The sequence below is a fragment of the Haemaphysalis longicornis genome, unplaced genomic scaffold (genome assembly GCF_048455015.1).
Source record: "Haemaphysalis longicornis isolate Haplotype H1 unplaced genomic scaffold, Haemaphysalis longicornis Haplotype H1 scaffold_7, whole genome shotgun sequence".
Taxonomy (NCBI): domain Eukaryota; kingdom Metazoa; phylum Arthropoda; class Arachnida; order Ixodida; family Ixodidae; genus Haemaphysalis; species Haemaphysalis longicornis.
The window spans coordinates 180,366,926-180,430,337 of record NW_027526422.1 but is presented as its reverse complement, the minus strand read 5'-3'; the positions used below and the strand labels follow the sequence as shown (position 1 = coordinate 180,430,337).

The following is a 63,412-nucleotide window of genomic DNA, read 5'->3' as shown; positions in this document are numbered from 1 at the left end:
CGGGCAGGAGTGCCGCGTACGTGCGAAAGACAAAATCCGTGGGAAAAAAAAACAACATATAGCAGGCTTCGCGACAACGGGCGGCAAAGCAGTTTCGAGCAGACGAAATTGAAGAGTGCGCGGCGGCCCATTCGGCGGCAGCGCGGTGGGGTCACGTGGTGCAGTGACGCCTGGGCCGACTTTGATTTTACTTTTTATGTATAGGCTTCACGTTTCTCCGGTTGCGCTGTATCCTAGCTTTTTCTTCCTCCATGGTATCCGTAGTGTTCAGGGGTGGTGGTGCCGGCGTCAATTCGCACCGCGCGTGCCGACGTGGGTCCTTTGTGGCTACCCTCTGATAGCCGACGCAGCAGGAGGCCGTACCTGGCTTTTGTACTGTCACTTTAGCCCCACGAGGCTTACGGGAGGATCCCGAAGCATCGCCGTATGGGAACCGTCAGAGTGTACACGCGAAAATTTTTAACGGCGAAGCTGTTGAGCAAATCGTATATGTATGGTGTCCGCACGCAGTTTAAAGTGAAAGATACCAAAAAAATGCCGACTGCTCGAGCACGCGTGCCTCGAGCGCTCGTTCCTCAAGTTAACCATACCTCAAGGAAGATTGGCCAACGTCCATGAGTCAATACCCGAGAGTCAAACGGTTTACTGACTCGGCCGCGACTGTGGGGAGAGGAATTACACCACCTGCTCGAGCCAGAACACGTGATAGTGCACACGTTGCACTTGCGGCGACTAGTTTAAGTGTGCGCGTCCCATTCGTTTGTTCGCAGGAGAACAACCCCTCCTCGTGTCGTCTACGATTGCGGCCGATTTCGTTTTCGTTACCGAGAGACTGCAATCGTGGACTGAAACCGTCGTCATGATCGTGAAGGTTACATACACCTTCACCACCTTCAAGTCTTGCGCCTTAATGTGAGAATCCTGCATTTTTTTCACACCATTTCTGGCCAAAAAGGGTGTAAAAACTTGAATAACCCCGACATACGACGACGGCGACAGGAAACACCGACAGCCCGAGCCCCTAACGGGCTTCACCCTAAAAATCACGATAATGGTAGTACCACAACATAGATTAAGAAGACGACTATGAAAATATAATAATTAAATAAACTTGCTTCTTCCAAAGACTAGCTTGCATTTGACCCTGGCCGACTCCTCCGTCCAGGTAGCCTTTGGCGGTGGCTACCATTTTCGCCCAGGTCACCAGTTTCGGCGATGCAAAACCCGAGCACATCCTGATACGGATGCTCGTCCTTTTCGAAGCACGCCCAAATCAACTACGTGACCCTTACCCCGGATGATCGCCAGCGTTTTTACGTTCGCAAAGTGGTACCACAGTGCTTCATATCCTTGTCGACTGTCCTTACCCTGTCCGTGACCAGAGTTGCACAACGATTAGGCAATAAGCCCACAGCGGGCTTTAACACACACACTGGTAATGTTACTCTATAGACCGAACCATCTCACCACCCCTACAAAAACGTCAAGGTTACCGACCGCCATGGTCCCGTGACAGTAGAGGATAAAATTTAATGGTCCTCTCCTTCGCACCATACCAGACGGTGTTCCTTACTATCTATGGCCGCAATTCCCCTGTATATTACATGCAGCCTCAAGACGCTGTCGCCTCCATTATTATCTCATGCCACCTCTAGCCCGATGAGTTTCTGGGAGTCTATATCGGCAGAACGAAGAACCCAATTTATGGCTCACAACACTCAAACAAAACTGAACTTTTTCCGACGCACCTTCCTACGGCTCCTTAACAAGCACAAGCAGCCATAGAACAGAATATCATCGTGTTCGTTACAGCAGTTACGGTTGACTTCCTTTCCTAAAGAGGGACACCATATGACCTGAACTTGAGCCAAGGATGAAACTTACATCTCGAAACTTACAAGTCATTTGTAATGCGACCCTAGAAACCATCACCGCTGAGCCCCGTAATGCAAAATCATTACTCCGCAATATACAAAATTTGTCGGGGGGAAAGACTGTTGTGACATCCTTTTTCTGACCGGCAGCAGGCGACGTCTATCACCATAAATTTCTTTATGCTCCACACGAGCTGTCGCATGCTCTCGTGGCGGCGCCGGCTTTCGCCCGCTTGTTAGTACCACATTTCATTAAAGCTCGAGTCCCATCAAGACGTGTCGCTCCGCTTTCTGAGCATCGCGCCGCAGCTGGAGAACCCATACATCTAACAACAGATATTGTTCTGAACGAACCAGTAACTACTGCTGGTGGCGCACAGAACGTGCTTATGGCGAACAGAATGTCACTCGTGTCTAAGGGATTTTTATATCTGCAATATGTTGAAAAAATGTCTGATGCAAGCTTAGTAATAACAAACGCAAGTGCCGGTTTACCATATTTGTGCAGCCCAGGAATGATGAAGCGAGAAATGTTTAAATTCCCAAAAGGTTAGCTGACTATATTTTTATCGTACTTATTTTTGTAGACATAATACATTAACCGCGGCACAAGAACAGCACGAACGTGTACTTAAGCAATCGGTTCTTTTTTTCACTTAATTTAATAAACTTTTATGCCCAGCCCTCCCACTAGGCGCTGAGAACGCACCAGGAATAGACAGAAGAAGACGCAGAAGAAGCACTGGATTCAAGGCAAACCCTTTCTCTTACCCGGCCACATTTTCCGTTTGCTCCATGGCGTCTACTCCTTCAAAGGCGGCTCAGGCATCATTGTCGACAGCGGTGGCGCCTGCCACTTGCACAGCGCCACTCCCCCGAACCGAAGATGGTTCCCTTGGACCAGAGGCCCGCGCCGCGGCCGACGAGAACATGTTGAAAGGATTTCGCAAGGCAGACTCAGCGGCGGTTTTGCTGGATAATGTGTACATCATCTTAGGCCACGGAACCTACCAGAATTTTGTGGTCTGCGCCATAATGCTGTCCGGTTTCACGATGCTCGTGCACAATTTTGCCTACAAGCTCGTGGCCCGGAGTGTACCTCACTGGTGCCGGCCTCCAGACAGCCTCAAGCACCTGACACCAGATGTCTGGAGGAACGTGGCCATCCCTCTGCTCCCCGACGGCACCCTGAGTGGCTGCACTGTGTACGACCCGCCTATGGAGGTGAGAAAACAAGTGCTTAGGGGGCCATTTGACCTTTCAATGTCAACACAAGGTGTAATTCGTTCCCGCGGCGCCGCATAAACAAGAAACGTTAACATTTACAACAAGGTCTATTTAGGCAAGTCTACTCCAACATCAATTGAAGGCTGCGCACTACTACTCAGCCTTACTACGCCGGTGGCCGAAAACAAAACCGACACGGCGTCGGACGTATGTACATAAGAGTGTTTCATAAGGGTGAACAGTTTTTTTTTTTGAAAATACAAATTAATTTTACATGTTGAAGATACCTTGGCTACTAAACATTAGCTACCAACAGTTCACGTGTTCAATTATAAACCAAAATATGTCGACGTGAAATTTGCAGCTCGTCTTGCGCAACGTTCTAGAGGTTTCCAGTTGTCTATCTGAATTACAAACGAAAGGATAATAAGATATCAAGAGACATGTGCACTACGCGCTGAAGTCGGGTTCAAATTGTACTACACACTGATTGTTTCACACAGATTACACTGCAGACTCTTTGATTGTATGGCACAGTTGTACTCGTGGACTATTAATGATGGTATGAATTTATTTGGGCAAGTTTCCGTAAGTACGGATTCCTGCAGGTAATAAACTCTTCTATTCCAATATACAGAAATTTTGTTTAATGTATTATTCAGCTATGGAGTCGCTGCTTGCTTACAGAGTTAAATAGGCGGCATGAGTTAAGGCCAGCTTATGAAATCAGATCTGTTGATTTTGAATACTGATACCGATATCGCACAGCTTCCAATCCTTCCGAATACTAGCTTCAGAAATTGACTGATGAAAATTACTTGAGGGAAGCGGATGAAAACTCCGTTGGTCACCTTGACCTTCTCGGATAGGATATTGCCAGGACCGGGAGCACTAGACACCTGTAAGTTAAAGTATGTGTATTTCATAATATATACGTTCTTCGGTTAACTGATCAACATGTATACGACAATTCAATTTCAGTTACTAACAATCGTCAGTCTCTGTTTCAGTGACTTGTTACGTTGTTACATTAGTGGTTTGTTAGGTTTCTTTTCGCCGCTATACTACTCTACTGGTATATTACGTGGTGCGCATTACAAAAGTTTACTACAAATCGGGCTACAAATAGGGCTTGACCCCTTTTTGTACGTGAATATTTCGGTTTTGATGTCATCAAAGAGTACATTTTCCTGAACTTGATGCTGTCAATATTTACCATACTTTTGTAATGAATGGCTAAAAACATGCGCCCTTCCTTCTCCCCATCGCAGACCGAAGTCGCAGAGCGTCGTGAAAAGACCTGCGACGAATGGGACTACGCAGACCGCGGTTCCCACGATAGCATCATCAGCAAGTGGGACCTCGTGTGTAACCACGAATGGCTGTACAAGCTTTCTTTGCTGCTGTACATTATGAGCCCGGTGATATCCTTGCCCGTCGTCGGTGGGCTTTCCGACCGCTTTGGCCGAAGGCCTGTCATCGTAGCTATGGTCTGGACTTGTGCCTTCGCAAGCATGGTATCAGCCACAGCGAACACGTTTCTGGTGTTCCTTGCTGCGAGGTTCTTGGTCTCGACGTCTTCCCTAGCGGCCGCAACAATCCTATTCATCCTTCTGTACGAGGTGACCTGCAATGAGCACCGAGCCATCTACGGCTTCATCAGCGTAGGTGTCCCACTCACGCTAGCGCCCACCGCCGTTAATGTTATTTCGTGGCTGGAACCTTCTTGGTACCTCGCTCAGGGATTCCTTGTGGTGCCCACCATTCTGCTCGCCCTGTGGTGCTCACTGCTGAAAGAGTCTCCTGCCTGGCTGATCGCCACGTGGAATACGCTACAGGCTAAGCATGTGATGCTCACAGTAGCCAAGGCTAATGGAGTCGACCCGCTAAAGGCCAGGGTAACTTTCAGGGCACTGGAAGAACAGATGAAGTTACAGGAAACGTCGACGCCATCGCCGCTACTAATGCAGGTAGCATCTCCAGGATCCGCCCTTCTCAGTGGAAGCGCCCTATCTGTGGCCCTGGCATCGTTCACATTGACACTAACAGTATATGCGTTAGTTGTACCATCTGGGCCAGAAACGTGGACTGAAATAGGGATCCATCTTGTGCTCCAGACATTTATCTACGCCGCAATGTCCGCATACATGCTGAGGAAAGGTTACCGTCATGCACTCTGGCTGAACCTGATCCTGCTGTCTGTATTTTTGGCTTTCTTTAGCATGTGCTACTTCGAAGATTACACCACGTTTATGGCCCCTTTCGGACATCTCGCTGAGATGGCTGCTAACTCCGGCATCACGATTAACATTTGCTACACGTCTGAGGCCTTCTCAACTCTGCTCCGCGGCAAGGGTTTGTTATTTTCAATGTTTGTGGGGAGGTTCGGAGCACTGTTTGGCACGCTGACGTCCCTCGACCGTGGGAGAACAACCCTTGTGGCTATCCGCATGTTGTTAGCGGTCCTGGCCATTGCAACTGCGGCTTGTGTCCAGTGGCTGCCTGAAGTCATACTGTTCAAGCAAAAGAAGAAAGAGGTGTTGCTTCCAGTCCCTGAATTGATGAGCGAGAAAGAGAGAAAGGAAGCGATAAAGGCTTCTCTGTCGGTGCTAAGGAGGTGCAGTAAAACGTCGTTCATGTCCGCTAGGTCACAGCACCGAAATCCAGAGCAAGGTCATCACAAGCCTGCTCGTCACTAGTTGCCCACAAAGGATTGCCAAAGGATGCTGGGGGTTCGCAGGTACAATACGGCACTCTGGAGAAAGACGGTTTGTCATCGTACGCGACGGCCAATTTATTTTTAATGCAATTATCTGTCCGAATTTCGTCTTCCGTCCGTGTTATCTGACTTCGTATTGTGCAAGAGAATGGTGCTGCTTGAAGTACTATTTTCGTTGCGTCTTTTTTTTCACTGTACATGTCCCGAGTAATATTGTAATGCAAACACGAGAAGGCGCGTTTGTTGCCTATGTGACCTGTGTCTCATTTCTATGGTGTATGTGTCAACCATATTTTTCGATTTGTTAGTGGCTCACCAAATGTTATCAAGGTTCTGAATACTACCTGAGGGAAACAGAAGCATTTTCCATGGCAATGGGGTAAAACATGTTCTTGGCATTCTTTGAGAATTTTTGCTACGAGTTCCGAAAATAAAATGTGCATCAATCTATCTCGTTAGATTGGAAGGCCCTACGCAATAGGTTCGCTTCATTGTACAAAACCAAACACTGTATTCGTAACTGCAACGTTTGAAAATTGTTTCCAGACGATTTGTGTTAACGAGATATTAGCATCCAAGTCCTGCGGTCAACCTGAACTGCAGGCACCCCTTCAATGGCAGAGTCATCTTTCATAGCACTGGCATTAGTAGGACCCGCCCCTGCCAAGCACCGCCGGCACCGCCAGGGATCAAACCGGGGCCAGCGTAGAAAAGAGGAGTAAGAGCCTGTCGTCTGGCCGCGCGAACGTGTAAGAGGAGGAGACGAACAGTTCTTTAAATTCAGCCATGGATTCAGCGCCTGATGAGGGGGAGGGCGACGCATGAAACAATAGTGAGGAGGAAGGAGATAGGTGATGTCATACACGCGGTGTCGCCCTCCTACTCACCCTTCGAAAGACCCTGAAAGCATAGAGTTTCATACTAATATATACTAGAGGGAAATCTGTCGCTGCAGTCGCGGGCCGCCGTGGGCGGCGCCATATTGCTGCTAGCGACGTTCCTCGCCTGCTTGGCTCAGCTAGCCATACGGCTTCTGTTTTGTCTCGAACCTAAAATAAAAAAGTAACATTTTTTTTGTTCATCGTACATTGAGCTTCTAAAAAACTACTATCATTTCGGAGGTTCAATTTTATAACAAAACAAATTTTATGAACCATCTACGGTGATATCGTTGCTTTTTTGCAGCCATAGCCAACGTTTCAGCCTGTTCATGAGCCATGCTAAAGACAAGTGGAACGTGCCTGGCCGGTACATGACGGAACGCTCGCTGAAGCGCGGCTCCCCTAGACGGTGGCGCCAGATTTGCCTCTAGTATATATTTGTATGAAACTCTATGGCTAAAAGTGGCCCCCAGAAACTGCGCGTTTCAAACTGAGCAGTAAGGTGCCCACACGTGCAGCGTGAAAGCAAGAAAACAAAAGGACTGCCAATCCCTTTGTTAAGGCAGGGGGCGCGCGAGCACTGAGAGGGTGGGAAATTTGAATTTATTGGACAAACTTCCATTGAATTCATCAAGAGTGGAGTGAAACAGGGAGGACAAGAGCGTGATGGGTGGTATCAATCAGCGGAAACCACATGTGTGAATTCAAGCGATGCCGTATGGCTAATCGTTGTGGGTGTCGTTTACAGCTTCGCAGTTGAACCACCTGCACAGCGTGGATTGTAGCCAATGTTTGTTACTTGTGCCAACACTGAACGCTCTATTTGTTGACGGCGTAACATTGTGCAGTAGGCTTTACCCTAATGCCCACAAACATCTAATCAGCAACTACGTTTCTTCGCACAGTAATATACAACGGGAATGTGTGGTCGTGCTTACGACCAGTCTGCTATTTCACCCTGTGGGAAGGATTTAGGGTTTGCGATAAAAAAATAAGTTTGTTTCATTTTCTTATGCGGCATATTACTTCGTTTTTAACTATCTTTAGATTTTCTACAAGCGCGCCGTCGCAGGGCGTATGCAGTTTACGGCGAAGCGTCGTACGTCAATTACATAAAAAGGTACTTGCTCGCTTAAAACGGCGATAGAAGGTTTATGCGGCCCATCTCTAAAGTCAAAAACGTGACCAAGGGGTCATGGTGACTATTCAAGTATGGCTAATGCGCGATCACAGATACCATTGGAAGCCATGGGCATGTTGCACGGCGAAACCGAAAACTGAAATAAGCTCGGATTCTTCGAAAATGTACAACAATAAATATATTTCGACACATACTTGTTGCGAAATGCGTTAAAGCATTTCCTAAAAAACACCCTCTACAAAAGCGCAGGTGTGTATGCGTGAACTGTAAAATCTTGGTCGTCGTCCATTACATCGCAAGATAAGTTTGCACCAGTTCGCATCACTGCTGCAGTTGTTGCGGCTGCTGCAGACCTCGCGTGGTATTTTCTTTTTGTTTGGGGCTTTCAAACCTAAATACGGCGTTGGCTACTCCATTAAGGCGGAAAAACATGTTTTTTGCGCCCTTCTATGCAATACAAAGACAAACAGAAGTTAAATTTTAAAAAAGCGGTTGGTTACGACTTAGCAACCCATAATAACTAGGCTGTTTATTATTCTTAAAATTCAAACTTGACTTTTTTTATTGGCGTCTGGAAAGTTCAAGCAACTTTTCATTGGACCTACTTTCAGCTAGCAGTTCAACGAATGTCCGAAAATGCAGACTGCAGATTGGTGTGACCTTTCGGCGGCGAGCTGAGAATAGGGTAACGGTATTGCTGCCTTTCCAAACGTTGACATTAGAGCATTAGAAAAGCATTTATATAACTATCAGCTACCGCGGCTGAGGCGTTGTGCAGCTAAGCCAAAGGACGCGCGTTAAATTCCCGGCCACGGCAGCCCCTTCTCTGGGGGAGGCGAAAAGCAAAAACCCCTGTGTGTGAGATTACGGCGCACGTTAAAGATCCCTTGCAGGTGGTCGGGATTGTTTCGGAGGCCTCCACTACAGCGCGCCTCATCGCCTGTGTAGCTTTGGAGCGTTAAACGTCATAATCAATCAATAATTTATACAACAATCTATTTCGAGTCCATTTTATCTCTGGAATATGGCAGCTGGGTGCATGAATAAGGAACAGCGCGAGTGAACACGAAGTGAACGACAGTCACTTTCTCTATCAAGTAAATAAAAGGCAGCAAAACCAATAAGTAACTGATGCAAAAACGTCAATGTACCTCGAGGGCAGCGTGCGTTGAAATCAACTGGGCGTCATAAATTGGTCCGTAGAGCCCCTCCCTCGCCTCCCATGGCTGTCCGCAAAGCCTTACACTTTTAGTCGAAAATTTTCAGTTTCAACAGAATTTTAACTCTTTGAAAATGTTTGTCCATTTCGGATCACCAATCGCCTTCCGCCCGTGTAATACACCAACACTGTACAATAAATAACAGCCTTATTTGAAGCCGCAGAACGAAAGAGTTACAGGGCTGGTTGCCGATGCTGCACAGATTCAATTATGTACTCCGATAACTCTCCAACTGCTTTTCTCGGCATGTTTATTCCCGTCAAGCTTAACGTGAATCTAGTTTTGGTAGTGCACCGGTTAATTCAATAGCGGAGATCTTGCATTGGTTTAAAAGAAAATGACAGTGCAAGAACTTTGTTTTCAAACCTGCCAGCAATCATCGAAATGCGACGCCAATGTTTGCGTGTATTTAGTGATGCGACCACATTGTGCATGAGGAACCCAACGGATAAGGCCCTGACGAATTGCAGTACAGAAAACAAAACTTAATATCCGTTTTAGTGACAAGCGATATTCCTGAAATTGACCTGAACATCGCGGATGTTAAGGTCAATTGGTTTATTACAACCTGCTGCATGCTCACATGTACCAGGTTACGTAGACGTAAAATCAAGTCCTGCGTCCATAAGACAAATAAAATTGTTATAATGGTAAGTCAAGCTTGATGGGTTAAAATTTTGCGGAACTGATTCAAGCCCATCTATATTCGCTTTGTCCGAATGAGCACACTACATGGTTTTATTGTTGGACGTTTCGTCTAGATGGGTCTTTCATCTCGATTGACATTTAGACTCGATGGGACATTCTTTCCCGGTTGATCTTTTGTTTTGGTGGACATTCAGGCTCGATTGAAACGCCCGCTTCGGTGGATCTTCTATCTCGGTGGATATTCAGGCTCGATTGGACTTAACGTCTCGGTGGATCTTTCGTCTCGCTGATCACGTGCCTCAGTTGACCTTCCGTCTCAGTGAACCTTTCGTCTCGTTGTACATTCAGGCCACAAGCGTGTTTTTACCCGTCAGGATACGGGGTAAACGCGATATGAGAACTGCACCAAGGCAAGGGGACATCATTTATGTAATAAGATCAATGATCCAGCCCTCAGCAAGACGTCCAGATTTAAGGTCCCGGAACCTCCATCATCGTTCTGTGCAGAACTTGTAGCCATTAGAGAGGCTCTGATTGCTGTAACCGGAATCACTTTGCAGCCCGGGGCGCGCATCGTAGTTCACACCGATGCTATACAAGCAGTCCGCCTACTACAGTTAGTTCGTCGTAGCCCTGTGCTGGCTCAGAGTATTCATCAACTTGCGGCAGGAATCGCTCACAAGATCCTGATTTAATGGGTTCCACGTGACCTACTCACAGAAAACTGCAAGGCAGACGTAGCAGCCCGACTGGCAGCATCCGTTCCATCTCCGACTTCCCCGTTAGAGCTGGATGATGCCACTCTCCTGGTGACGAGAAAAGAACACCTCCGGCGCCGCACACGTGCTCTCATTCCACTGTGTGCTGCCACCCTCCCCCCGGGTCTTACCCGTGCCGAGGAGGTTGCGCTCAGGAGGACTCGGGTGGGGGTGTCCTTAACTCCCGGCGTGACCCGCCACTGGCCTCAATACCGAGGTTCCTTTACAAACCCTGGTTGCCCAGTGTGCCACCGCAGCGACGCGACTGCCGACCTTCACCACTTGCTGTGATCCTGCCTCGCCTTGAGGCCGACGAGACTGCGGCACCTTGCGGCGACGGGCCTCCGTGTAGACGACGCCTCCGCATACGCCGCATGGATACATGGGCGCCATCATCATTCACTCCTTGACTTCATCCGCGAAGCGAACATTTTCATTTTCATCTAATCACCATCACCTCATAATCCCATATATATGCCCTGTGGCAAAATAAATGTTCATAAAAAAATACGCTGGCAGCAACGTTTGCCGCAAAGGTTTTTCTGGACATTTTTTTCGTTTAACAGCGTTATTTCTGTTGTTTTTCAGGATTCTCAGCGTTCTTTCTAGCGTGGTGTCGCGCGTAATTGCGTGATAATGTAACGGAAATTCTGCGGAGCAGTTATTGTACATTATATGTCAGTGAAGTTCTCTCCGGAGTATTTCCACAAATATGTTCCCTTGTGTTCTTACGCAATTTGCGCTATTGTGCTATATATTCGTGCCATTCGCACTTTGCAAGTTGGCTTCTCTGATACTTTGTAGCCAGATTGAGGTCGTCATCTTAGTGCAACTACTTGTATGACTCACCCTAATTCCCAACGGTAAATGAATTGTCGAAACCTCTTCGCCGGTTTTTACAATAAGAAAACAAACCTTTCTAACTGAACGAACGCATAACAATGTCCCAAAATCTAGTGACTGTAAGTGCCGAAATGTATTGCAGTTCTCCATTCTATCATACGGTTGAGTTCGTTGTCAGACACCACAGTACCGAGCAATGAATTCTGGGGCGATCATAAGGACGATGATACTTGGTCGCAAGACGTAAGGAACTGTAGTTTCGCATGTACAAATTCGGTCTGAAGCACTCGTTCTACTGCAGTGTACCTGTTATGTATAGCCACATTTCGAATGGCCGCCGTTCGTATATACGAGCTGAAGATTCAGAATCTTTTAGAGCAACGGGAGATCACTCTAAGTTTTGATGTCTTAAATGTTGCTCTACATACCACGTATATATCGTTTTCATCTTCTGCAGGAGAGAATCACGATTGTTGCGTTTCATGTTGTATCATGTTTTCGCTGCCCTCTTTAGTAGGCTATTCTCAACAAATTTTAGCATCTCTCTGGGTTTCTATACATGCGCATTTTTTTGAACCCGCGCAGCACTGGACGCTCTCTTCTAAATCTCCTGATTTTTATGACACTCCCTAAAGACGTATCAAGACTTCGAAAACAGGTAAAATACAAATTTATACAAGACTGCAGAGAGACCCCCGCAAAAAAAATGTAAATGTTATTATGGGCAGTCAACCTTTCCTGGAAACACTGGGCGGCGGACAAGGATCCGAAAAGCAAAAAAAAAGATATCCAGTTCGCGTAAATATTGCTTTTCACATTCCAAATAAAGTTTTTGTTGGAATTTTTTCCGCTATGTTGCAGACTGGAGTTTTGTAGGATTTGTTTTGCTACGTGGGACTTGTGAAACTTTGCATCTACTGTAATGGTATAAAACTTGAGGAGAAATCTTGATTAGGAGGAAAACGCCTACTGTATTTTAGCAGTGCTCGTCATTCTCAATATTTCCTCAGAACATCTTATAAAAAACGTCGCAGAAAATCTTCCCACGAAAGTTTACGTGGCTTCGTTTATTCGTTACTAGCTGCTAAAAGAGTCTGATTTGATGTTGCTTCAGTGGCCGACAGTGGTTCTTTTTGTTAGATAAGGCTATGCACGAAGCCTAATCCCAGTTATTTCAGCTCCTGAACTTGGTTGCTCAGCTCACAAAGGAAAGTGTTCATATGCGAAGCGGTTTCGAGGGTCACCTGCCTTCCTAGTGGTCTTTGAAGCTGTTGGTATCACTCACAATTTCAACCTAAACGGTTACTCTACATTCATATTTGCGGAAGGCACCAAACCTCTGATTTGTTAATTACAAAGCGTAAATATCCCATTAAACACACATCCCGCATCGGTTTGGCCTAGCGGTGGTGTATAACATCTCGGAGGGCCTAAAGATGAAGGAAAATTGGGTTAATATAGTCTGAGTTCTCGAACGCGGGACATACTGAATGAGACGAGGCTATGGGCCTCGTGCACTGCAGTTTCGAGTAAACATCTGGCGCCATCTGGTAGCGACCGCGGAATTTTTTTAAGAAGAAAATAAAAATATACAAGGGTTCGCTACGGAGTTCAATTAGGACAACGACAAGAAAATTACCATACAACACATCACAGCTTTTTATAACGTTCACAGTTATTATATCAATATAAATATTCCCCGTATGAGTTGTGCGGGAATACACACTAAAATATTTTGGAAAGCGTTACTGCTGTAATAAAATCAGACGACGTATCGGCCGTAGAAGGAAGCAATTTACTGCCTCATAAAAATATCAGAATAAAATATAACGAGGTGGATACAAGCATTTTGTTTTATTTCAAATCTTCTTGGTGCTCGACCACTATAGAAGAGAGCATTTGCGGAAGGTTTTGGTGTCTTTTTATTCCATCGCTAATTACCCACGGTGCGACTACCCACAGCCACGCAAGCTGGTACTCCAACTTTCTGCAATGTCTGAGCAGCATAAATGTGTGCCGCCTTGAAAAAAATTTGACACGATACAATGCAAACATTCGTTTATGTATCCGATACATATGTTAGGGGCAGTATCCTTAACTATAAATTTAACTAGCGAGTCAAAACTAACACACATCAAATCTGCAGATTACGTTGCATGCTTGCACTACTCCTACCTAGCGCTGTAGTATTTGGAAAAGGTGAGACAGAAATTTGAAGGAAAACATGAATGCAACATTCTCGCATGGACCTTGATGCGGCCTGAACGAACATCAGCTGCACGAACGCAGTACGTTGTAAACAAGCTATAATGTACCAACCTGAACGTTCATGCACCTGAAGCCATATCCGAAAAGCCACAACACACTCGTTGAATAACGATCGACGCACACTTTTTGGGCAACCGAAAAGGACTTAACCAGACAGTACGCATGGCGATGGGTGCGTGCAGCAGTCGCGCAAATGCCGATCCAGTTTGAACTGTTTGAACGCCAACGGCCAGCGGTCGTCTGTTCTACTGGCCGTGATATTGTGCCCCTCTCCCCCTGCTGACGCTTCCCCGGCTTCTCGATCAGTTTGGTTGATTTCTGTTGTTATCTAGTGGGGAAGAAAAGAACGCATGACGGCAAAAAATATATAACAGCCTTTTCTTCTATTTGTGTGGCCGCTGCCGTGAGATGAGCTCAAATGCCCCGCAAGCCCGTTCTCCCCTTTCCTCTTTTTTTCTTGATTTCGTTTTCCCGTTTTGGTAGAACGGCAGGCAAATATATGTGGAAATGTTGGAAAAGCGAGGCCCGGGTGAATTTCTTCTTGCGTGATGCTGCCCACTTCAAACACTACATTTTGTTATTTTTAAGGCACCTTCTGTGCTGTCTTTTGCACGCAGAGTAACGGTGCCTTTTAGATTGGCGCGTTCAGAAGTACGTCGATCGTCTGCTTCGGACGTTCGCGCGCGCGCGCACAGACAGAAGCAGACTTGGCGGACACCTCGGCGCTGACATGGGAGCCAGGAGGAAGGAAAAGGAAGTCCGACCGGAAAAAGACTCAGCAAGCAAATGTTGCGTTAAAACGTGTAAGAACTCGTACTTTAATACGGCAGGGAAGCTGCCTGAAATTAGGTTCTACTCAATCGCCGCAAAGCCTAATGAAGAAACAAAAAGGAGGCTTTGGATCAACGCTGTTCGCCGCGCAAGGTAGGACGTCGTCTGTTGGTTTTGTAGCTGCTTGCTCTGAAATCGTGACTCAATTTCAGCAATGGTGTCCCGTGGGAGCCGAGACGACACATATCTGTGATCGCAGCGCACGCTTTGTTGGAAACAAAGAAAAGCTCGATTGAGCTGCACCCGGCCTACGTACCGACAATTTTCACCCCACCCCCTGCAAGTGCCTTGGGAGGAGGGGTTTTGTCTGTTAGCCAGCTGGAAAGGTACGAAAGGTAAGCATATCTTGGTGACTGTAGTTATATTCACATATTGTCAAGTGCGCACCAGCCCCGGCTGTGCATCACGATAACGTCCAAATTTCTGCTTTCCAATCATTTGAAAGTTTATGTGAACTGGAAATTAAATATGCTTTATTGTGCACAGCGGATATATTTTCTGGTCATTATTCAGGGCAGCCCGCAGGATCTCGTTGCAACAACTGGCAGCGACGTCCCAAGGGCCAAGCGCTGCTGCTTCGTTCGACGACAGATCGCCCGATGCAGGGGTGCAGTTCAGCAGGGCTCACCGTTTGACAACCATGTAGCATTTGCGTATATGATAAGCCGGTGGTTGCCTTTTCTGTTGTTTTTAGGGGCGAAGCTCCTTAGGGCGTGGGTCTGTCCATCCTCGACGTATGTATGTAGCCACCTCTAGTTTAGTTCTTGGATTGTTTACTAGATGGCGTGGCTACCTCTAGTTTAGTTCTTGGATTGTTTACTATATGGCGGTACTTGTATATGATGAAAAGATGCGCTTGGATTGTTTACTAGATGGCGTGGCTACCTCAAGTTTAGTTCTTGGATTGTTTACTAGATGGCGGGGAGCGTTGTAATAAAATCCGTTCGCTGTTGGCACGCGCTCGGAGTCGCCCGATGGATAAGGCTGCAGATGTGCGAGCCCGCGAGGCAGAAGCGCTCCGTGAAGCTGCGCGACGCCGCCGCCAAGATCCTACCGTACGAGAGCGGGAGGCCGAAGCGTGTCGTCTGGCTGCGCGACGACGCCGCCGAGATCCCAGCGTTCGAGAACGAGGCCCAAGCGTCGCGGCAACGGCGCGAGGACCCTGCCGTACGCGAAGCGGCACGGCTGCGGCGCGAAGAGGACATCCAAAACGTCACAGAACGGGAAGCGGCGAGAAAGCGCGCGTATCGGCAGGCAGACCCCGATGCTGTGAGAGCTCGTGAGGCGTCTGCAAAACGCATCAGGCGAGCTCAGCCCCAAGGTGCCGACGCGCGGTTTAAGCGAGACTTTCTAGACGTTACGTTCGGACACAGATGTAGTGGGCGAACTTTCACTGAAGAGTCACGGTTTTACCGATGATTTCCCCTCAGGAGCTTCGTCCACTCATCATCATTCACCCCATGGATATGCTGTGAATTTTTTTTTGCAGCTTTCTACCCGGTTACAACAAGCCTCAAACTAATTTGCGAGGCACTTTTTAGTAGAATGGTAACACATTTTACATGAAGATGTACTCAGGCGACGGCGTCTGCACGAAGCTACTTTGACGTCGTCTGCATCTAAGCACGCAGGAAGCGCATGTTGTGAAATGTTTGCTGCCATCTGACGGCCGAAAACAAAATGTGCATCATAGAGCTCTGATCAGCTAGCCGACAGGTGACAGCAAATTACGGCACGACGTTTTCTTGCTCAGCTCGGCAGCACCAGGTGGACTGCGTCCCGATGGCGTTCCGGCTGATTCCTTCACGTGCGATGCATTGTGCGATGTTTCATGGTTTCATATTTTCGTTAGAGTGCACTAGAAGTTTTTTCCATGTAGCGCATGCCGGTTTGTTGTGCGTAGCCTTTTTAAGTTCCTGTGTATTCGGTGCTGCTGTTGTTACGTAGGCGTACCTTTCGCTGGGAACGAAGCAGGAAAGTTCCTTCTTGTGCCTTTCAAAACTTCTATGGTGCTGACCGCGTCGTGAAATGTGAGCGCGACAGAGTGCATGTGGCTTTCGCTTACGGTGATGTTCCAATTTTTGTGCTGATGCTTAAGTTTTGTTCGCCAAATCTGTTGGCGTGAGCATCGGCACTAGCTATTTTTTCTTTTGCAAAATAACTAACAGTGTAAAATATGCACGCGCACATAGCGCTCCCGTACTCATGCATACAGCATTGGCAATCAGGTGCAGTTACGTTTTTTGCGGCCGTTAAAATGTGCCTTCGTGTCATTCTTAGCGACTAAATGGAACCTCTGCAAGTTGCAGTTTGTGTATTATTGTTGTGTCAGTGTGTTTTGTGGCATATGCGGACAGCGCGGCATGTTGTAAAACTACTGCTTAGCCTATGCAAGGTGACGCTCTAAAAAATAGTGTCACACCCTGCATAAAAACAATGTTTAGTTCGATAGGCTGAGGCTTACTTGTGAGGAAATTGGTAATTCTGTTCAGCAGGGCAAACTTGCAAAGTGTTGAATAAATCCGTGTTTTTCAACCTTGGCCAATGTCAGGCTGCGTATTTTTTTCTGTGCAGGGAAGCCAGACAGAAGGAGGCTGCACCCTCGAGGGCCCGCGCACCACATATCTGTCAGTGGTGTCTGATGGGCGTGCCTTAACCCAAGTGTGCCACACACAGACAGCATCTGCTTGCATACAGGCTCAAACCGCATCAAGAACATCCACAGCTACAGGACCCGAGGAACGAAACTGTGTGTTCCTTGGGTAAAATTCTCTCTGTGAGCGGGCTGACGCCTTCAGAGAACTGTGCGGAGTGAGTGCAAACGTTTTTGCGTTGCTAATGTCAGTGTTAGCGGCCATACCTACAAGACGAACAGATGTTCCTATGCCTCAAACACTGGTCATTTTTTGATGGAGCCGAAACTGGGAATTTCTTTTGCAAGTCTGGCAGTGCTTTTAGGGGTTCACCGCACAACTGTTAGCCGTACTTTTTTTATCTTGAGCAACCTTGTCGGAGCCATGAAGCGCTGGATCCCAGAGCGAGACCTTTCTGTAGTTCAGGCAACAATGCCAGACTGCTTCAAACGCCACTATCCCCATTGCCGCTTTATCATAGATTGCACAGAGATAATGACAGAGGAGCCACCTAACGTCGAACAGAAACGTGCTTTGTTTTCGCGATACAAAGGATGCTACACTTTGAAATTTTTGGTAGGCATATTACCCAATGGTACAGTAACTTTTGTTTCTGACGCGTATGGCGGTCGCATGTCTGACAGGCATATCACTATTAAGTACGGGTTTTTGAATACAGTTGAGTGTGGAGATGTCGTTCTAGCTGACAAGGGATTCCCAGGGATCAGAGCCCCTACGAAAGGAATCGTGGTTTTGCCTCCATTTGCAAAAGGAAACGAACAGCTTACATATGCCGAGCTTGAGGAGGTTTATCATGTTGCACAAGTGCGTGTTCACGTTGAGAGGGCTGTTCAACGCATTAAGACTTTCAATGTTTTGAACACAAGAGTGTCTAATCACATGATTCCTTACATGAGTGATGTTATGCGAATGTGTTGCATTTTAGTCAATCTCCAACCCCCAATCATTAACTCAGCGAAGGATGATGACACTTTCGACTAATGACATTAGCTTAGCTGCCACTGAGTTTGTTGGGCAGGGCATCGATTACCAGTAATCATGTGGTAAAGATTTTCAATGGACCCGTGCACCACAAGCACGGTATGTTTTTTTTGGGAGGGGGGAGGGGGTTACATGAGAATCAGTTACAAAAACATCCATAGCCTATTCATATTAAATTTAGTTTTACAAAGTAAGAGGTACATAACTGTAATACAGTAAAACCTCGTTACAAGAGACACTTGGGTATAAAAGCCACTTGAAAATGGTTTGGCTGGTTTTCCTATGTTTGCCATGTTAGCAGAGTACAAGAAACATGGTTACAAGAGACACTCCGTTATGAAGGGCTGCTTTTTGGGTCCCTAGAGTACATTCTTCACTATTAAGAAGAGATGCAATGCCAACGGGCCCTAATATGAAAACCTTGTAAAAACTTCCCGAAAGATGAAGTTTGGGCCTGGATGCAAGAGACCAGAGGTTCCAGACTGTTTTCAGGCGTTTGCGGCCGCAGATGTGGATATCATGTGTTCCAAAAAGCTTAGACATCATGTGATCCTCGTGCAAGTAAATGGTGCCCTGGAGAATAAACCAGAAGAGGGAAACGACGAGGATGTTTACAGGTGTCACAAACTCGAGCGTACGACGTCTAAACGTACCGTATAAATTTTTCATTTTATTGTACAGCGCCTAATTCTTCTTACACTCGGTTCTATTCGCCCCGAGACAAGGCTGGAACTTTCGCGAACGAAGAGGCAGTAACGCGATCACCCGCCGGCTCGCCGGCAAGAAAACAACAAAAATAAAACCTCCGCCGCTCCGGTTTCGTCGAAGCTTCCAGTACTTTCGAGGAGGTGCGTGTGGCCTTGCCAGTGCTTAAGAGCGTCGATCATTCTAGAATGGAGAAGAGGGAAGTTATTCGCTCACGGCGGCGGGCACGTTGGGTGTTGTGCTCTCCCTCTCCGCGCCGGCACGGCTATAAAAAGAGAAGCCGCGCCTAAGCAAACCAGCTACGTTTGGACGTCGTGATTGACAACTGCACCTGCCAGTTTGTACATCACACCATCGGCGACCCGCGCCCTGGAGGACTCCAACGTGCTCCCGGGCCTCGAATGACCGTGATCGTCTCGGACGGCCTGGCCTACAGTGAAGCCACGCTTCCCAGGTAGCCGACTCGCCTCCGACAGCGGTGCATCGTCCGGCCCGGTCGGTGAATATGCTGGGACTCTGTCTCTCATATGCATCGAACTATTCGTTTCTTTTTTAGTTAACTGCTCCGATTGGTATTATTCATATGTTAACGCTCCTGGTTGTATCATTTTGTCGGATTGGACTGTTTCTTGTATTCGAATTCCATCTAAGTTGCCTGTAATTATCGATCCGTTATCTCGTGCTTGTGTTTGTAACTTGTCTGTCTGAATATAAGTCTTTGTGCTGTTTTTTTGTTCAAGGCTCTTGCTCATTCTTGCCGCTCTGGTCGGCGAAAGCCGCACATCAGACGGCCACCCCCTTTGTCACCTGTGCCCTGTGGATTCGGTGGGGTTTGTTGGCTCTCTGGAGTCGACTCCCCATATCTTCCGACAGTGCACCCTAATTTAAGGAAACGGGTGACAATTTCTGGCGTCCACGGCAGGACGTCTGATGTGAGCGGTGAGGAGGAGAAAGAGCCTGGAACTTTTTTGGCATAGGTTGCTACTGCCTTTATAAGCGGGTGCTCTTGTTCACTTGCTCTGCGTAGACATACCTAGATAAACGCTAGATTATTGTGGCTAGATTGCGACACATTTGCAATCATGGATTTAGAGAAAATCGTAGCGTTGGGCTGTCAGCTGGGCCTGTCAGGGGCCGAACTACGAAAGTGGGTTGCGCAGAAAGAAAAAGATGAAAACGAGAAGGCTGAGAGAGCAAGACAGGCAGCACGAGAAGAGGCTGAGAGGGCTGAAAGAGAAAGAGAGAAAGAATTTCAGAGACAACTTCAGTTGGAGCGAGAGAAAGCGCAGCGAGAACAGAAAGCCCGCCAGGCAGAGGCCGAAAGGGAGCGAGTTAAAGCGGAGCGCGAAGAGAAAGCACGCAAAGCTGAACTCGAGATTCTAAAAAGGCGACTCGAGATACAACGGTTGAAGGCGGAATCCTCATCTCCTGAGGGAAATGCGAGAGAAAATAACAGCAGCCTAAGCACTAAAACTGAGGCGATAAAGGAACGCCAGGATATCTCTAGAAGCGAAGAGGTAGATTTATCCGCGATCCACAAGGAGGAAATACCTCCAGATATGTGCGAAAGCGCACCACTTGAGACCTGGAAGGACGATGATCCTACAGGTGATGCGGAGCTTGAGGATGGAGATAACATCCCGGTTGTGGATGCCATCACGACGTCGGGGCCGAACCCCTTAGACGAAGGGGTACCCGATATGGCGGGGAGAGTGCCCGAGAGAACCGTCGTCTTTCCAAAAGACACGGATGGAAGCACACTTATTGTGCAGGAAGACCCAGTTCGAGAAAGCGAACTCTCTGGGCAGACTAGCGCCGCGTGCGTAACTGACAGCTCGAGGAGCAAAGAGACTGACTCTAAGGTCAAGTTTGAAACCCCCGTGCGAAGCGGAGCCGCACTCCGCGGAGGGAACGCGCCGTACATAAGCGTCGGCGACGATCCTGTGACTTTAGCGGTGGGAGAGAAACCACCCGCTGTTTCGAAAGAACCCCGATTCGAGGCCTCGGAGAGAGGCGAAGCCGTGCTCGTCGTAACGCGAGCACCGGAAAAAGCGAAGCTGGTACATTTCCGGCGCCCAAAGTCTGCGGCCCCTGCGACGGAGCCGCACAGAAGGAAAAGAAGTGCCGAAGGTCGTGGAAAGAACAAACGTTTGAAAATCGGCCTTCAGAAACTCGTCAAACCGCCGGGCTGCCCAAACAAAGAGAGCGTGCTTGGGCTCAATGGTAATAGAAAATATCTCTACTGCCATTTGGCCCGACGGGCAGGTGTAAAGAAGCACGGGTCAGTTAATACACGAGGAAAGGCGAGGGAAGGCCAAGTCGCTAGGCGCTTAGACGTTCACCAGACGAAGGCCCAGGCACTGAAGCATTGTCGCAGGTCCGGTATCATGGCGGACGACAAAGAGTTTGTCGCTACGCGCGACATTTGTAACGGAACTTTTCCGAAGAGAGGAATTCCGCAGGCGCAGTTACGCAAGCGTCCAATAGACACGGGCTAAGCATGAAGAATGCAAATTTAGATATGCACGTGGGATATGAGTTAAATTGTGTAAGACAAAGTTGTATTTCATGTCGAGTACTGTATACTTGAACGCTGTATTCATTGTTTTTCTGTCGTACTGCACGCGAAACTTGTACTTATTTTGTCACTCTGGCTGTACAGTGTATATTCACGCACTAGTTGCTTCTTGCGTGAACGCTCGTATTACCTATTGTACAGTACATTTGCCGTGTATTATTGGCGTTACTAATGGTGACATTCGTGAACGTTGCGGTTGCATGTTATTGTTTGTGAACAACATATTAGTTATGTTTCTTATGCGTTTCATTGTATCAGTGCATTGTATGTATTTCTGAGTACTGACGTATACTCATTGTATTTGAGACTACGAGACTTTCGCACTGGAGCGCACGCTGTATTTTCATGAGTTTGCTCACTTGTAATGACTACTGGCCCGACATTTATTATGGGCACTGGCTTAATTCGAATGCTAGAACTTTATTGTTCTCAAACTTATGAGTTGTCCCTAGGATGTGTATTTGTTGAAAAATCTGCGCCAAACCGCTGCTATGTACGCGAATTCTGTACCTGTCATTATTCTAATGAAGAACATTGGGCTGTACTAGATTTTGTTAGTAGGCACAGCCTCTTTGGTTCACTAAGTGTGAACGACGCGTACGCAAGACTTTGTGAGTTTTGGGAATATTATTGCATAATATTCTGAAACTGGGGGGCTGTGTCACAAACTCGAGCGTACGACGTCTAAACGTACCATATAAATTTTTCATTTTATTGTACAGCGCCTAATTCTTCTTACACTCGGTTCTATTCGCCCCGAGACAAGGCTGGAACTTTCGCGAACGAAGAGGCAGTAACGCGATCACCCGCCGGCTCGCCGGCAAGAAAACAACAAAAATAAAACCTCCGCCGCTCCGGTTTCGTCGAAGCTTCCAGTACTTTCGAGGAGGTGCGCGTGGCCTTGCCAGTGCTTAAGAGCGTCGATCATTCTAGAATGGAGAAGAGGGAAGTTATTCGCTCACGGCGGCGGGCACGTTGGGTGTTGTGCTCTCCCTCTCCGCGCCGGCACGGCTATAAAAAGAGAAGCCGCGCCTAAGCAAACCAGCTACGTTTGGACGTCGTGATTGACAACTGCACCTGCCAGTTTGTACATCACACCATCGGCGACCCGCGCCCTGGAGGACTCCAACGTGCTCCCGGGCCTCGAATGACCGTGATCGTCTCGGACGGCCTGGCCTACAGTGAAGCCACGCTTCCCAGGTAGCCGACTCGCCTCCGACAGCGGTGCATCGTCCGGCCCGGTCGGTGAATATGCTGGGACTCTGTCTCTCATATGCATCGAACTATTCGTTTCTTTTTTAGTTAACTGCTCCGATTCGTATTATTCATATGTTAACGCTCCTGGTTGTATCATTTTGTCGGATTGGACTGTTTCTTGTATTCGAATTCCATCTAAGTTGCCTGTAATTATCGATCCGTTACCTCGTGCTTGTGTTTGTAACTTGTCTGTCTGAATATAAGTCTTTGTGCTGTTTTTTTGTTCAAGGCTCTTTCTCATTCTTGCCGCTCTGGTCGGCGAAAGCCGCACATCAGACGGCCACCCCCTTTGTCACCTGTGCCCTGTGGATTCGGTGGGGTTTGTTGGCTCTCTGGAGTCGACTCCCGATATCTTCCGACAGTGCACCCTAATTTAAGGAAACGGGTGACAACGGGGCAGAAAGTGTCGGGAGCTGAGGCTAACAAACATCTAACAGCGCTTGCACCTTTTTGTGAGAACAGGGCAACTTTCAGACTGAAGTGCTTTACCTGCAAAAGGTGGGAAAGAAGCTAGTACAACCCGCAGTGCCCAAAACTATAAATGCCTTGAGCATAGTGCTCATTTCGTCAGCCTGTCCTTCAATGCTGATGTACACTTACGTTATCTAGTCCAACGTGACAGTGTTTTTTATAATTTTTGATTGCAAGAGACCTTGGTTCCAAGCGACATCTTTTCTGGGCCCCTTGTGTATCTTTTGTTGAGGTAACGAGGTATTGCTGTTGTTTTGCCGGTGGCAGCAAGCAACAAGGATGTGTTATTAGTTTGTACCAGTCATTTTACAGGTCAAGCAGTTTGATGCAGGATGTAATGTGCCATTTACGTTTAGGAATCTATTTTACAGTTATTTTTTTCTGTTCCATTGTATAACATTGTAACTAAGACAATGTATAGAAGCTTTGCATATTCCCTCTATTGAAGCGTGTGTGCATGCAGCCAAACTTGCTTTTTTTCATTATGGTTTCGCCCCTATGGTTTCGCCGTTGGGAGTTCTTTCATTACATCTTCCTTGGTTACTGGGAATCCCTTGTTGACTAGCACGAAATACTTCGTTAACACACATCAGAATAAATGTCCAATGTTGCATTACACCGGATCGCATGCAAATTTGTTTCTTAACAGCAACTGGTGTTTCTCCAGTGGAGGTAAAACAAACCAGCGTGCATGCAGCATAGTCACAAGTAAAGGAGCACTGTAACGAAACTTGCGGGTAACATTTATTTCGCTGTTATGGGTGCCTCCCAGCCCAGTAATCATAGAATGGCACATTAGGTGGTTGATCGCCGCGTAAACAATTACTTCGAGCTTCATCTATTTGAGTCAGTTTCGGTTGCGACAAAAACATCCTTTGCTGTGGCGCCATTACAGGAGGGTGCTCTTGACATTGCTGTTCTCGGCGCACGTGCCCGAGCAGCATGATGTCAGTCCCCTAACTGCTACAGACGGCACAAGGCAGAGCAGTACACAGCAACAGCATCTAGCACATTGCCCTTGTCACAGGACCGGTAATGTCAGCTATAATGGGCAAAGAGATCAGTGCGTCATGCTGATGTCTATGTTTTAAGGGTATTCCTTCTGAGCTTTCTTGAGCGTGGAAGCATTAATTAATTGCTGTGAATGGTTACTGGATAAACTTCCTGGCACATATCTTCCCATACAAACGAATTTTTTTTTTCATTTTTCTCAGCTTTGACGTTTCGTGTCAGCACTCCTTTGTGTCGCCCTACACCACTGCACGTTTCACAGTCGCGGTGTGGCTTGTGAGTAAAAATAGAATTTCAATTTTTCTCTCACAATATCTGCATGGTGTTTACATCATGAGTGCAGCAGGGTACAGGCCTGTAGCAGCATACATTGTTTCATCAAAAATACTATTTCAGTAGAAGCCTAGACAAAAACAAAACAAGGACCGCCCAGCCAACATTTAACATTCCAAATCAACGAAACACAACAAAGCATAACGCACTTTTCACAATGATAAACAAGCTGCCGCTGGTTTTACACAATTAACTGAGGTACTTTAACTATACGTATAATGCAATGCATTTGTCAGATGGAAGTGAATGAATGAATGCATTTATTTAGAAGGAAGAGGTCGAACGCCTAGTGTGGGGGAAGGGGCGGGGAGGAACAGGAGCAAGTGGAAGCTTCAGAGCATGTAGATAATCCCCAAGTTGTCTGAATTATTGCATACCCTTCTGTGGTGTTTCTTGCCACATAAAAAGGTATATCTGACAGACATGCGATACGAGTGCAACTACACATGACCAAGCAATATAGAAAGTGCACACAAATGTTCTATCCTCTCAGTTTGCGAACTGCTTTAAATAATATGTAAAGTAAAACTGCTCAAGTTTTGGAATGAATTCTGGAAGAAAGCTTTCATCTCTTTTGACAATGACAGTGACCTGTTGTTGTGACGTGTACACGTAAAAAAATGCGTAATCCATGTTAAGTATGTACAACATGAGCATGATCTGGGTGTAGTAGTGTGGTCAATGAGCATGCCATCTTTTGTGTTGTACGGGCATTTGATCTCTACCAGGCGGGTGGTGTTGCCTGCTTTGATCACACCATCAGGGCTGCAGCACAGCCAGAGTTGTTCTGGGTGTATTACAAGTCCAACCTGTTGAAAAACATTGACCAGTTGGTGATTTTTACAGAGTTAGTACAAAATTATACCTCGTGAACGCGCGTTCCCAGGGCGTGTGCAAGTGTTCTTCGTGCTCCTGCTTCTGCATCTCTACGTAAAGAAAATAAAGTTAATATCATTGGTTGGTACATGTCTTTTTTGGAGTGTGAATGTCTGGGAATAAATTCCTCTTAAACAGCATTTATCTTTTCTGTTTGTCTTTTCCAGTTTTGGTTCTGCCTGTAAACTTGGTGCACCAATGCACCATCTCTGTACAATGGCTGTCCTATTGAAAGAGCCACATTACAGTTATGGGCCTTTGTTATCTTTTTTAGGGTTCCAGGTGTGATTATTTTATTTACATTTTTTTACTTCTGGGAAACCTCTAATTCACTATGCAGCTAAACTAACATTAAAGTGCCTCCCCAGTTTATTTCAATATTTTAAGCGCAAACTCAGCATCGATGCAGTAATTCCCACTATTGTTTCATTTCCTATTCCGTTCCTCTTGGGTGGAACTGCACCCCTGTTCCCATTTCTGTTTTTCTTTTCTTTGTCTGAAGGAAACAATGTTCCATGGTAAATGCCACAGCTTCTTTCCAATAAATTAATTTTCTTGTTTTTTGCGCTCACAGTTAGCCGTTAATTACCATAGCAACTTATAACCCATACAAATGTGCCCCTAACATAGGAAGTGGCATTTGTTGTGAATGACCTGGGTGTTTTGAAGGCTTTCGCGAATTCTTCGAACCGCGATCGCCTGCTTATCACACGATGAGCCGTGGAGCTGGTGATCCGCTCACAGCGTTCTTCGTGCCACCTGAGACAAAAAATAAAAAAACACGCACCGCCGTCTCACGTAAGCATTCAAAATAAACCTCTGTCTAAAAAACAAAAAAAAACAGACCTTTGTGTTGTTGCTTGGCCGCGTGTAGCCAAAGAGGTCTCAACAACTTCCTCCACATTGTTGATAACAAATTTTCGGTAGAAGTTTCTCTCCGCTTCTGTCAACGCAGACAAAATTTCCTTCCTCTTCACTCGGAGGGGTGCTGCACTCGTCACCTCCATGGTGCTGTAGGTCTTTCCTTCTTCGCAAAAGATACTTCGGGGCAGCCCCGTATCTTCTGCATCGACAACTTCGTCGACTAGGTCGCGAAGTACGCCGCTGCATTCCGATTGTACTGCACTGGTGCCGCTTTTGCACTGCAAGATGTGCGTGAGGACGCATTTTACCTCCGGGAATTTTCGGAGCACAGTTGCCGGACACAGTGGCTCAAGCAGAGGGGTCGGAAGAGGCTGAGCTACACAAAAGATTTAGGACGTTTTTATTTTTTTTTAATTCACGCTCTCGTGGTCGTCATATATGCGAACAGCTTACGGATGAAAAGATCTTTGACAGATTTTTTGGTATCCAAAGTTGGACGTGATGATGGCATACCCCAGGCGCACAGTTTAGCTGTGCCCGATTCATGTTTGTGTTGGTTTATGTACATGGCCACGGCTGCAGCGTGCTTACACCATCCGCAGCACCCAGCCTTGCAGCTGCAGCTGGCTTGGATGATGCGTCTTGGTTCAGCCTACAGCTGAAAGGTAACGCGTACTATAAATATATGCCCTCGCGGCTTATTGAATACGCAAGGTTTCGTTTGCGCCGCGCATCTTCCGATGACATGGGAGGGTGCCGTGTCACTATAAATCACTTCTCTAACTCGGAAAACGTGTTGACCGCGGTACAACTTTTTACCGCGAGCCAGGCTTTTTGATTTAAAATATTTCTCTAAGTTTTCTGCGGTCCGAAATCCGCAAAAGAGCACCTGCTGATCTTGTACGCTCATGTCTGCGCCAGTCGCGCCGGTTCGCCGCTGTCGTCTGCTTCAGAAAAACTTACCGCGTACCTACCAGATGGCGCCACCAGTTCCAAAACACTGTGCCACCATTTCTTCTTCTTCTTCTTAGGTGATTCGGGTGAAAAAGGAAAAGGAAGTGCACTGGGGATATTATTGAGCCCAACGGGGGGCTCACCTGCATACAACCCAGTGCGGTGGGGAGGGGGAGGAGGGGGATATAAAGATAAGAGAGGAGAAAGGGGGTGATATAGGGATAGGTAGTTTCAGCGCACGAGGCGTGAGATGTTTGAGTGGCGCCCCCTGGATCTGACGTCAGCTTAGGGACCCGCTCCGCTGTCGTCTGCTACATTCGCCCCGCTGCTACACCCGCGCCGCAGTCGTCCGGTTCTGACTGGAAGCAGTGCCTTTGCTAGAAATCGCCCGCTTTGATGCTTTGGTGCATTAAAAAGCGTGTTTTCAATCAGATTCTGACGGCTCTGAATAATTTCAAGCTTTGTCCCGCACAATTTTACAACATACGAGGAGAGAGAGAACGACTTTCAGAGAGCATCGCTCAGACAATCGTGTGTAGCTCGCCCTCGTCCTATCTAGCGTATTTGCGAGTTTCAGCGCTCAGAGCTCCTCGATAAGTATCCGTAGGCTTCCCTTAACTATTTCTGAGATGCTCTTACGAAGACTCAGCAGTCTAATGCTACGCATCAATCAGCGGGTCGCACAGCAGGAAATAAAACGGGTGTTTTCTCTTTCTTTCGTTGTTGTTAGATGAACTTTTTTTTTTTTTTCTGTGCCCAACGCATTCATTTTTCTGCACCGTCCTAAACGTCCTAGGTGGTTTGGGGATGTTTGCGAGGCTCACAATGTTCGTGTGAATATTCAATGCAATAAGATATGTGCTACGGCGCAGATAACGTTGTCCACAGTACTCGAAGGCGGCTTTTGTGCACCTAATTTCTATCGAACCATCGATATCGTAACGAACTCAATCTCAACACGAAAAGTTATGACATGATTATGGTGGTGAAAACTTGATATACTTGCTAACTAACGCAATAAATAGTATACATGCCAATTTTCAGTATAACACAATTCGAAACCAATGAATATGTCCAGACAGCTCTTTATTGTTTTCCAACCCCTTCAGTCGCAAAGAACAAATCCTGGCCTACTCGGGATGACGTTCGGTGAATTGAAGAATGAATCTAACTCTCTCGTCTTGGACTGAGGAGCCTGCCCACTAACCAGCTCAATTTTACTGTTAAAGTTTTCTCCTCCTCCTGGTCCTCCCCTCTTGAGTGCAGTTTTACTATAACGCTGAACTGAATATTGGGGTGATATGGCTGCGGCAAATGTACCGAAATATCCCTCCAAATCTGAACAAACATAGTCTTACTGTATGTTTGCCTTACAGGTTACTCGTTTTGCTCAATAAGCCTGCATACTGGTTAGAAGCCTGGTATAAAACCAGCACGCGCCTATACACACAGGAGGTTATTTGGAAATCAACCTACATTATTTGTGCCCCATAGTGCATGTCGGCACACTTTCATGCCGTGACAACGTAAAGTGACTTGATACAATAGTTTCGAGTGTTAGGCAAGGTTGCCAAATCTGTTTTACCTTACATACGATTAGCTGGAATCGTAATGCCTTCTGCCAAAGCCGACAGCCCCAAAGGCCTGGAATTTGTTTTGGTCTTCCATTTTCGCTGTTGTCGATTGTCAGCCTCCGGCTGTTACCTTTGTTCGAAAGACTGCTGAACACAGAGGCTGACGCCTAGCTCCGACTCTTCGCGCTCCGCACAGGACCAGCTTCGCAGAAATGCATGGGCGACGCCGGCAATGTTTTTTTCCGGAGCGGTATCAAAAACTATACTTAAAATCACGCCTTAAGCTAGTTTACGCTATTTTAAGTCTTTTGTTACGAAAAAAACGTTGCGCATTCGCGAGATCTGCTGCGGACAAGCACAAAATCTCAACCGCGCGCAAAGAAACAGCATAGAGAGCGAGCCCGAGTGAAGCAGACGACAAATGAGAGAATCCCTAAGCCGACGTCACGGAGGCGCGCTCCGCAGCGCCGCCCGTGGTCGCGCTCACCGCCAATAGAGCACGTACGCTGACATGTCGCGTGATAAGCCTGATACGATGATGATGCCAAAAAAGAATAAACCAGTATATCATGGGAACGGACAGGAGCACTGCCAACACTGTGTCTGGCGCTCTCCTCAAACGTTGCGCGTGCTGAAGAAGCTCCCACGGGTGCATTATCGGGCACGCTGTCGTGAAGTGGCGGCAATGGGTTGTTCGTCCCCACTGCGTGAACCGCTTTGAATCCCAGGGTTTGGAAGTATCTGCCTGCTGCCCAATCTGACAGGGGCTGAAGCAGACAAAATTTCCGAAGATTCGGCATGCATCAAACTCAGAACGGCACATTTCTTTACGATAATTTTCACTACAGGAAGGAGAAGTGTGAACGCCATATACCGCTGTGCACCAGTCCTCCGACGACGGTGATGGGCATGATAAGTGGACTGGTTCGGGCTCGTTGATTGCGGAATTGTAAATGCATGAAAATAGGACGGTTGTATCTTGTATGACTCGTGTAGCTTCAGTCCTAACGTGCTATAACAGTATTACGAATATTCACGAACACACGATATACCTAACCATGTGGTGGCAAAACGTTTAAAGAGCAAAGGAAAGGGGTAGAAGGGCGTGGTTAGCCTCCTAAGTCCAGGAGGCCTCTTGTCCAGGCTGCCTCCAGTCTGCGCCGCACCTGCAGGGCGACCTGGCGCTCCGGTGCGGAGCTGGTCAGCTCGGACTCCCACTGCTCAGGGGAAGGGGAGTGGTGTGGATGTGGGAGTTGGGGGCAGGAGAAGACGAGGTGGTAGGTGTTGAGGGGCATGTGACAATGTGGGCAGTCGGGTGGAAAGAGAGAAGGCGAAATGTGGGATAGAATGATGTGGTTAAAGTATGTTTCGGTCTGTCGTCGGCGGAGGATGTAGGCCTGTTGGGCGTTGAGGGAAGGGTGTGGGGGGGTGGGGGGGGGGGGGGGTATCGCCGTCGGGAGTTAGTGTAGTGGCATAAAAAATTGCATTCAAGATTGAAGCCCGTAGGCAAACATACCTTTGGATATTCTTACGTCTTCCCGTAACCCCCCTTTTTACGCACAGGCGCTTCAGAGTAAATTGATTTTGCCAAATGTGATAAATTGTTTGCGCGAATGCTGTTACCTATGAACTCAATACCACTGAGCGTCACACACTGCTTACTGCCCAATACAACTTGTGTAATTTATTATCGAAAAAAACCTGATATGTTCCCATGTGTGCCCTTCCTGAATAACTTATTGGTTCAATGCCGGCTTCTTCTCACAAATATGTCACTCACGATGGTACTTATGGTCATAACATGGACCGTATGTTAAAAAAAAGTTCTCTGAAAGCGTACGTCGACAGCGTCTGTGCGTTGTATCCTATTCTGCTGACCGTACGTCCATTTTTATATTCAGACGGCACGGAACACAAAACCCTTTATTTCTTGGATTTTAAGTCGTTGCCGAGAACACAAAGGTGCCGGACACATGTGCACTTAGTCTCTTACTCCCCAAATTTCGTAAAAGATCCCAACAGCGGCGTCTTCAGGACACGCGTGTCGTATAAATTCTTATGAATAAAAATTCCGTTCTGCCTCGCTGCATTTTTTCTTTATGTAGCCTTCATTTCACAACGTATCAGCTTGTCTTATTTTTTGCTCTGTACATATGCTTCGTCTCGTATGCTCCTCCAAAGTTCCATGACCGAAGAGTTTATTTCGACCTCCGCAATTTTATCTTCAATGCGCTGCAGCTGCGTCGGGGTGAAGCATGTCTTCCAATCACCAACCTTAGCTTGCCTTACAAGACAGTACTTACTGTTCTCAGGTAGCCCTTCTCCCTTCACAGACGAGTCGCTGGATTCAATAACATCTCCAAGTCCGGCGTTCGAGTGCTGAGTGCGAAATACAAGCACAGATCTCATACTTCCGGCGGAGCATCTCTCCAGCAGCTTCTGCAACATTCCCTCGTCCTGCTCGAGCTCCGTAGCGTAGCTCTCGCCCAAGAAACGGGCCAACCTCAGAACCGTGCCACGGGTGTCCGCCATGAGTTCCTCGTAGGTGACAAAGAACACGTTGGGCTCGTTTCGCAAGGCGTAGCCTGAAACCACGTGGTCGAAATAGTTGTGACCGGCACAGTCCCCTTCAAGGAACGCTTCAAAGAACTCGTCGAAGGTGCCGTCTTGGAAGCGGTACTTGTTGAGACTGGTGGCCATGCGGAAGAACGAGACACACACATCCCAGGGGTTACGGGCAACGTAGACATACTTAGCCTCTTCGCTCACCGTCACAGTTTGCGGCGGCTGGTGGGTGGAGAAAATCCGCAAGGGCAGGCTTGGCTTCCAGCCCTTGAAGTCGACAATACCTAGATAGCGCATTTCATCCAAGAAGTTTTGGTAAGTGGTGATAGGTTCTCCTCTTTTTAAGATTAGCTGCGTGATATACAGAACCCAGTGCGTGCCGCTCTTCGGGAACGTCATCTGTACGAGATCCCCTTCTCGCGGATGAAACCTTAAGGATTCCCTGAAAAGTTCTGGCTCGCAGTGCGGACCCGCTGGAACACCGTCGATGATCTGGCTGAAAGGCTTCTTCCTCAACATATCAATGGCCTTTCCGGACATTTCGAAGCGGTCTGCAGGTTCGTTGGCAGCGGGCTATCTCAAGACCCAATGTTTGCGGCAGCAAGTAATCAAGCACAATCTGCTCTTGAAGTATTTCAGATGAACTGACGTCTGCGTGACGGCCTTCCTTCGTAATATGACGCGACTTAGGATAGCAGGCCTGTTGGAGGAAAAAATGCAACGTTGATCGTTGACCCACTCTGAAGCAATTTATTTTAACAATGCAGCTTTACTGCGCTCAAAAATCTCTTTCAAGCCTAACCATCTAAAGCAAATAAAATTTACAGATTTAGCTGCTGGGTTTTGTAGCCAATCATTGCCGCTGAAAAAATTTTGTGACGCTTTTAAACTAGCATTTGGCTATCCTTCTATTTAACTGTGCTTAAAGTGCAGCATTTTGGGGACTAATTAATATTAAACAGACTATGAGTCCTGTGAAACCATAGATATACACTTCAATTACACCATGTCTTAAGATACCTTGTCTTTGTTTACATGGACGTTATGAACAGCCCATTAGTTAGGCTAGACTACACTGGGAATGCACACACCCGAAAAGTTGTGAAGAATTGCATCCGCTTTCTCAAATCCTTTGCCGAAGAGACAATTTTGCTTTGAAAAGCAGCACAAAAAAGACATATATTGTGTTTTGCTCGATGATGATTGCGGATGCTTCAATAGAAAGCCTGAAACTTTGTAGATAATGCTGATCCGTGAAAATATTACAAGGCAGAGCTTTGCATTGCCACTTAGCATATGAGCTAGTTAATAACTAGAATATTTCACGGCAACTTGTATCGAATAACTATACTTGTCGAGAAACGACTGTAGTCATGAGACCTTCGAATTATAAAGCAGCAAAAAGTTCTCAAAAAAACTTTCTCTGCCACTCAATGCCGAAATTGAATCCCCAGGTAATAAATCTTTCATTACATTCAATGCTTCAGGCGACAACCGAGCAAGCCCCTCAGCTGCCACCGCAACGCACCCAGTGGGTTCTACTGGTACTCTTTCCATATACAATCCAAGTTCTACACCCAGATAAGAGAAAGAGACCAAGAAAAGCGAGATGAAGTAAAGACACCTACCGTCCACCATAAGAGTGCGAGAAAAAAATCCGCGAAGGGGCCCGTGCCACAAAGTGATTCCCAATTGACGAACAGCTCAGAGAAACACCACACGCCGCAGTACGCAGCGATTTGACGGGTCGGGCGCTCTTAACACCAGAGTCCAGCTTGGCAACCGAGTCACGTGTGCTTTGTATTTACACCATACATAAAAAGCAAATGAACAGTGGGCTGGGAGGACGCTTGTATCGAGCGTAAACATGCTGCGTGCCGATAGTGTCGATACGGCCTGCAGATACTAGTTGCCTGAAACCAGAGTGAACGGGCACAAAAACAACATTGAGCGTTGCTTCCTGAGAACAGCGGCATAAGACTGGAGGTGAGCCAACCCAAAAAATCCTACGCTTCTTGGTTTGACGAAACGGATGTCCCGAAATGCAAGTCTCTGGCGTCAGAAAACTCCACATCGCTTTTGTCAAATACACCATTTTTGCAAGAAAAAATTCAAGCGTCTTTGCAAAAACGTTTACGCTTACTAGCGCTTAATCCGACCCGCTAACCTCACTACCTGCAGTTGAACATCTATTCCTCAGATAGGGAACAGAGGCTCCCTCCAGCGCTTTCTCCAGAGTATAGCGGGAGTTTTCAAAAGGAACCTGTAGGTGGTACTACGTCATCGCAGGAATACTTGAGCTGCCCATTAACGGAATGTTGCTCCCACACCTGAAGGAACAAAACCACAAACCAAATGACAACGTGTACTTGAGGGTGAGTGAAATATGAGGGAAACGGCCGCCCTCCTGAATCACCTCGAAGCCAGTTTTAAACATATTGAATTTCGCCTGACAACGTAAGAAGGGGCGTGAAGAGGCTATATTCAGAATTTTCAACGCAACTATTACCATAACTTTTGCTACAAAAATTTATTGAAAATGGAAATTCTGTCGTTTCATCCTGCTTTTTAATGGACGATGCCGAAAATGGCGACACACGCACAAGGTCAAATTTTATTTAACGGCAGAGCCTATCATATAACCAATTCGAATTGTCCGCAAGCAAGCTGACTGTACATGTTTAAAGCAAAACGAGGATAATTGGCAGGAGAGCAATAGACCATGCACAACGCGGGTCTTTCTTGAGGAGGAGGCTGAGGCTGCGACACACTGCCGTCTCTTCATTACGGCATTGAAAATTATTGGGGGGCTATGTACTCCTACTACATGATAAAAAGAATCATACGCGCCGAACAGCATATTGGAGTCTGAAATATAAGTTGAAAAAATCCATTTCATGTTCCTTTATTCCAACATTTCCTGCTGATAAAAGCATGGGGCGTGTCGCGTTCGGTTATCGGGTAAACGTACTCCGAAAAGAGATTTGCGAAATTTGCACTTGATAACAATAAGCACTAAGCGGCCGGGCTATCGGGTGGGGCTTCCTTGATTCTAGCTCACAAGTACCCGCGCAGCCATCATTAATGTCAGCCTAATGTGTTCTTCGCAGGAAAAGAGCTCCGTCACCAACCTAAAACCTTTTTCTCTAGAGTTGCTGAAATTTATATTGTGGCCTCGTTTTCCTTCTCTGGATATTTCAACGAGTTTTCTGCCTGCCTTGCTTTCCTCGCCTGATTGCATCCTGATACACCCGGTAACGGTTTAGGCATTACGTGCCCGGTTCTTTCTGTTAACTTCAGCTAAACTGTCATTTCTTCTCTCTTTAGTTTTGTTTGTTCCACACGAATATATTGTCATCCTGTTCTTCTAATCGTGTAATCGTCGCAGGAAACTTTGAATTTCAACTAAATATCTAGCCCAATACTTTCTCTACCGCATGGATTTAGGTGGAAATCTTTTTTGCTTTGTTTCGTTGATTTTTCTGGAACAAATCGCGTTTTTTTTTTGTTTTAGAACATCATGGTACACAACAACACGAGCAGCTTCCATCCAAGCCGGCAATTCTTTCGAAGCGTAAGAGTGACTATTGCAATAACCTTTACAACTGCCTAGTGGATACATAGGGATTAGAAATCTGCAATTTAAAAATTTCCCAATAAGCAAACTCACTCCTGAGCACTGCGCGTTATGTCAAAATAAAAAAAAAATTCTCCAGATCCATGTCTTTCAGGTTTTCCCGCATTTCTTCCATTCGGGGAAGGAGGCCACCCACAACTATTCCTGTGGTTCGGTAAATCCTGCAGTGCGTGACTTTCTCCTCAGGTCGACCAGGGAACGCATGAAATCCTATCATTATATGGTTTTGCACAATCACCAAAAGACAATTAAACATCATCTACCGCGTAAAACCTTCGGAAGGATTGAGCACATCACCTGGAGATAAATAGGAATGTCTTTTATAACCCGTATTAATTATGACACCTCTCCAGGGCCTTTGCGTATTAAGCCGAGTGCTATTGAAGTGAAAGACGAAGGCGCTAATTTAGCTCAATTATTGCATGGCTGTCTCACGAATCCCCGTCCTAGCGGTCTCCAATTGCTAATTCAGAGCAGTGGAAGGTGGCGATGCTCAGAGCCTCCGACAAGTTCGGGCCTTGACCAGAACACTGCAGGTCGCTGGAAAACCAGATCTTGCCCCCCCCCCCCCCCTCCCCTGCGATCAAAGACACACTATTCCTAAGCCCGGTTAAAGAAAAATAAAAGTTGCCTGCATTCATGTTACGTGGGAGCGGGGAGACGCGGACATGGGCGATTACGCTGGTCGCCAAGCAATGGCATAGCGGTGGTCAACAATCAGGGCACACCATCGCCTCCTGCTGTATCCGCACCAGAGACTCAGTGGTTGGGGAAGAGGCAGCCGTTGCTCTAGCCATGGTTGCCTCCACAAAAATCAAGACAATCATCAGCGACTCAAAATCAGCGATTCTAAATTTCGCACGAGGACACGTATCAAGGGAGGCGACCGCAATCCTATTTTCTGGTCTCCACCTCGAAACCCTGGCAGGCAAGGTGAACTTTATTTGGACCCCCGCCCACTCCTGCCTTGCACGGATCCGCACGAAGCCGCTCGAGGATTTACCCACTGAGCGGGCGGCTATTGTCATAGAGTGACAGTACAGGCCATTATTGTTTAAACCAGGCCCGCTTACCTGCTGCTAATCCATACATCAGTAAGTGGCATTCGGTGGCCTGACGACTCCTACAGACCCACTCGTATCCCAACCCACTTGCGTATATATATTGCTGCACAAGGCACTATTCCCTCGAGTGTCATAGATGTTCTGAACGAGCGGATCTGGCGCACATGTTATGGTAATGTCCACAGGCGATCACAAACGGCCGCAAAATCACTAACAGTGAGCAGTGGGAGGCCGTGATGCTCAGCTTCAGCCTGGAAGATCAACTCTGCGCCGTCCAGCTGCCTCAGGACTTTGCCAGAGCCCAAGGGCTCACAGGCGACGACAAAGCATCAAAGTTCGCAAACTGAATAAAGCTTATTCTCTCCCTCTGTCTACATTCATACAGCATGGTCTTTAAAACCATTCCGCTATCCAGCCATTGTTTAAAGATTTGGAATTTCATTATCTCTTATCTGTTTTGGCAGGCACAACAAAGAGTTTTGACATGTTACAATTTATTTATTCACCTCTCATGCCGGCCTGCCTCGATATTCCGCCAGAGTCGTGGTCTACCGCAACTGGAAGCGCTTCCGCGGATGACCCCCTAGCCGCCGGCGCAAAAGCTCAACTGGTTCTCACACTGCAAGCAAGTTGTTAGAGCGCTGGCTCCACCTGATATTACACTAGTGTGTGTACACTTGCGAAAGTAAAAATAACTCTACCAATTCACAGCAATTTCACAACGTTGTTCTGAAACAATACGGACGCTGGATACGTGAAGTTTCTTGCAGTAAGAGATTTTTCATGTAAACCATCAACCTTTACAATTGGTACTTTATCAAGCTAATTTGATTGAAGTTCCATTTTTAAGGCAGCAGGCACAATGTTTTGTGAAACTCGCAACGGTAAATAAAACAAAGGAGATGAATTGGAAAAGCAAAGCCTTCTTGGTTTGCGATTTCGGCGCTCTTTAGAGATCTCTAGGTGGTGAAAATGAATGCGGAGCTCGCAACTACTGCGGGTCTCAACGCCAAGTGTAGCTTCGGCGGGAATTCTTTTATAAATGGCATACCTTAGTAGGCGTGAAGTATTTCAGGGATTAAATGCATTTGCTAGTATCTACACCATCTTTAAATCTGTGTGAGTGTGATCCTGTAGGCTCACCTCCAGCACACGATTAAACAAAACAATCTTCTTGCTGTATTCAAGTTAGAGAGATGCAACACAGGGTCATATTCGCAAGCCATAATTCCTAGCTTTTAAAAAGGATTACTGCTCCCGGAAAGAAACAAAATGATTATTTTGAGGATGGGTCCCTTCTCATGTGACGGATGGTAGCGAACACTTTAAATGAGGAAGGATTAAATGCCCCATTGAGGGAAAATCCAGCATCGACATGACTGAGGCATAGTTCCAAAAACACCCGGAGCGCTAAAAGAATGATTTCAAGAAAAGTACGTAGTGTGAATATCGGTCTGCGATTCAGACCCGGCGACCAAGGAATGTGAGAGGAGTACACATACCGCATACCAGCACAGATCATTGGCACCAGAAAATTGAGGCTGTTCCAAAAGAATAGGTTTTTCTCTTCGACTTGACAACTTGTGTTTCACACGTGTGCTTAGACCTGCAGAAGCAGTTTATATCATGCTGGCTACAGCAGTATCGAAGTGCGTTTACGGCCATGGCGTATACGTTCGGCTACAAAGGGCAATTGTGCAGTCCTGTCAGTCACAGTAACAGGGAACAGACAATGACACTATAGGAAAAAAATTAAGGCCACGGTAATCAGAGACGGCAATCGCAGAACTGCACTTGTTTTTTTCCGGCGGTATTGCCTCCACTGCGATGGAAACAGACACGTACACTGGCGAATGCTGTGAATCCTAATCTCAACGCAACTACGCCTCTGAAGACACGAGCAAACAAACAATACCGCACGGCGAGCAAGAAGCCAGGTGCCCACTGAAAGTGAAGTCAACAACTGCCGACACCCTCACCAGTAACACGCGAGCCTTACACGCCAGAGACGTATTCCCGTGAGGACACAGACGTCGCGACACTAAATGACTTAATCACAACAAGCCTGCCGTTAAACGTAGACAATTGCATATCTTTCAATAAACTGTCTTGCCTTGGAATTCCAACACAATCAGAGTGTCGAGAACAGGTGCCGTCAAAAGTAATTGGGACACAGGACCGCTGTCTGCACACTACAGCAGCGGAATGTGCTTTCGCGCGTCGGGACTGTCGGAACGTGTCGGAACAGCGCGAAATGTCAGTTCGCGCGTCGGTTCGCGCGCGTCGGTTCGCGCGCGTCAATTCGCGCGTTGGATAATACCACTTCTTTGGCAGTTCGCGCGCCGGAACTGCCAAAGAAGTGGTATTATCAGAGCTATCTGAAAGATGGTATTTTTGATCACTGTATTTCTTATGCCGTGTCAATAGTGTCGTACGAAGGTATTATAAGCACTCCACTATATTGACGTCCATAGGCGTTTTGCTACAAATTGCCCGCGTCTGGCACTACATCGCTCTAGATAACGTAAAGCAAACCTTACCTAAACATATCATAATATCACCTAACTGACACAAAGAAATCATTCAAAACACCGAAAACTAACCAAAGCCAAAAACATTATATTTCAATTTAAAGATGAAAAACCAGGCAAAAGCCGGACACGAACCAGCGTCCTTGGGATCAAGAAGCGAAGACGGAACATGTACACTACAACGAAAGAAGCCTAGGCCGGTGTTAGCCTAGTCTTGAGTACTCGAATGTCGTCGGACGGCACTCTAGACACTGCGTATTTTTTTCATCAGTAAGCGAGGCCGATAATAATTTGGCTTTTGTTTTGCGATTAACGCACAATCGTAGCTTCGAAAAAATGTTAGTGCATCAATAAAAGAACAAACCATGAATACCGACACCTCTGATTTCTGCTCATACAATTACGCATGCTAACGTATGAGCACCACACGTTGGGGTGGCGGTATTTCTCGACGAAAGTTAAAAGCAGCGAGCGTTCACTTCTTTTTCGCGGACACAAGATGTCGACCTAAAAAGCAATATTGTCGTCGTAGGAAGTTTCCTAGTCTATGCCAACATTCCTTCAAGAGTGCCATGCGCTGAACGGCAGTACGTCATTAGACTTGCATTGGAGGGCCGATCTGAGCGTGAGATATTCGGCATAACAAGGCCGTCACTTGGTGCGGGGAACCGCATCATTCAGACTTACAGAGATAATGGCGGACGCGTTGATGATGATAACAGGGCCGGGCGACTGCGGTCAAGTACGCAAGACATGGACGAGCTTATTATTGCCGCCGCCATTGATGATCCTTATGTGAGCTTTAGAGAGATCCCAGATGACTTGCAGCTTGATCTCAGCGACACCACCATCAGGAGGCGCCTACATGAGGCTGGGCTTAACTGAAGTATTGCTCCCCAATAGCCGTAACTCACTGATCGACAGAAGCGCAAACACCAGGTGTTCGCTCGTGTGCACGAGCAATGGGGCGTGACCGACAGGGGTGAAGCTGTCTTCACCTACAAAAGAACGTTTTCCTCGAAGTGGGACCAACAGCGGGAAGTCTGGAGGCCCCACAACAGCAGGTTAGATCAATTTATGCGTGCGGACTTCGGTTCCTTCAAGACAAGCACCCTAAAGCACATTAGCACGAAAAGACGGAGAAACGAGCAGTACAGAATGCCGGTTTTAACGCAAGCACAGCGCGCGCACGCAGCTATATTAGCTGGATATTAGCCCTTCGCCCGCGCATGCTCTTAACTTCTAACTCTCGAAAACAAAGTTGCACTAAACTTTCGCGGTCACTCTTCGATATATTTGCGGCTGCTTACTCGGTGTGCTTAACTCTCGATGGAAAGTTTTTGCCAACCCGCCGTGGTGGCTCAGTGGCTAAGGCGTTGCGCTGTGGAGCACGAGGTCACGGGTTCGATTTCCGGCCATCGCAGCTGCTTTTCTGATGAAGGCGAAAAGCAAAAACGCCCGTGTGTACGACATTTCAGCGCACGTTAAAAATTTCCCGGTGGTCAAAATTAATCCGGAGCCCTCCACTACGGCGCGGCTCATCGCCTGCGTTGCGTCGGCCCGTTAGACCCTACAATCAATCAATCAAATCAAAGTTTTAGCCAGAATCTTTATTTATTGAGAGAAATGTTGTTACGCATTCCGTTTACTTCAGCCCTATTTGAAGGTTGCACATTTTATGCTACTAAGCGATTGTGCTTCTATTGGCTACATTAATCTCATCTTTTTCATTGACAGATGCTTGCCCTACTTTGTGCGCGAAGTCCTCGCCAGCGGCCGCTGCTCTTTCACCGTTTCAGGACCTATCTGCGCTCACGGTCTGGCTCCACTAGTGAAACTGCACCAGGCGTTCAATGCGGCTGCATACTGCGGCCTGCTAGACGAGCACCCTTTATCGCACCCATGTGGAGGCCCACCGCGGGACGGATTTTTTCTTGCAGCAGGACCTGAGCCCATACATACTGCAAGGGCAATGAGCACGTACTTATAAGAGTGCGCTCGGAGAGTGCCGTACTGGCCGCCAAGAGGAGCAGACTTCAACATCATTGGAAATGTTTGGGGAACAATAAGGCACCGCGTGTCAAGGCTTGACCTCCGCACGGCAACCTCACATGACCTCTGGCAGGGTGTGGAAGCTGAGTGTAACAATCTCCTCATGGCAGCTGGCTTGGTGGAATCCCTGTAAGAGTCTTTGCCACAAAGCATGGCTGAAGCAGTAAACGTGGAAGCAGCCTTCACTCGGTTCTAGGCTGGTGCTGTGAAAAAAAAAAAACAGGAAGCCGTTTGTACGATGAACTTAGTTTTCTTTAAATATCCGAGAAGTGAAACGTTTCATGACTTCATTTCGTCGTGCCTCACAAATATAGATCGTTAATATTTTGGAACAAAGTTTGCTCTTCTGCCTGCTACAAAATACAAAAATATTTAGGTTGTTGTGCTGCAGAGCCCAAGGACGCGGATTATATTCCCGACCGGAGCGGCCAGTTTTATGATGGAGGCGAAAAGAGGAAACGCTCATGGGTTGGCGCACGTTAAAGAACTCTAATTGGTCGAAATTAATCCGGAGCCTTCCAATACGGCGCACCCCATCACCTGTGTAGCGTCGGCGCGTTAAACCTCGTAATATATCAGTCAATCAAGATAAAAATATATCCGTACATCATAAGCATTCAAATTATTATTTGTGGCCCCATGCGTATGCCAACTCCTTCACAATAACTGCGGAGTGTATGGATCCACTACCTCCATTCGTTTTCGCCGTAACTCCGTTCACGAGTTTCATTTCTTTCTGGAGACATTTTATCATCGGCTGTTAAGACAGATAGAAAATTCAGTGTCCTTCCGCTCTGTGGATGACTACTATCCAAGCTGTGGTGCATATGCTGGGTTTTTCTGAGCAGCTAATTGTCATAAAATTATTTTAGATGCGACGCTGAGAGGAGCATCTCTTGCCGGTGGCCCTGTCCTGCGTGCGTCGGCGTCCGCGTCCGCACAGCTGCATCTCTCCTCCGCTCACCCCTTCTGCTCTCTCCGATAGCGAACACTCACTCTCAACATCTGCGGGCGCGTGGCGCAGCGCACTCTTACTCCGCCGGTGGCCGACGCTGCGCGCTGTGCGCATGTGCAGTACTCTCTCTCCCGCGATCTCTTCTCCTTCGGGCGCGCTGCGCATAGAAGCGGAGTGCCGCGCTCTGGCCGGTCTCTCAGTCGACGATCGTCCGAGCTCTTGCCGTACCCGCCGATTGCTTGATGCGACGCCAATGGAACCCCCTGCAGCGTCGCATCACACCAGGGTTCCCGCTAGGGGAGATGGGCGTAATTTTAAAGACGATAGTCTTTCTTGGGCTACTTAAACCCAGAAATTTTGGTCTGTCTGTATGTCTGTCTGTCTGTCCGTCTGTTTGTCTGTGACTCGATTCAGCCACCCGGCCAAAGCAAAACAAAGCCTGCGTAATAGTCTTATATAGTCACAGCTAAATCTACCCGTCTATGTCCGGTGTAAGGTTCATACATGTCAACATTGTTGAAGAAGAACAAGACATTACGCAAATAGAAGACAACAAATCAAGACAGAAGTGATATGTGCAGTGTTCCTTTATAAAAAATCAAACATGCTTGACTTTCGCAAAATTAAATACTTCATCAACTGCAGAAAAAGAATTCACTCCGCCGACGCCTGCTGTCGCTCGCGCCACTATAGCTTCTGGCGCCATTTTAAGAAATCAACCGGCAACAGTTACGCAAGGTTCCACTAGATAGGTTCCACGTTTTGCTTGCAACGCACGTGGAGTAGGGAAACGCGGTTCTATGAACGCTGAAGTAGGGCGCCTCGATTAACGCGCGTCTTCGCCGTACGGCAGCGTTCGCATCGAGACACCCGGTTTGGAGCAGTGGAACGCGGGAAACTTAAAGTGATTTCAGCAAACCTTTGCCGTCTTTACCTTGGGAGGAGCGCGACGCAAGAGGAACAACATGAGAGGTGAGCGGAAAAGCGAAGGGAGGCATTTAATTCGCAAAAGCCGGTAAAGACTATTGTCTTTTGACGACATTTGCAACGAAAGGAGCAGATACGCGGCCATTTTTTAAATGCAGAGCATTTCTTAGCCTCGCCTCTTCCTGCGTCGGAAGGCGTCCACAGCTCCGCGTCCGCAGCAGGTGCGCCTCTCCTCCTTCCCTCCTCTCGCTCAACAGCAGCTGGCGCGCGCATGCATCGTAGTCTGCCCGCTCGCTCCGTCGCGGTCTCGGCGTAACACGTGCGTGATAGCATAGCGGTGGGGCGTGGAAGGGCGCGCGCTGCTTGCGCATGAGCGCTCTCCCCCCCCCCCCCCCCCCCCCCGTACTGCTCTCCCTCTACTGCGCGCGCTGCAAATATAAAGCGGCTAGCGGTCGCTCGTGCTTCAGTCACTGCGTTGCTCCTTCCTTCCTTGGTTGACGCTCGCTCCACCCTAACGCGACTTTACGCGGCGTTAACGACCCCCAATGCTCTGCATTTACTCGTGTTCCCCTCGCGGGAAGGCGCGGGAATTTTTTACTATAGTTTCGGTAAAACAACGCTTACAGCCGTTTTTTGTAATTGTACTTCCTGCGTAGATGCCACGTATTGGCGGGAGGCAGTAATTCTGTAACATTTAACTCTCCGCTGTGAACTAGTTACGACTACTACCTTAAACTTGTCATGATGGTAGAGTCGTCTTTGAGGATAAATTACTATAATTTGTTTCAGCATGCTTTCGATAACACGATAGTTAAAGCCGTTTCTGTTATCACACATCCTCTGTAGATGACCATGCTTCACTATGCAACACACAATGTGACAAGTCAGCTTACAAAGAACAGGCTTACACTGATCATCTTGAAGTCACTTTGACCGTTACACAAATCCATTGCTTGGAAGACATTCTTCCAGCGGCAATATAAGCCGTCATATAGAAAACTACGGAAATATGTGCTAAATATACGCAGCCTGAATGTAAATGCCTCAGGGCCATCAAACCCCAAGCCTACTTCACTTCATTTACCAACGTAACATTGTCACGCAAAATATTTCTCAACACAAAACCCTTTACTGCACCTTAGACCTTCCGAAAATGATAGGGCCCACAAACACCTCCCTCCCCCCCCCCCCCCCCCCGATGTCACTAATGCCACCCCACAGTCACAGCCGACCTGAGTCACTCATAAGAGACTGTACCAAATATTCTCGCTTCCTCATATCCAACCCTCCTACAATGACACCACCACATACATTGATCCAAAAGCACCAATAACGGACACCGTATTCAGCATATTAGGGAACATATTACGGGGAGAACCCCTTAGGTCCTCCGGCTGTCGGCGTCTTACGTCGTCGTCGTCTCATGTCATCGTCGATGTAGTCACTGTGCTAAAACTCCGGGACACTCGTTTACGCCTCGCACTATAACGTAGCCCGTACTAAAATAACACCCCGGGACAGTCATTTGCCAACGCCTCACGCTAGGAGGCTTCGTCCTATAAGCAAAGCTGTATACCTCTACCCCCAATGGTTTCATCTCCGTGGCCAAACCGACCAAAGCGCCAAGAATACACTTGTAAGTTGCATGCTTCGCCCCTTCACAGCTTTCACGAAAGTGGAGATGGCCCGGGACATTTCATTATCTCCGACTTCGTACTTTACCAGTGGACTATCGGGAGAAGTGAACTGCATGATTTAGCATCTTGTCTCTTATTCTAGTGTCACAAAAAGAGGCCTAGTACGAGGTACATATTCTTAGCGCACGTCACGAGCAGTTTCATAATTTAAATTTACACATACTTATTCAGTGTTCTCACGAATACATACACACTGAAACCATACGGAAGAAACTTCCATGCCCTATGTTCTTGCCACCACTATCCACTGGTCTTCCTTCTCACAGAAGCTTGCCACCACAGCCATGATTTCAAAACGTGCAAAGCACGAACATCCCCCTACCCCTGCTGCCTCGCCCAGTGGCGCCAAAGTCACCAGCGACCAACGAGGCTCTACGCTGTGCATCTCCACGCTTCCTGCTTAAGCTGCGAGAGCTTATTCTCCTTTCAGCGCTAAGGAACATGACGGTGTGCGGAATAACGTATTGTGCGTTAGCAGCACGGATAATTAAGCCTTCGCACAGAAAGCTCATCAGTACTGTGTAGGTGTCTAGTGTTATTCTGTTCCAAGGTTACTAAAGGCCAGGCGGTTCAGATGCAACACAGAACATCGATTAGGCACGTTAATATATCGTACTTTGCCCCCAAGCTGCCAAAAGGAGTCAAACCACTCGTATTTACAAGACGGATGCGTGAAGATAGGCTATACAAAACTCTTTATAGTAGAAACAAAACGAAGGAAGCTCATACTAAGACGTGAGACTTGAACGTAGCAAAGCTGTGCGCAACCTTCACGACCAGCAGGATGGTTTAATACACGATTGCAGACTATTTGCTTCTTCTTCGCTGCCGCAACGACCTCTACTCCGTTGTTGTTACTATACGTGTGAGCGTTTATCATTTTTTTTAACTAATAATTATTGGACATCACCTTGAAGGGGAGTGCGCTGTGACATGTCTTTCTCGTTACGAGCAGGTGTTTCCACGATTACGGCGAACGATGTAGCCTTTCTCGTTCCGACCAAGTCTTGCCACGATTACGGCGAACGCTGCAGTTCTTTTTGCCAATCTTGGCCAATCTTCTGTTTTGAGTATGTATTGCTTGTCAAGCGTGGGCCGCGAAGCGTGTTTCCAAACGCTTCGCCGCACTGAGCACCCACGTGACATGTGTGATGTCAGTCTTACTAGTCCTACCACAGAGCGCTGGGAACGTGCCAGGAGAGAGAAACGAAGGCACAGAAGAAGCCCTGGATTCAAGGCAAACATTTCTTGCCCTCTTGCAATCCTGAAACTTGATCCGGCGAATTCTTCCGCGATGTTACTCAGCGACTCCCTGTCGGTGTGCATGGCTCTCTCCTCAGAAAGTTTACATCCTATTCTTAAACATTTTTATTCCTGCCTCCCCATTCACGTGCGGGAGATTCGGCTCGTTTGGCTGCCCGGCCACTGTGGGTTAGCCCTCAACGAAACCACTGACATATTAGCTAAAACAGCTTTGGCTTTACCGATCGTCGAGGTTCTTCCCCCGTAAATTTCTTGGGTCTTGATAGCTCGTTATTGCTAATACCTGTTACACACTTTTCCTGATTTTTCGTGGTACTGGATATGAATTTACGGCCACTGAACCGTGCACATGTCATTCCAAGCTAATGATGGTACAATGGCGAGCGTACGGTTCGATGGCGGACAATTACGACACGGATAGTTTTGACGTGAGCCGCATAGACGTTAGCGCCAGATTTCTCCGTAATGTATATTGTAAGAAACTATGTGTAAAAAACGCAGGTCTGGGTCTTTTGTACTTCAACGCACGGCGATATGTATTCGAGCAAAACATTACCGCGTAGGTCCCCCCGTCTGCATCAGCGTGTAGCCAGGCCGTGCGTGAACGCCTCTAATACTTAGCAGGGCCAGAAATGAGGTCAAAGGTTGCTCCCTACTCGTTGTCTAAAGCAAGGGGGTTATGAGGAAGTCCTTATGAAGGGTCTTCCGGAAAGTGTCCCACGGAAATGCTCCACCCCACAGCGCAGAAAAACCTGCTCAATTGTTTCTGGTTGCTTGAAGATTCAACACTAGTTCCACAACGGCACACAAACCCTTCTTTCCTGCATACAGGTCTCCACTGACTGTGTGCCTCAATGTAACTTGAAGAGTGGCTTTACTTCTCGCCTAATCCCCATTCTGTTGATGCGCTTTAACACAATCTGTCCTTGCCATGCAGAGTGTTGAGCTGCATAAAATGTCGCGCGGAAAACAACGTCACATATATCCTTATACAATTTTTCCGTGCAATAGAACGAACATAGAAGCCGTAAAAACCGGCAAATAATGATCAGGCCGACAAGCCTATTTTCTTAAAATACCCCTACACGCTACCTGGCATTAGCCATGTCGACACCATTTGTACCGGAATTGTACGCGCCAGATTTACCTGTACAACACTCCACAAGAACGGAACGCGGCTATCACGGCGAAAAAAAAACAGTTTACCATTCGTGGGACATACAAGTTTGCCATCTATATACTGTCATCTATGACTTTCCTAGAAAGAGTTGTCCTGTGCATTTCTCCCACATTGACCTCTAAACAAAAACATAAAATACGATGTGAAGTTTTTCTACATGCGTCCACGGACAATGCAGTACTTTGCATAATACACCAGATCTTCCTACAAAAAATACATTCCATACCGTGTCCCTTGCAAATATTCAATCTAGTCCCCTTGCATTGCTCGGCCTTCTGTCGCACGCCTGCGACTGGCAACGCCACTACTGCTCGCCACCCCATTAGTATTCTAGTTCCTCTCCCAATTACTTCGCTAAGGTGGTGACCCAGCTAACATTGGCAAAGCACAGTGGTGTTGATGGCCATTCACCACACGAAAATTGCGAGAATTTTGCCCAACTCAATAAGCTCCCTGTCACTACTAAAATTTTTTTAACCGTCTCACCACTGAACACTCGCTTTGTCAACACTGAACACTGTCTTTCTTCATACAAAAAAAGCAGCGTGACCTGCATCAGCCAATAGTTTCACTTGTGAATGCTGAGGTTGGAAATTTTCGTCGGCACCATTCGGACTAAACTCGCGGACCGGACTTCGATGTATATGCAAAACAACAGGGGGCTTAGGGGCAGCCCTGGTGCACCTGACGCTGCGTTGTAGTTGAAGACCCCAAAAGCTTGTCCACAATCAACCGTCTTGTGCAACTGCTGTAAGCCAGGCAGACACCTTTTTTAATAAGTGTGCCACCTCCACACGTTGCAACCGTAGTACAACAGTAGTCGTTTTTGCTGTTACTTCGTTCTTTGTACATACGCGCTTCAGGGATTGGCCAGGAATCGGCGGCTTTTGAGGGGCAATGTGCGCGCTTCCTCACAGACACAATGTCTTCCTCATACACACAGTTGGTAGAGCTCACGGGTGCTGTGAAGACCCGATATCAACCCCCATTGGAGCACACATTTCCTTTTTATTTACTGTTTACACCGATTGCCATTTTGTTGACCGCACAAGTACAGCAACAACGGCCGGCGCTCTTTGGCACAATGATGCACTTACTTTGAGGGGTCATGCAGACAAAACGCGTTTGGTTCATTCGAAAGATTGCCTCGTTAGAATAATACTGACACCTCGTTCAGCGTAAACTTTACTCAAATAAACCTATTTATTTAGGAAAAAATGGTATCTTCATGCGACTCATAAGCTTATTCCCGCACTAGCACCTATGACCAATATACAAAGCTGTGTGATTGGCAAAGCTAGGCAATAGCAAACGCAAATGAGACAGGGCTTATCAGCTTTCACCGCGAGGTCTTTTCGACTAAATTAATTATATATTTCTTTTAGAGCAGGAAGAATGGTTCTGTAAACAATGGAAGTTAGGAAAGTACACATAAACATAGAAACAACAGTGGTACTGTTATTGGTACTGCGGGCAGTAGATTGTTATCGCTGCACAGCAGTTTGGCGCTTGTTCTATTTCTCACACGACACAGGCCTATTGGCGTAAGCGAAATTGTCTTACGTGGCCCTGTTTGTCGAGCGTACCCAATGTTTCACGAAGCCATTACTACCTACCAAAACAAACCGTAGCCGGAGCATGTACGGTCAGAAAAAAAGAAAAGCAGACAGTGGTATTGCGCAGTATGGTGGCGCCGTCTAGAAAAGCTAAAGGTAACAAAGGCATTCCGCACTACGCTGCAGAGTAAACAGCTCACTAACATTCGCTTAAAAATATGTCCTTGTTACGTCAACGCAGACGTCAAGAAACACACTAATTGGTGAGAGAATCAAATTTTTAACCTAAATCCATCAATTTCTAAGTGAATAAAGCATCATTTCTGGAAAAAACAGTGGGTGGTACAATAAAACACCAAATCGTTGGAATAAAACCCACTTGGCTTTTGTGTGCATGACCCCTTTAAACACTTGCGATGTGTTAGAATTGCAGCTCTATCTTCACAGCAAAAGGCCGACCTTTTACGACTGAGCTATCAACGCACGTTGCCGCGATAGTTTGTTGTTTCTTTTTGTGACGCAGCCATAAAGAGATTGGCCAGGAATCGGGAGCTTTGAGGGGCCATTATGTCCCCTCGACAAAATTAACAAAAACTCCGAATTGGAAACTGAAACGTTTTAGAATAGTGCAGCCCTGGCGCTCTAAAACGAAAAACAAGAAGCGAAGCAAAAAGGCAACCATGGCGTTGCCGGAAAGAAGCAGGTAGAGGTAATTCGCACCAAGAGTCTAAAAAACCAAAGCGAAGAAAGAAACCAAAATGTGGTGTAACAGTAAAGACATTACTAAGTACCAATGAGCTCTCGCCTTCAAACAAGTAAGCAGGCTTAAGTGCCCAAACGAGTTTTTTTAGTGCTTGTTCTAATGATGCTTAACGTGTTTCGCAAGACCTAAGAGCATCCATACAGCCTAGACGGGACCTATAAAATTGTGCGGAGTAAGTACACCCTCCCAAATCTTTAATAACATCACGGGACGAATGAACTATCGTCACGTCAGAGCCTCATTTTTACGATAAGACTACTTGTTACCACCAGATATTCTCTAACCCACGAATCACGCGGAAAAAACACCGTGCACACGAACGTCCTTGCCAACACCACGCCGCAAACCACGTTTTGCGTCGGGAAACGCACTGCCCGCGCGGCAGAGTGCAACCGCAGGTATGGCGTCGTCGCCGCCGCGCTGGTAGCGCCGCCGCGCGGTCCAAAGTCCAGTGAATACATCCCATATAAAGGTCTTGTTCAACTCCTGTTTAACATTGGTAGGGCAGCTGAATCAAGCGACAGACAGGTAGACAAACAGACAGACAAACAGGTATACAGGCAGACAAAATTTCTGCGTTCAAGTAGCCCAATAAAGACTATCGTCCTAAAAGTGTGGCGAAAGGCGCGGGAAATGGTTCACCGCGGCGACTAGTTACGAGTTAACGCCAGAGTATATCGCGAGCCTTCGTGCGTTCGCCGACGCGGTGATCTCTAGCCAGATGAAGCAGAGATACGCTGTCACCCAGAAAGTGCAGTTCGCCCTGCACAAAAATTTGGCATTCGGGAGTGTCTAATCGTAAGCAAAATGTTTTTTACAGTTGACCTGTATATGCCTAGACTTCCAGACATTTTTATGCTCTTGTCAAAATAATTAACGGCGGAAAGTTAAACCGGAAGGGAATCATGCAGAACGTCGTGTCCAGCAGCAGGAGGCCGAGGACCTTCTAAACTGCAGGGCGGAATAAACGTGTCTCAGGTGTTCCATTGTACATTGAAGCTTTCACATTCGAAACTCTTAAGAAGGACTTCAGTGTCCTCGGACTGTCCTCGTGCATTGCGTTAGTTGCGATGACACTATGCTGTGCACAATACCATGTGGTCGTACTTCAATGCGGATGTGTCACAGCCGAAAATGGAGTGGTTTACACGTTTTGTGTTGGCAGCATTTGGCTGTGGAGGCCACAGCGGAGACGTCCAGTCGAACACCCAGTGACGTATGTGCACCGATTCAATAAGCAGTTGCGAGAGTGCCGATCCGTTTACGTGATCACTACAACAAGGTTAATGTAAACGCCGTTGCGAAACACAATGCGTGATGCAATAGCATTTGCAAAATGTTTCTTCCGACGCCGTTTCCAACTCTGCCGGCAGACCAGCTTCGCAGCGCCCAAGGACCAAGCTTTTACATTTAGGATTACGTACTTCCGGTTGATATGCAGAAGGCGTTTGGTAACGTTAATCTTCAAGCAATACAGACCTATACCGGTACTTGAAGATTCTGTGGCGCTACCACAGTTGGCCACATTAATCGAAGCAACGGTCGCGTAGAACATCGCAAGACGTAAAGTTGCAATCTAAGGCCTGGTCCTTGTGGCTTGGAACAACCGAAGAGTAAGCGACCACGCCAAGTTGCTCACTGCGCTGCCGCCACCAACACAATGCACAACTCAGGTGGCAATGCATCAGAAGACCAACTTTGTAAGAAGCCACCTCCATGCAGGCTAACGAGCGCAACAAATACTCCCACATCAGCAAACGCTGCGAGGTATTGGTATGTAAACAGGCGCTAGTATTCGCCACGGGCGCATTGGTGTAGCAACTAGACCTCACCTGAGTGGCGCGGCAGTGCTCCACGTGCACATTTTTTTCCCCTTCAAGCCAAACTGCGAGTCATACCGGCCGAACTGACATACTCTGCGAATGCACCTCAGATGGCACGGAAATGATTTCCAAGACGTAACGCAAGAACTCCGGACGCCATATTCCGACTACCCTACACCAAACATCGTAACGCACTCCCTGCAGCAACTTTCTGGAAATTGTGTAACTGTACGCCTGGGGTGGACCCCAGCCCATACGGACTTTCAGTCGCGGAACCAAGCAACGCATGACGCTGTCTCAGAGAGCACTTTATTAACATTATTGTCTTCTGTTGTCGTGCCTTATACGAATAGACACTTCGTTTGGAATCGGAGGCTCAGCGTGTTCGACTAAAAATAACCGTGTCACATCAAACTCCATGCGTTTATCTTCCACGGAGCTTGTAAGTATTCAGGGTAGCCGAGATACTAAAAAAGCGCCTATAACAGTACCTATACACGCTATCCGTTAACAAAAACTGGTATCATCTAAATTTGCATCCAGCCTAATATTGCCCTTATTTTCAACCGAACGAAGTGGTGGACCTCCACCACCTCACGAGGATGCGTAGCCATATTGTGCTCCATTACGTCCCTCCAGACACGGACGTTTTACCCCCTTTATATCCTTTATATCAAGACATTGCTTTACTGAAATTCTTCCCTGCGACATTATGGTATACGCAGTTGCCTTGCGAGATTAGTGTATTCCAAGAGTCGCTACCCATCCCTAGAAGAACTCAACACCATCGACATGACGAAAAAGATGTGCAGACACAGACACTGAATTGTTTGAGAGAGAACTTCGCCTACCTTACCATCCCTTTCCCAGCCATTTCCCATGCACAGAATCTGGGCCTTCCCTTCCCTCAAATAAAGGCCTAAATCAATCAATATATCCCCATTGTATCAATAGATCCCAGTTGTCTCTACAATCCCTGCCTTCTCTTTCGCCAACTCCAAAGGCATACGTACGACTCTTAGCAACAATAGCGCCGTTGAAAGTTGTACCTCATACCTACAGTAGTGCTCGTCGTAGACACTGGGTGAGCCAAGGACCAATGACTTACTGTCTCGCGGCGATATTATTGTACTCCAGCAATGGCAGAGATGACAAGTCTGTCACCATTTGCAGAGAACATATAACGTGTCAGGGAGGTAGATTTCGCGGCGTTTTTTATTACCCATGAAGACCCACACGCTACGCCGAGTTACACAGCTTATGGTCGGTCGATACAGCAGGCAATACAATGACTGCAAGTGAACGTTTCCCAAAGCAAACTACTTCCCCACGATTATACACCCGTATTACTGCAGCACGGATGCGTCTTTGGTTAGTGTTGCGTTCAGTTTAATGACGTACTAGGTTAAGACAAAAGAGGAACCCTTATTGTACCAACAAAACGGCGAAAACCGCGAGTGCTCAAGACGCGAATGAAGGGCTCTGGGCTCCGGTAGAACGGTCCGAAAGCAGACAGCGACTTGCGAATTCTTCGAGACGCGACGCATTCGGCGTGAACAGGAACTGCTAGTCATCTTGAGGGCAGCGTGCCGAGCATATGTAGGTGCCTCCTTCGCACCAGGCATGCAGGCGCGTCATGTTTGCAAGGTTCAAATCACGCACACCTTCGACTCCTTTGGGCGGTGAATTGTCTTTGGCTGGGACCTGCGTTAGCCACAAGATCAAAGCAGATGGAAAGAGAATCACACGGGGCAGCAGGTGCTGAAATTTTAATCGTTCCTGAGCACTCAGGGCTTAAAAACAAAATTTATCGGGCCATGAGTACTCGTACTCGCGAAGATACTGCTAGTACGGGACTTCGCAAAGTTGTGCCCAACGTACCAATAGCACGGTAAGTGAGCGCGAGCAGTAGGGCGCAACATGGCACCAAAGTGAACCAGGTAACGTTATATGAATACTGATCTCGATGGGCTCACATTGGTGTTGAGAGTTGTGGAATCGAAGGCGTGGCGCATACAGGAAGCCGGCAGAGGTCCTGTATTACTGACGAAGCCACATGGCGAGTGAATTTAGCCGGATAATTTGTATACCACGCCATCACATCGAATTCAGGTACTCACAATAAATTTCGAAGAAAAAGCAAAGGGAGCTTCGGGCTACAAAGAGGCCACTTACACGCTTCATGGTAAAAACAAGCGCAAGAAACACTCGGACAAAAAGAACACGGGACGACTCACAGCACTGAACTCGCGACTGAACGTTTATTAGAAAGAAAACTCACTATAAAATAAAAAACTAGCCTTATTTGCCATTTACTTCACTTACACGGTCTTTCCACAACCATCATCCCATCTCTACGCAAGAACGTCGCCTACAGAGCGGCATGTTTCTGCCAATTACTTTACTATACCCTGGCGTTCGCAGGTTATGAAATCCCAGGCAGTAACCCCATATATGCTGAACTTTCTTTCATTTAAAAAAAATGCCTAAGGCTGTGTCTCGAACGAAATGCATAGGAGCCTCATTTTAACAGCAAGACGGGAAATCGAGGCTTGGTGATATAATTGATTAGATGGCTAAAATTGACTTTCCACACGCTCCCGCCATGCGCTCTAAACGTGCGAGCGAACCACTCTTAGCCCTGTGTACTCAGCAGTATGTAGTTAGAGTCGACATCAAAAAGCGGCAATGGAGCTTGTTAGTGTGAAAGACAGGGCCATTCGAACATCCATTCATTTTCCCGGGCCCATCAGATCGGCTGCCACCAATCTAAATGTGCTGCATGCCCTCTTAACTTTCATGTCGTTTATGTGTTGATTAGTCCTTTTATAATGTCGCTTATGTCATTATTACTTTTACGCCTTACATTTCAATGTTTTCAGGGTACGCGTTGTGAGTCACCGAAAATCTGTGGTAAATAGTTCGTTGAAGCTTTATTCAATCAGCATCTACTGTTCCTGCAATGTCATGGTGCAGGGAAGCTGCTCAAAAAATCTAAGCTGCTCAAAAAATCACAAATCTAAGTTGCTACACGCCATTAGAACTGTATGTACAGATTCTATTTCATTGATTAGAAAGCAGAGGTGGCAGTGATGAAAGTGCTCTTTCAATATTTTTCCATGAAAAAAGCTCCACTAAACCTTCTCGTCGGTAATGGCTCGTTGCGGCCGCCAGGTTTTAGCGTTTCCGTTGCGCAAAGGTGCAATGACGCTGTATGAGAGCCTTCAGTTATGAATCAGCTATCCTAGAACTGCCAATTATTGAAGGGACCAAAACCTTTGCACAAATCTCTTGCGCATCTGATAAATCATTCGAAGTTTGCCGCATGTAACCATTGTAGAATAAATACCTTCCAGCCCCAGCCAACAATCTTACAACTGTGAATGGCGCTGAAAATAGCCATCCGTGAATATTGTTTTTCAGCAATAACTAGACTTCCATTGCTGTCCTAACTTTTCATTTCATTTCATTTATTTCCACCTTAAGGGTCCTGAGGGCATTACATAAGGGGGGGCGTGCAGAAAGGTATGACACAGCGCTAAAGAAAATTACAAGGCAACAAAGAAGAAAAAAGAACAAGTGACAAAGGTACAGCAATTATAGCACCAAATACAAAATTACAGTACAAAAATGCAGTTCAAAAGTAGAAAAGATACAGCATTAAAGAAAGGAAACACATAAGGCACATTTGATACGTAGGTATTATGAAACGTGGTTGAGCAATTTTTCGCGGAATAATTTGTGGTCTGCGCACGAGGCTATTGTATCGGGCAAATGGTTCCAGAGGGTTATTGCTTGAGCGAAGAATGAGTTAAGCACTGATGAAGTACGGCTGGGTAGCCGTGCTATGGCGTTGCTGTGGCTGATACGGGACGAAGTTCGGGACTTTTGATACTACCCGCAACGTATAGTCAGTATTCCTTCTCAGGTGCCGTTTTACGACTACTATTGCTGTCCGTTAGGTCCAAGCTTCGTGAGACCGTGAGTTAACTCCCTCAGCGTGAAACTTTTGCTGACACGACAACTACCAACGGTGGTTGTTTCCTTTATAAAATGCACATGCGCAATCGCGGCCGCGCACTCACGACACTGACGAAGTAAATATTCTTTCCACAAGCACCCTTTCTTCCTTATCCTGACCTGTCGGTTCCAGGAGCACGGAAGCTGGTGAAGGAGTGATGGCTCGCTGCACGCGGCCATCGTGTAGAAGTCCTGGTCTTGCAGCACCGCTTTTCCGGTCCAGCCGTAGGTGTCCGCCATGTTCTGCACTGAGAGCCGCGAGTACTTCTGCGACCGCCTCGCTGCGTCCAAGTCCAACAAGGCCACGGCAGCGTTGTAGCCGTAGTTGCCTCCGCTCGTAGTGGGAGGGTTGCCGCAGCCATTGCTGTTTACGTTTCCCGGTTTAGACAGGAGCTCCGCATACCTGCTCGCCCCCGGCGCAACTTATGAAATAAATAAGTCTGTTTAGAGGGAGTGTAAGGGGCACAGAAAATTCCCGCCATTCTATGCGCAGGCAGTTTTCCGCGCACCAGCGTTTACCATCGACCAAGACTTCACCATATAGAAACCGAACGAGATAACTCTGTCCAAACTTGTAAACGTCAACACAAATAGTCTTCACATCTTACTGCTCAAAGTTGCCCCTATTACTTCAATTTCTCTGATCACTCCAGAATGATCACAACTCGGTGCAGAACACAAAACAAGGTTTTCCCTTCAATGCTAATTGTCCATAACCTTCAATACCTTGATACAGCCAAAAACACTCAACTACCAGGGTATTTAGTCGCGACAGTCATCTCAACACCTAGACTGCTCGAATAACTGCCGTCCATTTAAGTGCGTGACTAGCCTGCTGGAAAACAAACCAGCTCCGTGGTGCCGGCCGACAGAAAAGCAAATATTCAGTTAAACGGCATTGTTTTTACTAGTTGTGGAACAACGAATTCTCAACCAGCAAGTTAATTGCAGGAGCTTCCATTTGCAGACCACCCAATGGCGCATGTTGGCATTTAAAGATTCAAAGATTCAAAGATCTTTATTTCCTCAGAACTACGAGGAGGCAGGCTCAGACTAAAGGCTACAAAAGCCTGACAGAGGCTCCTGCCCCCTTTCGTACAGAACATTCAATAAGCAAGTTGATAGCTGGGAAGTCTAATGTTTGAGTGATAAAAAAATAGGCAACATGTGCAACAGCAAACAATCAAGAACAATATGAGTAATGTAGATTGAACATTAACGTGCATCAGAGTAAGGTATAATAAAGTACAATAGGACAATCCGAGCAGAACTATGATTGCAATTTACACATCACACAACTACAAAACCAGAGCATTAAATGGCAAGTCTAAACAATTTCCACAGTTCTAGCCATTCAAGCAGAAATTATGACTCAAAATATATTCTTTCAGGTGAGTTGCTAATTTTTTCTGTTGTATTTCAAATCAATCAAGTCTCCAACTTTCTTTAGTACGTCGGCATGTTGAAACGAAAGACTGCCTTCCGTAGTTTGTAATTTCGGTTTGTGTACTTTGGGGTATCTAAAAGAGTACATACTGCTAGTGACGTTAAATTTGCCATGAAGATTTTCTTTCTGTATAACTTGTAAGAGTTTCATACAATAAATTTGGTCAGCCGACACAGGATTCTTATTGCAGAACCACTAATGTTCGAGCACTAACCGATTCATTGATTTCTTCGTCATGTCCCAGCATGCACCACGGCCGGTAGCGTCCTTAACTACCCGGCTGCAGCAGCATACATTACTGCTCTTGTAAACCATTGTCCGATACATCACTGCCGGGTGTACGTCCTCCCCTATGTATGTGTACTTTTTTTGTCAGAATAAAAGCAGCAACTGGGCAGTATGCGGCAGACCTGAGCCCTCACGCTGTGCTCTGAGTTCCCAAGACGTCAACGGTACCCGCACCCTGACGTACAATGGGTACAGTGAGAACTTTTTCCGGCTATAACCAATTCACGAAGTTTGATGTAGAAGCTTCACGCCGAGCATAACGCCCTATGTTTAGGCCTAACGCCAGGCAACCTTCAATTTTGTCGTAAAAGCGTTCCATGCTTGGCACGCTTTAACGACAAAATTGAAGGTTGCCTACCGTACCTAGCGTACCTAGCGTACCGTACCCACTGTACCTGCAGCTACCATTAGCGGTTCCCGGTTAGAGCTCAATACGTTACGTTGGGCATAACTGCAGCCCGTCGCTTACCCGCGTAGGTGAGCTCCCGATGCAGCGTATGAGCTTTTGTGCGAGTTTTAAACGTAAATACCGGACGTTTCTTACATTAGGTTTAAACCAATTCCCGTTAAATTGGCTGACGTAATTTATTATTACTTTGGCACAAAAAGCACCGCGCTCAAACACTGCGAAATCATTCCATCAGGCACCGTCATCGAGAGATGGTGGAGATATTTGCTGCAAAGCAAAAGCCCTGGCCCAAAGCAGTTTGGGGCATAGATCCCTAATGCGGACTAAATATCATAAACCAGCCTATTTTTAAAAGAACTTTTTAAAACAACTCCCGCTCTTTTCTGCCTTTCAGTTAGGCAATTTAGAGGCGGCCGCGGACCAACCATGCAGCGTAAGTGGACCTCTTTCCTTCCCGAAATTGGTAACAACAGTTTACGCTATTTTGTCTATAAATGAAGTTCTCACGTCACATCTTGCCCTTATAGACGCCCGCGTACACAACTGCAAGAATGGGCAGGCATAACTAAAGAACTGTGGTGCCGCAGTCGCCATGGCAGTGGGCTGTTCTCGCAGTCTTGTTGGAATGGCTACGCAGCCGGAGGTAGCCACACGTACGCAGCAGTAGATAACTACTGACGAAGCGAAGTCGGTACACCAGTGAACCTACACTTCACCAACTCACACTGCATACTTAGCGGTCATCTCGCTTTTGCCTGATGTGAGAAGCCCTATCCACGGGAAAGGCAGTGACGGATGAGCATACAGTAAGCATGAACGAAACTCCATTGCTCGTCTGTCGCGCCAGTATCATGGTCCTCGCCACCACATTTTTATAGCGGTGCCTTCCGCATGATGGCTCCGTATATTGGTGAGCTTTAAGTTGCCCAATTCGTACCTCGCACTCTGCTCCCGGGCGAGAGCGAAGACAGCACCGTAGGAAAACAAATCGAATTCCGCCCACAGCACAGCCACGTCGGCGTGGAACAGCACGCTTGGGGCCAGCGCCAGAAGTCGGGGCACCCGAAACACCTTGTGCAGTGCGGTGCAGAGCGGCAGCAGCGGGTCACTCTGGGGTATTGTCTTTTGAACCGTGGTGCGCTTGTTGTCGGACCAGAGCTCTAAGAGCATTTCAAGCGGGAGCAGGTCCACCTAAAATAGGATACCGGGAATGCGGACACTTTAAATGCACTGTTGTCGACATACTGTATCATGATTTCCATTTTAGCCCAAGAAGGAGGAGGCAAGAAAGCGTCGCCGGCCTAGTTGAACCAGGGCACAATTTTAAAACAGCGGGCACGATTTCACAGTCAGTGAAAATGCATTCAAAGTTGTGATTACTCAAGGGGTTTATTGTATTCTTATCTTTTCTTGACTCGGAGTCACAGAGATTTGGGGATTTTAACTAATGAAGCTTTAAACGTACGCACCTTATTTAAACAATGGCATCACAAAACGCGTTCCGAACACTGTTTATCATTTATTTATTAGATATTGCAGAGATATTATGCACTTATTTCATATTTCTTTCATCTTTTCTAACTTCACTTAAAATATCATCAAAATCAAAGGAATTCCAATTTTTGTCTCTTTTTTTCCCTAGAACACTTTAAGCGACCGGTTCAGACGCCCAGTATCTGCATTTCAATTTGCGCCCAACTTACCTACAGCCGGATTACGGTCCTCATGAACTGCTGCGAGCGGTTTTTCGACATATATGTGGACTACCTTCATCCATCGACCAACCGCATTCCTCGAAACATTTTTACCCTACAGTCGCTTTGTTCCAACATGCAGTAAGACACCTGAGCACTGAGATAGCCTATTTTTTGCGGGCATTTCCCCACGTACTTTACGTCAGCAAAATTTTTCGCGGATTTTTTTGTTCGAGATTACGAAACGTGCAGTGTTCCCAAGTGAAGCGCTTCTTCGGGGTGTATGTTCGATGCACCAGTGAAAAAATTGTACGCTACCCCTCAGTAGTTTGTCTAACAAAAGATGAAATCATTGCGTTGTGTAACAGCTGCGACTTTCCACCATCCTTACGGTGTTGTCGGCAAGCTACTTGAAGCAAAAAAGTGTTGCTGCTAAATAAGCCGCATAGTTTATTTTCCCGCGCCGATAACGCGTTTAAATTATGCTATAAACGCCGGACTTAAATGAGCCGCATAGCTTCTTTTCCCCTACCGATAACGCGTTTAAATTATACTATAAACACTGCCCTGGTCACAAATAAAATCATTCCCCGCAGCGACGAGCATTGGCTGTGTTATACTTCGGCGTCCTGTACCATCTCAGTATCTACACAAGTAGCGCCACTTATATTACATAAATTCCGACCATTCGTGACACCTGTGATAGGTATTCGGCTGGACACATTTAAAATAAATTGCCCATGCACGCCAAAAAAGCCCCAGTGTTCGTGTAGGATCCTTGCTAATTACAAGTACGCCGTTATGGAGAGCCATTTTCCTATAGGCGAAAGGGCCCAGCTGGCCTCATAGCGCCTATTTTTGAAGGCGCGGTAGAGGAAGGGTACTGCCAGGTGTAGCCCCCCTCTAACGTTATTATAAGGCTCTTGGGTGCGTGGCACATAGACGCCTCTGCTCTCACCACAGCGGCCACGTTGGGCATCATGCGCGGCGTGAGATGCTCCATGAGAATATGGGCGTCGTGTATATACCCCGGCGGAACCGCCACGTCGACGTGCAGGGAGCGGCTGGAGTGGAGCAGGAGAGAGTCCAGAGCCTCGCCCAGCTGGTCGACCACGTTGCCATACGCAGAACTGTCAGTTTCGCCGCATCCAATCACGAAGGCGACGCGGAGTGGAGCACCACTCTTCGGGTCACCTGCATTCGTCACAGAATACCCGTGTTCCAAAAATCCAGCACCCAGATAGCGTAAACAGTTACTCAAAGACCCAGCCCAACCCAATACCCAGCCCAACAATATTCGCCTTGTCGAACGCGTCTCTGAATCGGTGCAACGGGTGCAAGAGCACTGGGCTAGCCACGGCAGCGTGGAGAAGAAAAGGACCTGGCACTACTTGTGCTTTAACCAACCGGTTCCTGCTACATTCCAGAAGCACCATTCCCCGCTGGGCGCGGACGCTTTATCAACCCATCTCCGCGACCTTTCTGTCCTCCTTCCTTACATAGCCTTTATCATCCCCATATGGGCGCCTCCAACGCAAAACTCCATGAGCCGTTCCCTCTGTAGGACCTCGTGGAGGCGCTAGAACATCTAAAGCGGGATTCCGCCCCACATGAGGACTGCATTACTTATACAAATATACGAAATCCATCTTACAGGCACAAGAAACACTTTCTGGACATTCTGCGAACTCCCACAAGGAATAAGGCACGCTCCAGGAACCTTATCCATGTATCTATCCCTGCTACCAAAGCCAGTCGGAAAAATCGGTCGTTTAAAACCTCCGCCAAACCTCTCTAACCTCTCCTGGGAAAGACAATAGAACGGGTGGTCCTCAAGCTTCCTAACACCTATCTTGAGTCCCCGGATTTATTTCCCCAACAACAACTTGGCTTCTGCAAGAGTGTGTCTACTCAAAACCTCTGCTTTCTACATGCACACTTTTCCCGCCTCCTTTTCCCGAATCCAAGCAATAGTGATCCTGACCGGAAAACCTTCGATAACCTTGCCCACGATCCGCTCTTAATTATCCTTCCCTTTACCGGCTATGCAATCGACATTTCTGCGTGACCCCATGGCCAAGTTCCATCATCCTGCTTCAGTATCCGATAATTTTCCTCTCACGCGTGGTACTCCACAAGTTGGTATTCTCCCACTCACCCTTTTTAAGTTCTCCCCTCCCCCCTCTGTCTCGTATCCTACCATCGATCAGCAACCTCAAACACACATTGAACGCAAGTGACCGTACTCTTTGGCGCCCCTCTTGGTCTCTCTTGGTCTCTTGCTGGACACCTTGGATATCGATGGAGTCACTAGTTATCTCGACAAAATAGGCCTATCTACCACACCTCAAAAATCAGAATCACCTGCATACGAAAACTCGCTATGAATGCCAATACAACCATCATATATTTCATAATGGCGGGTCGCCCCAACCCTCGCCTCCCATCCTACCAAATTCTTGGACTACATATCTATGAGCCACTTGATCACGCAAGTGTGGCTAAGACTGTTAGCGTTTGCTTTTAGCTTATGGATTTGTTGCACCGCATTTGCTTATCACATTAAGATTGCGCTTCGTACACTGTATAATACCGCCCTCAGCATTCTCGTTAATACTTCAGCTAAGCGCTTATACTGTGCGTAACTGTTCTTGTCCCTGGGAGATGTCATACAACAAAATAACGACCAGAAAATGGCGCGTCTTTCTAGCACAGAACAGAGGCACTGGATACTTCACCAAGCTTCTCTCAAACCTATTTGCCTCCCTATCATCACCCCTCCCTCGGCGCACCAAGATAACTTCACAGTGGCTCACATCCCAAAAAAATTGGCCGCGTATCTGCTCCTTTTGTTGCAAATGTCGACGGAAGACGATAGTCGACTGGCGCCCCTGGCAAGTAAATGCCTCCCTTCTCTTTCCCGCTCACCTGTCATGCTGTTCCTCTCCCGTCTTGTTCTTCCCAAGATACTACCAGAGTCCTTCAATGCCTTTCTGGTCATGAAACTTCGCCATCACGCTATGGGAGAGCTTCCTACGCTGCCGCGCCGCGGCGCTGCTGCTGATCGGAGGGGAGCAGAGGGCGTGGTCAGAGCGCGTTTGGCAGGGAATGGACCACGGAGTAAGATAAAACAGACGCTCGCCGCCTTATCAGCAAAGCGTTTTCGCTTTACGTGTCGTGGGCCGCTCAAATGGACATGTCATTTGGTGAGTGGCGAAAAAATTTGGCGCGAACGGGCATGCTGCTACTGTGTTCCTGCCTGCCGGTCTGGCTACACAGCAGCGGCGGCCGCCCGATGCCCTCCGATCTGCGTGGCGCCCCTCGCGGTAGCCTTTGTCCCCGTACGAAACTTGGCCGGGAGTTTCATGACCAGAGAAGCATTGAAGGACTCTGATATTACGCTATAGGTTTGCACAAGTCAATTTAAATGTGCCGCTTTCCTGCTCCAAGTTCGGTGCCTAGATGCCAGCGCTGCCGCACGGCAGAGACACGCGTCAATCGAGGCACCCTACTACAACGTTTATAGACCCACGTTGCCCTACTCCACGAGCGTTCCAAGCGGAACGTGGAACTGATCTATTAAAACCTTTCATCGCTGTTGCCGTTTGATTTTTTAAATGCCACCAGGTAGCCTGGGCCACAGCAGGCGACGGTTTTCTGCAGTAGATACAGTATTTTATTTGCTATCGCAAAAACCAAGCATCCGTGAATTGTTTAATAAAGGAACCCTGCCAATGTTACTCATGTATCACTTTTCTGCCTTATATTTGCTTAATGTCTTGTTCTTATTCAACAATGTTGACAATTATGAACATTAACACGGAACTAAGACGTTTAGATTTGGCTGTGAGTATATGAGACTATTGTGCCGTGTCTGTTTCACTTTGGCCGGGTGGCTGAATGGAGCCACAGACTGACAGACAGACATACAGGCAGAGCAAAATTTCTGCGTTTAAGTAGCTCAAGAAAGACTGCCGTCTTTAAAAACGCTGCAGATGATACATATCTCAGGAGACGTTCTCCTCACGTTGCTGATCGTGTCTATACTATCGTTTTTACGACCGCCTACACGGATGCATCATGTACGCACCTCGGAACAGCCGCTTGTTCGTTTGTAAGTGCCAATGATTAAGCCATACACACCCTCCGTCCTTTCACTAATCCCCCTCTTACAGCGGCTCTAGAGACTCTACCAATAATCACCAGTATTCAGAACCTTTCCATAGCAGCCCCTAACCCTTCAGGATATACCATAGACTGATTTAATCCAAGCTATCCGCGCAGTTCACATGGGTAGTATTCCGGAACAACTTCAGCATGATCTACGCGAAGCTTTAACAAAAGCATGTCCCTCACACTGTAACACAGGGGTGAATTCCTGGTAACACTGGAATCTCAGGCCACGAGGTGGTGCGCATCCTCGACGGCGAATTTCGGCACTGGACATCCGATACACCACTCTCGACTACAAACAAGAAATAAAGCTTCACTATGAGAACATCAGGGAAACTCTTCGTACACTTCCTGTTCCAAACAAATCTATAACCCCCATGCAACTACGCCTTCTTCGCCGCATACACTAAAATAGACTCCTTACACCCGCTCTTTCTTTTTTCTACGGTATCCGACCCTCCCCAGGACGACCCACTTGTCCGCAAACCAAACGCTAATAGAGAACATTGTATTTTCTCCTGACCCAATGCAGTTCTGTCGCCCTCCTCCTTCAACATGGCGGCCTTGACTAACCTCGAACCAGCTTACGGACCAGTTCATGTTCGCGAACCTGCCCCGGGACATTTTTTACGCTTAATGTTGCGTTTTAATAAAGCTTTCCCTCCCCATCTGTTACAACATCGACTGACAATTACAGACC

The 63,412-nt window shown here is 47.1% G+C and overlaps 3 protein-coding genes across 3 annotated transcripts; 1 reads left to right on the top strand and 2 right to left on the bottom strand.

The window, feature by feature from the left end:
* Window positions 1–2,669: 2,669 nt before the first annotated feature.
* Window positions 2,670–25,461, top strand: LOC144146698 (solute carrier family 22 member 7-like). Its single transcript, XM_077678630.1, has 4 exons — window positions 2,670–3,098; window positions 4,373–4,765; window positions 4,844–4,999; window positions 25,444–25,461. Exons 1-4 carry the CDS (start codon window positions 2,670–2,672, stop codon window positions 25,459–25,461), a joined length of 996 nt encoding a protein of 331 aa, XP_077534756.1.
* Window positions 25,462–25,982: 521 nt separating this feature from the next.
* Window positions 25,983–31,530, bottom strand: LOC144146697 (sulfotransferase 2B1-like). The gene is made up of 2 exons (XM_077678628.1): window positions 31,080–31,530; window positions 25,983–26,035 (listed from the first exon to the last, which is right to left on the bottom strand). The coding sequence occupies exons 1-2, from the start codon at window positions 31,528–31,530 to the stop codon at window positions 25,983–25,985; spliced, it is 504 nt and encodes a 167-aa protein (XP_077534754.1).
* Window positions 31,531–52,247: 20,717 nt separating this feature from the next.
* LOC144146696 (xyloside xylosyltransferase 1-like) lies at window positions 52,248–63,269 on the bottom strand. Its single transcript, XM_077678627.1, has 5 exons — window positions 63,236–63,269; window positions 59,498–59,733; window positions 57,783–58,036; window positions 54,822–55,104; window positions 52,248–52,385 (listed from the first exon to the last, which is right to left on the bottom strand). The coding sequence occupies exons 1-5, from the start codon at window positions 63,267–63,269 to the stop codon at window positions 52,248–52,250; spliced, it is 945 nt and encodes a 314-aa protein (XP_077534753.1).
* Between the last annotated feature and the right edge of the window lie 143 nt (window positions 63,270–63,412).

Bases quoted from the DNA above. Each gene is read 5' to 3' on its own strand.
- LOC144146698 (XM_077678630.1), top strand. From the start codon at position 2,670: ATGGCGTCTACTCCTTCAAAGGCGGCTCAGGCATCATTGTCGACAGCG. The intron at 3,099-4,372 runs GTGAGAAAACAA...TCCCCATCGCAG, and splicing joins TGTACGACCCGCCTATGGAG to ACCGAAGTCGCAGAGCGTCG. The intron at 4,766-4,843 runs GTAGGTGTCCCA...TACCTCGCTCAG, and splicing joins CCATCTACGGCTTCATCAGC to GGATTCCTTGTGGTGCCCAC.
- LOC144146697 (XM_077678628.1), bottom strand. From the start codon at position 31,530: ATGCGCTATCTAGGTATTGTCGACTTCAAGGGCTGGAAGCCAAGCCTG. The intron at 26,036-31,079 runs GTATGAGATCTG...TTTTTGTCTCAG, and splicing joins GGAGAGATGCTCCGCCGGAA to GTGGCACGAAGAACGCTGTG.
- LOC144146696 (XM_077678627.1), bottom strand. From the start codon at position 63,269: ATGTTGAAGGAGGAGGGCGACAGAACTGCATTGG. The intron at 59,734-63,235 runs GTCAGGAGAAAA...TGACGAATGCAG, and splicing joins GGGCGACAGAACTGCATTGG to GTGACCCGAAGAGTGGTGCT. The intron at 58,037-59,497 runs GTGAGAGCAGAG...ATCCTATTTTAG, and splicing joins TGCCCAACGTGGCCGCTGTG to GTGGACCTGCTCCCGCTTGA.